Source organism: Spinacia oleracea, chromosome 6 (assembly GCF_020520425.1).
Source record: "Spinacia oleracea cultivar Varoflay chromosome 6, BTI_SOV_V1, whole genome shotgun sequence".
NCBI lineage: Eukaryota > Viridiplantae > Streptophyta > Magnoliopsida > Caryophyllales > Amaranthaceae > Spinacia > Spinacia oleracea.
In genome coordinates, this window is record NC_079492.1 from 57440359 (window position 1) to 57512447 (window position 72089).

General features: G+C 36.5%; 6 protein-coding genes and 1 long non-coding RNA gene across 7 annotated transcripts; 4 read left to right on the plus strand and 3 right to left on the minus strand.

Moving 5' to 3' along the window:
• The first annotated feature begins 15658 nt into the window (after window positions 1-15658).
• On the plus strand, window positions 15659-20595 carry LOC130463179 (uncharacterized). Its single transcript, XM_056832230.1, has 4 exons — window positions 15659-16777; window positions 17709-17925; window positions 18602-19634; window positions 20170-20595. The coding sequence occupies exons 1-4, from the start codon at window positions 16630-16632 to the stop codon at window positions 20593-20595; spliced, it is 1824 nt and encodes a 607-aa protein (XP_056688208.1). The 5' UTR covers window positions 15659-16629.
• Window positions 20596-21350: 755 nt separating this feature from the next.
• On the plus strand, window positions 21351-27132 carry LOC110792926 (uncharacterized). Its single transcript, XM_056833720.1, has 6 exons — window positions 21351-21456; window positions 21800-23792; window positions 25362-26052; window positions 26143-26680; window positions 26801-26893; window positions 26976-27132. The coding sequence occupies exons 2-4, from the start codon at window positions 21801-21803 to the stop codon at window positions 26601-26603; spliced, it is 3144 nt and encodes a 1047-aa protein (XP_056689698.1). The 5' UTR covers window positions 21351-21456; window position 21800; the 3' UTR covers window positions 26604-26680; window positions 26801-26893; window positions 26976-27132.
• Window positions 27133-29232: 2100 nt separating this feature from the next.
• Window positions 29233-30483, plus strand: LOC130462417 (uncharacterized). The gene is made up of 3 exons (XR_008922587.1): window positions 29233-29449; window positions 29544-29687; window positions 30410-30483. It is a non-coding gene; the product is annotated as an uncharacterized lncRNA (long non-coding RNA).
• Window positions 30484-30503: 20 nt separating this feature from the next.
• LOC130463180 (uncharacterized) lies at window positions 30504-31103 on the plus strand. The gene is made up of 2 exons (XM_056832231.1): window positions 30504-30622; window positions 30744-31103. The coding sequence occupies exons 1-2, from the start codon at window positions 30542-30544 to the stop codon at window positions 31101-31103; spliced, it is 441 nt and encodes a 146-aa protein (XP_056688209.1). The 5' UTR covers window positions 30504-30541.
• A 1981-nt stretch (window positions 31104-33084) lies between these two features.
• Window positions 33085-34831, minus strand: LOC130463181 (protein FAR1-RELATED SEQUENCE 5-like). The gene is made up of 3 exons (XM_056832232.1): window positions 34274-34831; window positions 33291-33869; window positions 33085-33183 (listed from the first exon to the last, which is right to left on the minus strand). The coding sequence occupies exons 1-3, from the start codon at window positions 34829-34831 to the stop codon at window positions 33085-33087; spliced, it is 1236 nt and encodes a 411-aa protein (XP_056688210.1).
• A 2563-nt stretch (window positions 34832-37394) lies between these two features.
• Window positions 37395-38328, minus strand: LOC110776552 (uncharacterized). The gene is made up of 2 exons (XM_021981111.2): window positions 38173-38328; window positions 37395-37918 (listed from the first exon to the last, which is right to left on the minus strand). The coding sequence occupies exons 1-2, from the start codon at window positions 38234-38236 to the stop codon at window positions 37671-37673; spliced, it is 312 nt and encodes a 103-aa protein (XP_021836803.1). The 5' UTR covers window positions 38237-38328; the 3' UTR covers window positions 37395-37670.
• A 1292-nt stretch (window positions 38329-39620) lies between these two features.
• LOC130463182 (protein FAR1-RELATED SEQUENCE 5-like) lies at window positions 39621-40907 on the minus strand. Its single transcript, XM_056832234.1, has one exon. It carries the CDS (start codon window positions 40905-40907, stop codon window positions 39621-39623), a length of 1287 nt encoding a protein of 428 aa, XP_056688212.1.
• Between the last annotated feature and the right edge of the window lie 31182 nt (window positions 40908-72089).

Here is a 72089-nt window from a genome sequence, read left to right on the forward strand (position 1 = left end):
TAGACTTCGTTTGATACGTGATGACCTGAGCGTTGCCTTTATAGCCTCCTTTTACGGTGCGACGGTTGACAACGTCAAAGTAAGCAGTTCTCAAACAAGTAATCTCAAATCACTCTGGTATTGAGGATTAGTGTCTAATAATTTTAATGAAATTTACTTATGACAGATCTTCATCTCTTACAGTAAAGTTTCATAGGTCTGTCCGATACTAGTCTTCCCAAAGTAAGTGTCTATGCAAATGATTATGACATTGCCATGTCCACATAGTTCAAGAAACAGAACTACTAGTCATCTTGCATTCTAGTCGTCTAACGTTTTCTATGCGTCCATCTTTATAGAAAACTCCGACCAGGGACCATTTTCAATCTTTTGACATTCAAGTTCACTTGATAGACATTTCTTAGTCACAGGACAGGTCCTGACAGTCTATCTTGAATATTTCGTCAAATTGAAGGGACTCATCATTTAATAAACCACAAATTAAATGGAAAATGAATTCTATTCATTTATGCGAATGATTAACCAATAATGTTTTACAAAGTATTAAACTCTAAAACTTTAAAACATTAAACAAGGACATCAAAGCCATTCTCCAATATGCTTGATTCCCATAGCTGCAGTGTGCGAGTTGTGCTTCGCCTGCGGCAGAGGTTTAGTCAATGGATCTGAGATGTTATCATCAGTTCCAATCTTGCTTATCTCGACTTCTTTTCTTTCAACGAACTCTCGTAGAAGGTGAAATCTACGAAGTACATGCTTGACTCTTTGGTGGTGTCTAGGTTCCTTTGCCTGTGCAATAACTCCGTTATTATCACAATATAGGGGTATTGGTCCTTTAATGGAGGGGACTACACCAAGTTCACCTATGAACTTCCTTAGCCATATAGCTTCCTTTGCTGCTTTATGTGCAGCAATGTACTCCGCTTCAGTTGTAGAATCCGCAATGGTGCTTTGCTTAGCACTTTTCCAACTTACTGCACCTCTGTTGAGGCAGAAGAAAAACCCAGACTGTGATCTGAAATCATCTTTGTCGGTTTGGAAACTTGCGTCCGTATAGCCTTTAACAATTAATTCATCATCTCCGCCATAGACCAGGAAATCATCTTTGTGCCTTTTCAGGTACTTCAGAATGTTCTTGGCAGCAGTCCAATGTTCCTCTCCTGGGTCTAACTGGTATCTGCTCGTAGCACTGAGTGCATACACAACATCCGGGCGTGTACATATCATAGCATACATTATTGAACCAATCAATGATGCATATGGAATCCCATTCATTCGTCTACGCTCATCAAGTGTTTTTGGGCACTGAGTCTTGCTTAGAGTCATTCCATGAGACATGGGTAGGTAGCCTCGCTTGGAGTCTGCCATCTTGAACCTTTCAAGCACCTTATTAATATAAGTGCTTTGACTAAGTCCAATCATCTTTTTAGATCTATCTCTGTAAATCTTGATGCCCAGTATGTACTGTGCTTCTCCTAGATCCTTCATCGAAAAACATTTCCCAAGCCAAATCTTGGCAGAGTTCAACATAGGAATGTCATTTCCGATAAGTAATATGTCGTCGACATATAATACTAGAAAAGCAATTTTGCTCCCACTGACCTTCTTGTATACACAAGATTCGTCTGCGTTTTTTATGAAACCAAAGTCACTGACTGCTTCATTAAAACGTATATTCCAGCTCCTTGATGCCTGCTTCAATCCGTAGATTGATTTCTTAAGCTTGCATACCTTTTTAGCATTCTTTGGATCCTCAAAACCCTCAGGCTGTGTCATAAACACAATATCTGTTAAAACGCTGTTTAAGAAAGCGGTTTTGACATCCATCTGCCATATTTCGTAATCGTAATATGCAGCGATTGCTAACATTATCCGAATAGACTTCAGCATTGCAACTGGTGAAAAGGTTTCATCGTAATCCACACCGTGGACTTTCCTGTAACCTTTTGCAACCAATCTAACTTTGAAAACTTCAAGTTTCCCATCCATGTCCTTTTTCAGTTTGAAAACCCATTTGCTTCCTATGGCTTGGTAGCCATTTGGTAAATCGACCAAATCCCAAAATTGGTTTTTTGACATGGAGTCTAATTCAGATTGCATGGCTTCTTGCCATTGCTTGGAGCTAGGGCTCGTCATAGCTTGTTTGTAAGTCGCAGGTTCATCACTTTCAAGTAATAGAACGTCATAGCTCTCGTTCGTCAAAATACCTAAGTACCTTTCCGGTTGAGATCTATATATCTGCGATCTACGCGGGGTTACATTTCTAGATGGTCCTTGATTCTCACCAGATACTTCTAAAGATCTCTGAGTTCCATCCTGAATGTCATCTTGAGCATTCTCTAGATTTTGTTGTTCGACTCGAATTTCTTCGAGGTCTACTTTTCTCCCACTTGTCCTTTTGGAAATGTGATCCTTTTCCAAAAAGATATTATCTCGAACAACAAATACCTTGTTCTCAGATGTATTGTAGAAATAATACCCCTTTGTTTCCTTTGGGTAGCCCACAAGGATACATTTGTCAGATTTTGGATGAAGTTTGTCTGAAATTAATCGTTTGACGTATACTTCACATCCCCAAATCTTAAGAAAAGATACTTTTGGAGGCTTTCCAAACCATAACTCATATGGAGTCTTTTCAACAGCTTTAGACGGAGCTCTATTTATAGTGAGTGCAGCTGTATTTAGTGCATGTCCCCAAAATTCTATTAGAAGTTCGGCCTGACCCATCATTGTTCTAACCATGTCTAGCAAGGTTCTGTTCCTCCGTTCCGACACACCGTTCCATTGTGGTGCTCCAGAAGGAGTCAATTCTGATAGAATTCCACATTCTTTCAGATGGTCATCAAATTCATAGCTCAGATATTCACCGCCTCTATCAGACCGCAGTGCCTTAATCTTCTTGCCTAATTGATTCTCTACTTCACTCTGAAATTCCTTGAATTTGTCAAAGGATTCAGACTTATGCTTCATTAGGTAGACATAACCATATCTACTAAAGTCATCAGTGAAAGTGATAAAGTAGCTGAAACCACCTCTAGCATTTGTACTCATTGGTCCATATACATCTGTATGGATTAAACCCAATAGTTCAGTTGCTCTTTCTCCAACTTTAGAGAAAGGTTGCTTTGTCATTTTGCCAAGTAAACATGATTCGCACTTACCATAATCCTCTAAGTCAAATGGTTCTAGAATTCCTTCCTCTTGAAGTCTTTCCATGCGTTTCAAGTTAATATGGCCTAATCGACAATGCCACAGATAGGTGAGATCTGAATCATCCTTTTTGGCCCTTTTGGTATTTATGTTATAAACTTGTTTGTTGTGATCTAGTAAATAAAGTCCATTGACTAATCTAGCAGATCCATAAAACATCTCTTTAAAATAAAACGAACAACTATTGTCTTTTATCAAAAAGGAAAATCCCTTAGCATCTAAGCAAGAAACAGAAATGATGTTTTTAGTAAGACTTGGAACATGGAAACAGTCTTCTAGTTCCAAAACTAACCCAGAGGGTAACGACAAATAATAAGTTCCTACAGCTAATGCAACAATCCTTGCTCCATTTCCCACTCGTAGGTCGACTTCACCCTTGCTTAACCTTCTACTTCTTCTTAGTCCCTGTGAATTGGAACATAAGTGTGAGCCACAACCTGTATCTAATACCCAAGAAGTTGAATTAGCAAGTGTACAGTCTATAACGAAAATACTTGAAGATGGAACGACTGTTCCGTTCTTCTGATCTTCCTTTAGCTTCAAGCAATCTCTCTTCCAATGAGCGTTTTATCCAGACTATTCATACTGTAGTTCAACTTGAACTGATCATACCCACTATGAAGAGAATGGAGGATGGTGTCTACAACCATTTCCTGAGAGAATTGTTGATCCAGCCGACTCATATTCTCAATGAGTCCAATCATTTTGAGAACATGTGGACTTACGGGCTCGCCTTTCTTACGCTTGGTCTCAAGAATTTGCGTATGAGTCTCGAATCTTTCGACCCGAGCCAGATCTTGGAACATGTTCTTTAACTCACTGATGATCGTGAAATCATCTGAGTTGATGAACGTTTTCTGTAGATCTACACTCATGGTTGCAAGCATTAGACATTTCACATCCTTGTTGGCATCAATCCAACGATTGAGGGCTGCCTGAGTGACCCCGTCGCCCACGGCTTCGGGCATCGCCTCTTCTAGGACATACTCCTTTTCTTCCTACATAAGAACTATTTGCAAGTTCCTTTGCCAGTCAAGGAAGTTTTTCCCGTTCAACTTCTCTTTTCGAAAATTGATCGAATGTTGAATGAATTGTTGTTTGCCATAGTTAAAACTACAATTGAAAAAGAATAAACAAATAAATAATCATTCACAGTTTCTCTTAATAAACATAAATTCTAGCATGCATGCATAATTTAATGTTCATTAAGCATTTTATTAAAGTTATGTGTTCCGGCAGGTGTGAATAAAATGATTCCAAGACCCTAAAAACCATTGAAGAATTAAGCATATTATGTATTTTGACTCAATTCTAAAATGTTTTAGGTAAGCAAAAGCCTTTTGCTAATAGTCTAGAAACTACTCTTGGTTGACAGGTACATCTAAGAACTTATTAGGTAAACCTATCGAATTTGCCACGACATAAAAGGACTCCTTACTTATATCGTTGAGTTTCACCAAAACTAACATGTACTCACAATTGTTTGTGTACCTTACCCCTTTAGAATCAATAAGTAACACCTCGCTATGGCGGAAAACTATTACTAAGATTGATGTAAAGGTTATCCAAGTAAGTGTTATTTTGGCATGGCACCTTTTAACTCAATTTTTAAGTTTGGAACTTAAGGCTCTTACTATGTTGGTTAGATTTTAAGTGAACTAAAATCCTTAATCATACAACATAATCAAGCCACAATCTCATGCATATTTAAGACATATTTAAAAGCAATGTGATCTAGTATGGCCCGACTTCATCTTGAAGCTTCAACTTCAAAGTCCGTCTTGAAAATGGATTGGAAACTTCGTCTTGAATTTCACCGTGGGAGGCTCCATTTTCTTCAAATAGGATAAGCTATAATTAAACTAATTACAACTATTTGATGGTACGGAAACCATATTTGAATTGAAAAACAAACTTTGGTGCGTTAGACCAATTACATTCAAATTTAATGGTACGCAGACCATATTTTCTATCCTATTTGGGCCATACTAGTCACTTCATAACCTGCAAAACAGTACATATACAATATATACCATTCACCCATTCATTATCATGAATGGCCCACATAGCTGGTTAGTAAAACACGTTGTAATGCATAACATAAATATTTGCAGCAATTAATCAAGGGCACCAATAATCTACCAATTATTCAGTACTTATTAATTCTAATCAAGTTGTTTTAACCTTAAAGGATTTGTAGACCTAATCAAGAGTTTATGACTAAAAATGCTCCCACTTAAACCAATAACTTTATATGCTTTACTAATTTTAAACATAAAAATGTATTTCTAGTCTAACCGGAAACATACAAGTTTAATTAAAATTTAAAGCTCATATAAAATTATAATCGAATCCATTTATTTAATTTATTTTCAGTTGAATTAAATGAATTTAAATTAATTCAAGGTTTAATTTTAGTAAAATAATTAGTATAAATTAAAATTTATAATAATTATAATATTCAAAATTAAAATCTGAGAAAACAATTTAAATTATTAATTTTAAAATTAATTAAAATTATTTCCGAATAGAAAATCTAAAATTAAAAACAAAACGTATCAATTGTCGCAAGACGAGGCACTTGGGCTTGTGCCCAAGGCCCATCGAGCTACGAGGCCCCATGCCCCGTGCCATTGATCGTTGCACACGGCTTGCACAGCCACACCGCACACACAGCCATATGCCACGCACACACGCAGCCAAGCTGGCTACGCTGCGCGCAGCCTTGTGCTGTGTCGTGGCTGCCTACCTCTCGACGGTCCTGGTGCATCGTGGCGCAGCACATCGCTGCCCACACGCATCTTGCTCGTCACATGTGCTTGCCCATTGCCCTCGCCCATCGCCCAGCATGCATGCCTAGGCTTCGAGCCTTGCGTGCCGCCTAGCTTGTTGCTCGCTGCATTCATACTGCACGGGCGACGAGCTCCCTTGCTCGTCGTCGCGTGCCCGCACTATACAACACCCCTTTAGAGTAACACGTAGCGTCCATTGCTTTGTGCGTGCAACATTTATGAGCGTTTTTCATAAAAATTTAAAATTTTTAATTCAAAATTAATGACAAATTAATAAATCATATTAATTTCATAATTTTAGGGCAAAAAATCGAAAATTTATTAATCAATTAATTTCCGATTAAAATGGATTCAAATCTAGGTCATAAAAATTTAAAATTTATCACAAATTAACAATCTTTATGGTGGTTTTTAATCATGGATACCTAATTAAATTATTAATTAATTATGAAAATCAAATCAATTCTAAATTATTCGAATTTCAACAAATTAATCATAATTACAAATTAGGTTGTATAATTAACAAGTCTAGGCATTCAAATTTGTTAAACATATACAGTAGGTCAATCAAAAATTCAAGATTTATCAACAAGAATCGCAAATATTCAATTTAACATTTTAAATTTACAAACTTTTGCGTTCGAAAAACTAAAACCTCCGAAAAGTCATAGTTAGGCTTCGAATTTGGGAATTCTGGGTTCGGCCGAAAAATATATTTTTTGTCAAAATTTTAGAATGCCTTTTACATGCGGAATGGACACAAAAATCACTCGATTTGGATGAGTAACGAATAAACTGCCGAAAAACTACGTACATATAATTAAATAAACACAATTTGCAATTAATTAACAATTACGAAAATTAATCACCCCTTTTTAATTCTTTGCAAATTTGTAAAATTTAACCATGTTAAGCAATTTATAGATTATGCAAATAATAATAGGCTTTGATACCACTGTTAGGTTATGATACATATGAACAACATAAATCATGCGGAAAAACCTTAATGCTAGGATACATATTAATTGCACATAATCATATAATTAGTCTAGGATGCATACACTTTGTAGCGTGCCCTCCCTAGATGCGCCCGAACCGAACAAGAACAAGTCTTTAGGACTCCAAGTGTCGTCTCTCCGTAGATAGTCCACAGCACGTCCGGATCCGCCTTAAGATTGACCAACTAGAATCGCCCTTAAGGTTCTATTATTTTTGGCTAAATAGGCAAGTAATGTGGCTGATTTTTCTGCTCAAAAATCACACCTTTTATTGTTTGAATACTATTGAAAAACTCGTGTATAAATTTGTGACCCTAGGTACATATTTATAGAATCATGGAAAAGGATTTCGAATCCTATTAGAACACTAAATTAATTAATTAGAATCCCATTAAAACTCTATTTAATTAATTTCTATCTTCTAGGATTAGGATTTAATCATAGCACGAATTCCGATAGCTTTAGGATTCGTATAGCACGCACACGAGCACGAGCACCGCACCGCACAGCCCGCGCACATGCCTCGCGGCTAGGGGTGTCAAATCGGGTCATCGGATCGGTTTCGGATTGGTTATAAACGGTTCGGGTCTTGTCAAAATCGGATAATGTCGGGTTAATGTTTTTATTCGGGTCAATTCGGATCGGTTCGGATAACTTCGGTTTCGGATGAAGTCGGATAATATGATGTTTCGGTTTCGAGTCGGTTTCGGTTCGGGTAATTTCGGTTCGATTAAATCTCGGGTTCGGTTTGAACCGGTTCGGATTTAAAACGGTTTTGTATCGGTTTAATTTGGTTCGGGTCTAGTTCGGTTCGGGTGTATGTCGGAAACAATTGCTATTTTTACCAGCTTACTGCGGGTACGGGTGATGTCCGAATCGGATAAGTCTCGAATTCGGGTGTATGTCGGATTCGTTTGTTATTTTAACTAATTTACTGCGGGAATGGGTCATGTCTAGATCGGATATAGTCTCAGGTTAGGGTCGTGTTTGATCGTGAGACTCGGGTTCGGGTCAAGTTCGGACTGGTCGCACCTCAGATCGGGGTCAATTACGGATTGAGTTTGCGGTTTGTGGTTCGGGCTAAGATCAGGTTGACATGTATTCTTATGTTGTATGGATCGAGTAGCTCTCGAGTTCAATATCATATTCAGATCACTTTATAAATCTAATATTAGATGCCAAATACTGTAATTTTTTAGAATTTTACTCCTTCGGTCCAAAATTTGGTTGAAAGTCGGTTACGTGTTCATTCGGACCGGGTCAACACCAATGCGGGTTAAATCGGATACCGGGTTTTATTGGGTCGGGTTGATTACATTAGTTATCGGGTAAAATCGGATTTCGGATTGCTATCGGGTCGGATGCGGGTTCGGTTCGGTTAAAACTAGTCGGATAATAATCGGGTCACGGGTCTCCTCGGGTTGTTAGCGGATCGGGTTCGAGTCTTTGATTTACGGGTCAAATCGGATTTCGGATCAATGTCGGATCAGTTCGGTTCGGTTTCAAGAGCCTTTACTTCTCGGATATATTCGGTTTGGATGTCGGTCGGTTTCTCGGATCGGGTCAATTTTTGACAGCCCTACTCGCGGCCCACGCAAACTGCACGGCGCCTGGCCCATCCTCATGCCCATCTGATCCGCGTGCGCGCCACGCCTTGTTGGGCCTGGTCTTGCGCTGGGCCTGGCGAGGCTTCGGCGTGTGGTTTTGATGCGTATGGCTTGCTGGGCGAGGGCCTGGCTTCGTGCTGGGCCTTCGTCTAGCAAGTCTCGTCCGATGCTAATTCGTACGATACGCTTCCGATTAAATTCCCGATTCCGGAATTCATTTCCGATACAAACAATATTTAACATTTCCGATTCCGGAATTAATTTCCGTTTCGAACAAATATTTAATATTTCCGTTTCCGAAATTATTATCCGATTCCGATAATATTTCCGATTCTAACAATATTTCCGTTTCCGGTAATATTTCCGATTCCGGCAATATTTCCATTTCCGATAATATTTTCCGATACGTACCATGTTTCCGTTTCCGGCAACATCTACGTCTTGGATAATATTTATATTTCCGATACGATCCATATTTCCGTTTCCGGCAATATCATCGTTTCCGGAATATTCATTTACTTGCCTTTGACGATCTTAGCTCCCACTGAAACCAAGATCCGTCGATTCCGAATATCCATAGATGGAGTATTTAATGCCATTAAATACTTGATCCGTTTACGTACTATTTGTGTGACCCTACGGGTTCAGTCAAGAGTAAGCTGTGGATTAATATCATTAATTCCACTTGAACTGAAGCGGCCTCTAGCTAGGCATTCAGCTCACTTGATCTCACTGAATTTATTAACTTGTTAATTAATACTGAACCACATTTATTAGACTTAACATTAAATGCATACTTGGACCAAGGGCATTATTTCCTTCATGTGTTTCCGCGTTTTTCTTTATGAGAACATCCCATACCTTTAAGAAATTGTTCTTCAAATAAAACATATGCTTCTATAGTGTAAATCTTTCTCGCATGGAGAAGAATTCCGCAATTTACAGCTGCAACTTCTGGTCTACCTTTTCAATTTCTGTAATCATGACCATTCTCCTTGTTCCTCCACTCAAAAATAACATCCAAAAAAATATGATAAAAATCACATAACCCTTGTGTCTTATCAAGTCGATGGAAAACTGACTTGTTGGTAGGTTCACATCATTGTGATGATAACACACCACCAGACAAATAAGTTCTTATAATAAGCAGGACACACATCTCTGTGATTGTATATAAATTCTTCAACCATGGATTTTCAACGCATTTATAGTGAGTCAACATTCTGAAAAACAAAATGATCATTATAAAAATCAAATTTGTTCATTTGAATATACCTATTTGTTCAAAGTCAGAAAAACCATATAACTTAGTAATAACATGAATTACTAAAATGTTCATTTCTTTATAAGTAGATGTTCATAAGGTTACAAGTACATATTATTTGTTAATTTGAAGTAAATAAGTAATTCGAATTAATTACCTTGGCCAATGATATTCAAATCCAGCAGTAGTTTCACAATACTTCAGAAGATAATTGAAAGTGTCACAAAAACCATCTAAAGCTTTATATTGCCCAATATGCTTTTTTGAATTCTCCCCAATATGCCATGTACATAATCTGTCTAGCATCTGGAAAAACATTCCTTATCCCACAAGCAATGAATGGAGCTTGGTCTGTCATAATGGTTATTGGGGGATTTCCACCCATTGATGTAAGGAAAGTTTGAAAAAGCCAATTAAAAGATTATGTTTTTTCATTGATAACAAAACTCATTCCAAACATAACATTGTTAGAATGATGGTTAATACCAACAAAAGGAGCACAAATCATATCATATTTATTGGTCCTATAAGTAGTATCAAAAATCAATAAATCCCCAAAATAATCATAATCTCGCTTCATCCTACCATCACGCCAAAAGAAACTTAAAATTCCCTCTTCTTCACTAAGCTCAAAGTCATAATAAAAAACCTTCTTCACTGGAATTTCACTGAGCAAAATACTTGATTAACTGATGACAGTCATGACCTTCAAGTTTATTAGCTTTTGCACGTGATAAAGCATTATAAGCATCACTAGCTGTAAAACCGACCATAGGTGATCCGCCTACTTCTTTCCTCAAAACCCTCAAGGTATCAGACACTTTAACACCACTAGCTTTTAAAGTAGACATAAAGTAAAGAGCCTTCTTACTAACCTTCCTTTGTGATCTTATCAAATGCCTCTTATATAGAGGAACCATAGCATGGTTATGAATCATATCATGATTCACAACCGTCCACACACCATCTTTATCAATCGAAAACTGAACAAAAGCAGTACACCCAGTACGCGTATCCAATCTAGTATATGATCTTGTTCTCTTCCTTTTTTCATCTTTAACCCCTTGGCAACTACACAAGAACCGTTTCATAGTATAAAGTTCACTATTTTAACGCTTCCGACCTTTCCCAACCCTAATACCAAAACCTTTACTGAAAGCATATTCATTATACAAATCATAAGCTTCATCTTCATTTTTAGCTTCATTCATCATTAACATAGATTCTGACCCTTCAACAAAAAGAATTACTTCCTTATTCACTGCGAATGAAAGAAATGTTCAATGTTAAGATAGTGATTGTTCAATGTTAAGATAGTGAATATTCAATGTTAAGATAGTGAATGATCAATTTCAATATTAACTAACATTTTGACATTTGAATGTTCAATATCATTAAATAAAATGTTCAATATTAAAACTAGCTAGTAAAGTTAAAAATATTAAAATAAAATGTCCATTGTTTAAATACATATTGTTCAATGTATTTAAATAGAATGTTCATTACTAACATAGGTAATATTCAAAATCATTAAATAAAATGTTCATTGTAAAAAATAGATAATGATCAAAATACTTAAATAAAATGTTCATTGTAACATAGGTAATGATCAATAACTCTAAATAGAAAGTTCAATATAATAAAATAGAATGCTAATTATCTAAATACATAAGATTCAATATATTTAAATACAATGTTCATTACTAAAATACGTAACATTCAAATTCATTAAATAAAATGTTCATTATTATTGTAGACAATGTTCAATTTCCTTGAACTGAATATTCATATATTTGTTAAGAATATCATAACTAAACAATGAACAAATATTTTTTTTTGGGACAGAACAATTCAAAAATTCATAACATAATATGTATTTTATCAAAATATATAATATATATATTCATAAGATTTTGGCTAAATATTCATTAACAATATCTACATTGATTGTAAATAAAATTATGAATAAAAATCGAACAAAAACTAACGTACAATTGCAAAAAAATAAGTAATTATGCAGAAAAAAAAAAGGTACAAATCAAAATCGAAATATCCTGCGAAAACACGAAAAATAACAAAATTCTAACACATTTTATCCAAAATCAAAATATAAAATCGAAAAGAACCAAAACAAAAAAACATTGAAATCAAAAACAAATAAATGAAAATATAAAATATAAACTTACATTCTAGCATCAATGTACTTAAAATTCCAGAATTAGATTCGAAGAGAGCTTCAAAATCTTCCATAATTGCAAGCTCCATCGAAAGAGAGGAGAGAGAAAATAGGAGAGAGAAAAAATCGAAATAAACCCTAAGAACAAAACTGCGCAACTTGAAGAAGAAGTAACCAAAATAAAATAAAAGTTAGGAAACATAGGAAGGGGATAAAAAGATGCCCAACGACGTCGTTTTTTGGGGGGGGGGGGGGGGGTTACAGACAGTGGCGGATCTTGACCACTTTTCTTAGGGGGGCCGAATCGGAAAATAAAACTCTATTTTATAAATCCAAATCGATACAAATACCATACTTTAACTATGTTATGTACATGTAATATATTATTGTTAATGTAGGTTAAAGTAAAATATTATTAAATGAAACACTTCGTGTTACGGAAGTACTCATATCACAAATTCACAATTTCTTCTTTTTTTTGTGAAAGGGCACAAATTCACAATTTCTTTTTTTTTTTGTGAAATGGCACAAATTCACAATTTAGTTCTTGCTACTCAGTATTTTTTCTTTCTCTCTCTATATATTACTCTCTTTCTCTCTCTTCTTCTCTCATTAGTCATTAGTTTTACAGTTTTACTGCTCCTCTTTTTCCTCAGTGCCTGTCTCTTTCTCCCTCTTTTACTGGCATCTTTATGCCTGGGACCCACCAAAATTTAGCACTTTTTATTAAAGAATAAGATGTAAATACTCCGTATTGTTGGAACCCGCTACTGTTGCCAAGTTTTCTGGGGGGCCAAATACCTTGTGATGGGCCTATTTTACTCATTTACTTGTTACTGTTTGGTTTGGGCCAAGATTTGAGGGGGGGCCAGGCCTTGCCCGCCAGACAGAAGATCCGCCCCTGGGTACAGCCAGCGTTGGTCGTACCCGCATCACACGACGTCGTTTGGCGGGGGGTACAACCAGCTTGGCTGTATCCGAGGGCAGCCAAAAAATTGCGTATGTATTGTAAATGTATATCACAAAAAAAAAAAAAAATTATTAGGATAAGGACAAAAAAATAAGTTGCTGTCAATTTTTTTTTTTTTGAAAACTAATATTTTTTTGTTTACTTTATGAGATAGATTGTGAATAAGAAAAAAAATTAAGAAATGATACTTTTTTTAAAAGAAATTGTACTTGTTTTAAAAAAAAATGATACTTGTTTTAAAATAAATGATACATTTTTTAAAAGAAATGATACTTGTTCTAAAGTAAATGGTACTTGTTTTAAAAGAAATGGTACTTGTTTTTTTAAGAAATTGTACTTTTTTAAAAAAAATTGAGCTTTCTCTCTTTATTTTTTTCTCATCCTCTCTCTACTTTTTTTCTCTTTCTCTCTCTTACTTTTCTATTCTGATTTTTATTTTTGTCATTTATTGTTTTGTCCTTACTTCTTACATTTTTCCTATTTTGTCCTGTTGTGGGGTGATATGTGTGTTGCCACACACACACATATCTGATATTACCCTCTCCTACCTCATGCAATGTTCTCTATAATTAAGCTCATCTTAAGGGAGGTGCTAAATGCAACCTCATTTTACTTGACGCAGCCCTTTTTCCTTTCATTTTTTCATTCTGAAAAAATCCTAACACACACTTTTATTATTTTCTCTCTACCTTTTTTCATATTATTTTGGTTTACGCAAACTTGAATTTTTTTAGTTTAACGTGCTCCTAATAAAATTAGAATACATATTTGGATTGAAATGGACGATTTTTTTGACTTGGAAGACCTTGGAATTGAGGTAATATTCGTTTTTTTTTCTATTTTTTCGAGTGATTTCTTGCAACTTGTATGAAATACACACTTCTGTTTTGTATAGATTGAACAGAATAGAATTTACTATTTCGTATATATTGAACATAATGGAACAAACCATTACGTATAGATTGAACAAAATAGATTTTACTATTTCCTACAGATTGAACATAACACAACTAAATATTCCATACAAATCGAACAAAACCTAATTAAATATTTTGTATACGTTGGACGAAATGGTCTACCGTATTTCACTCATAATACATGTAATAGTACACAAGATTTCATGTACAACGAACAATATAGAACATGTCATTATGCTCACATTCACACTTGTTGTTGAATTTAAGTTGTTAAATCGGCTGTTGGTTCCCAGGAAAGGTCAGTCACTTCAATTTACTGCATCCAAGTTTTTGTGTTAATGTTTCTAGTTGGCACGCACACCATTTTGCTATTGAAAACATTACAATTCTAATTCCTCAACGATAATGGCTTAGTCAAAAGACTACCATTGGTAAAAAAAGATCAACCTTGGTGATTTCAGTTTTACATAAAAGTACAGGAGGCTTTCAAGAGATAGTGGAATGCTGGAATGCAAGCTCAAGATTTCGGAATCACTTGTGTTGCTGTGTTTACCATTTTTCAACTGGTCAACACACCATATTCACAATCAAAAGCAAGGAATCATCAATAAAATGGAAATATGAGTAAAAATACCATATGGTCATACAATAAAGTTTAGGGGCCAAAATCATATCTTTCAAGCAAGTATGCAACTCGATTAAAAGGATTACAAACCATTGCACTAATTACAAAGCTTGACAAAACAAAAACAACCGATTTCAATTGCCTAACAGCTACTATATGAGAACGACAACTCCACTTGCTTAAAGATCTTGGACGCTCAAACCTGCCAAATGAATGGGAAAAAAGGAATCAATACCAGATCGTTAAAAACCAAACCAGGGAACAAGAAAGGTTTTGTTGGTCTCCTTTTTCCTTAATCACAAATTCCACTTTTAGCAATGGTATATGTCCTTAAACTAAAGTTAATCTCATCACCATACATTCCTACATAATGTCTTATCCTGTACAAGTGTCCTACTCCATACTAAGCAGTGTCAAAACTAATGTACGTTCACACGACATGTTCCATCAGAACACAAACATTAACATACAATATGATTGACCAGAAACACTCATTCAGTTTTCAAGGCCATTTCATTTTGTTGTCATCTAATGCTACGGAATGCCACTTTGCTCCCTCTCCTCTTATCCACTCTTAAACATCAGTAGGAGAAAATGCCAACAGATGATAAATATTTAAGTAATACTCCAACATTCCAATACTAAAAACTAGGGTGACCAATATGTTACACAACAAAGAACAGATACTAAGTAGTAGTATTTTGAGAAGAAGGTAATCAACCACCAATGGCAATTCACTTTGTATACATGATACAGAATTTCTTAAATGGATGGAAATTCTACACAAGATCTAGACAGTAGACACAAGCTACTATGTCAATGTGAAATCCACAAGTTGATTGCAAATAACAATCTCCTACAAAATATTGTCCTTTATGGGTATAATCTACTAACTTCATGCGGAATACTTGGTATTCAACAACCAAGGCTCTTAAGGAACCAAACACAGTATAATTCGGATGAAGCATATGAAATAACCTAACCTATTTCGGATAGGTCATATGAAATTGTATTATCTACTTTAGACCTAACACATGAAATTAGATGTACTATTTCATCCCAGCTACACAAAACATACTACTCTATTACAACGCAGCCATACAAAATTTTTAATCTATTCCACCCCAACAACAAGAAACAACAAGAAACAAGAAAAAAAAATACTATCAAGAAAATACTATTCTATGAAACCTAATTCAAAAAAAACCTAATTCCTAATTCCCAATTCCCAATTCGAATTACTAATTCAACCTATTCTTTGAAACATAATTCCAAAATCGAATTCCCAATTCGAACTCCTAATTCAACAAATTCTATGAAACCTAATTCCTAACTTGAATTCCTAATTCAATTCCCAATTTCCTAATTCAAACCCTGTAATCTATTATGCTAATTAATGACAATGAAAACCTAATTCAATTTTTGAGCATGAAAATGCAAAACAACAACACGTACCTTGTAGTTATACGAGATTGATTGATTTTGTTTGTGAAACCTTGATGTGTTGAAGACGGTTCTTCAATTTTCGTTCTTCAATCCCCGTTCTCAATTTCTGTTCTTCGATTTTCACGAACGGACGAAACCAAAAGTATGAGGAGAGAGATTCAATTTCCGTTCTTCAATTCTCAATTTCTGTTCTTCAATTTTCACGAACCAAAGAAAAATTGCGGGAGAGAGTAGAGAGTCTTTCACTTCAGAGAGAGATTCCAGTTGCGGGAGAGATTGAAAAATAGAATAAAGGGTATTTTTGGTTTTTTACAGGGGTGTGTTAAAGTAAATAAGAGTTATTTACACTATAGTAAACCTGGTCCATGCTATGGACCAGGGTATTATAGTCTTTGCGTTGTTGCGTGCGAGAAGTTGCGTGTAACTGCCACGTGCTTTCCTAATTATATATATGTTTTTTTTTTAATTTCCTTTTTCCCGGCTTTTGAACTTCTCACTCAACTTCTCTCTCTAAACTGCTTTCGAACTTCTCTCTGAATTTCTCTCTCCATTTCAAATTTAATTTAGTGATTATTTTCATCCATTTGCATCAAATTACTCTTCCGATCTTCTTTTTTCTAAAAAATGGTGAAGAAAGCGGCACCGAAGAATCCGGCAGCGAAGAAACCGGCAACGAAGAAACTTGAATTCGACAATTCCGTTGCTGAAATGGCTGTTGAAGCTCCTCGAAGGCGAGGAAGAAGGCCAAATGCTGTTTCTGAAGAAATTCCTGGTAATTCGAACTTATTTTTTGTTTGATTTTGAATTATTGAAATGTTTGTGGTTTTTGCTGAAATTAGGTTTAGTGTTTCATGCAGTTACTGTTTCAAAGATATAGTTACCTTTTATTTGCTGTTTCTGAAGAAATTCCTGTTAATTCGAACTTATTTTTTGTTTGATTTTGAATTATTGAAATGTTTGTGGTTTTTGCTGAAATTAGGTTTAGTGTTTCATGCAGTTACTGTTTCAAAGATATAGTTACCTTTTATTTGCTGTTTCTGAAGAAATTTCTAGTAATTCGAACTTATTTTTTGTTTGATTTTGAATTATTGAAATGTTTGTGGTTTTTGTTTGAAGTTACTGTTTCAAAGATATAGTTACTTTTTATTTTATGTTACGAAGTTTTTAAGTGTTTTATTAGTGACTGGTTTGTTCGTAGTTTTTTAGAGTAATTATATTTTTAAAAGGTTACTATATTTCTAAAACAGTAACTATGTTTTTAAAATAGTTATTGTCTTTTTAGAAAGTAAATTAACTTTAAAATAGTAACTATGTGTTATAATTAGTTACTATCTTTTTTAGAAAGTAAATATAACTTTAAAACAGTAAATATGTGTTATAAATAGTTACGGTGTTTTTAGAAAGTAAATAAACTTTAAAATAGGAACTATGTGTTATAAATAGTTACTATCGTTTTTAGAAAGTAAATATAACTTTAAAACAGTAACTATGTGTTATAAATAGTTACTATCTTTCTTAAATGTTATTATAAAATTAAACAGTTACTATGTTTAATAAATAGTTACTATCTGATTTAAATGGATACTCTATGTTTATGTATTTATTATATTATTTGAAAGGTTACTATATGATTTTATTGGTTACTATGGGATTGTAATGGTTACTATATAGTAATATTTTGTTTTATAATTGTTTTGTTTCAGTTGCTAAGGAATCTGTGTCTATAAAGAAGAACAAAAAGGCTGGCAGTCCGAAATCAAAAGCAATTGAGCTTGTATCTGAAAAAGAACCAATTGAAGAAGAACAACATAATCAACTAGTTTTACAAAATTCTTCTCTGGATGACGTTCCACAGCCTGAATCTCATCAACTTCATTCACAAGTTTTGAAAGAAGTTGGCGCTGATGGCCTGCCTATCGTGTAAGTGTTAGTTTAATTTAGTTAATTGTTCTAAATAGTTACTATATGTTCAAAATAGTTACTATGTTCTAAATAGTTACTATATTTTTTTAAATAGTTACTATATGTTGTAAACAGTTACTATATGATTCCAAAGGTTACTATATGTTGTAAACAGTTACTATATGATTCCAAAGGTTACTACATGTTTTAAATAGTTACTATATGATTCCAAAGGTTACTATATGTTTTAAATAGTTACTATATGTTTTTAAATATGTTCTAAATAGGTTCTATGTGTACTATGTTTACAATAGTTACTATATGATTCCAAAGGTTATTATATGTTTTAAACAATTACTATATGTTCTAAATAGGTTCTATGTGTACTATGTTTACAATATTGACTATATCAAAGGTTACTATATGTTCTAAATAGTTACTTTATGTTTTAAACAGTTACTATATCTTCTAAATAATTACTATATGTTATAAATAGGTTCTATGTGTACTATGTGTAGTATAGTTACTATATTATTTGAAAGGTTACTATATGTTTTAAACAGTTACTATATTTTCTAAATAGTTACTATATGTTTCTAATAGTTACTACATGTTTTAAACAGTTACTATGTGTTCTAAATAGTTACTATATGATATATAAAGCTGACTTACTTTCATTATTCATTTTTTTCAGGTTTAATTTTGATACACAATGTTCAGGAGGATCATTGTGTAAATTAATTAAAGACTTCTCTCCTGATCAAAAGGCAGCTGTTCAAGAGATAGGGTTTGGAGGATTGTTAGGCCTTCAATTAAGTCGAAAAAACACTCAGATGATGTACTGGTGCATCAAGTGCTTTGATGGTGTGAGTTCTCTGTTTACAATCAGTGATTCCAAGCAATTTGAAATCACTGATTATGATGTGTACGATTTGTTTATGCTCCCCCTTTCTGAGCTGGAGGTTGAAGGGGTTAAACGTGGGCGCATTTCCACTAATCATGATTTTGATTTGAAGATCAAGTGGAGAAAAGAGTTCGGTTTTGAAGAGGTCAATGCTCAAATTCCTATAAGGTTGCTTGAGGACAAGATTAAATTGTTGACAGATGGTGGTGATCTGTTTAAACAATTATTTGTTTTTTTTGCTTTCTCTACATTTTTTACTCCAACAGCCAATAAGACTGTAGATTTGAGATTGGCTAAGGCTTTGGACGATCCTAAAATGATTTCCAAATACAATTGGTGTAAATACGTTCTTGACGTATTATGTGAGGAAACAGTGAAATTTAAAAATTGTTTATTGAAAGGCAAAGATCAAAAGACATTTGGAGGCTGTGTTGTGTTTTTGCAACTTGTGTATTTTCAGAGGATTAAGTTTAGGAATTCCAGTGGTATTCCTGATCAATTACCTCTTATTCAGCATTGGACATCGAAGATGGTAACCGATCGGATTCATGCTGAAAATGCCAATATGAGTGCATTATATGGTTCTGGTATATTGGAGAAGGAGAAGTATCCAATTTCCAAAAAGTTTGTTTTTGTTGATGGTCAAATAGATTTGACCCAAATCAAATCTATTTCGAAAGAAAATGAAGCTGGCAGCAGTGGGGGAAGAGCTGAACAGCCCTATGTTGGGCGTCGAATTCCAAGTTGGCGTCCTAGGATTCTTCAGTTTGAAATCCCTAATTCTCATCCTACAGATGAAGAAATTTTCTCTAAAGCCACTGATGTAAGTTTACTTTATTATTGATATATTTGTCAATATATAGTATAGTTATTTTTTATATGCTATAGTTATCTTTTATACACTATTGTTATCATTATCTTTGGTTTAGTAAATGTAGGTATATATAGTTATCTTTTATGTTCTATAGTTATCTTTTATATTCTATAGTTATCTTTTATGTACTATAGTTATCTTTCATACACTATGTTACCATTACTTTGTTTTAATAAATAGTAACTATATGTTTTAAACAGTTACTATATGGTATAAATAGTTACTATATGTTTTATGTACTATAGTTATCTTGTGTATACTATAGATATCTTTTATATACTATAGTTACCTTTTATTTACTATAGTTATCTTTTATTTTCTATAGTTATCTTTTATATTCTATAGTTACTTTTCATATACTATAGTTAACTTTTATACATTTATCTTTATATACAATAGATACCTTTTCTTATAATATTTTTTGTATTTTTAGTTAAATTTTCATATTATGTTCCATATTTAAATTTATGTATTTTGTTATTAGGATTTTCATGGTCAGTGGTTGTTGATGAAGAGAGATCTGGATGTAGTTTCAGCCATCCATGCTGAAGAGTTGTTTAAATTAAAGGCTTCAATGCCTTCGCAGAACCATGGCGATGATATTTTGGAAAATTCCACTTATCAAAAGATGGTTGATGAGTTGGTGGAGATTCATCTGTTGGTGAAGAATCTACCAAATGGTTGGGATGACATTTTTGGTTCAAGTAACAATCCAGTTGTTACTGCTGCCCCTCAACCTTCTGCCGTTGTTCCAACTGAGCCTGCAGTTGTTACAGCTGCTGTTGTTGATGCAACAACATCTACCGAAGCAATTATTCGAGAAGTTGATCCTGACACTCAAATAAATGCAGTTCTTGATTCTTTGCAAGCAAAGCTAAAGAAATTACGGAGGATGATGATGAAGAAATAGAAGAATATGAGCGCGTGTGGGCTGCATTTCAAAAATGCATCATTAACAACCATGTTGTATCAAGAGTGAATGTCAGTGTCTATGGCATAGAGGAAAATGTGATGCTTATGTCTCCGTTTATGATAGCATTTGAAGATTTAATGAGGCATCTTCCAGCATTTGTTCAAGAAGTTGTGGACTTTGCTGCTCTGACTGATGGAGATGGTATTTTGACTGAGTAAGTAGAAGTTTTCTCATTTAATAATTTATAGTTACCTTTCAAATAATATAGTTACCATTCATATATTATAGTTACCTTTCATATATTATAGTTACCTTTTCTATAATATAGTTACTTTTCATATAATGTAGTTACCTTTCATATAATATAGTTACCTTTCATTATTTATAGTAACCCTTCATATAATATAGTTACATTTCATATAATATAGTTACTCTTTTCTTAAAGGAAAATTTGTAAATATTAATCCCACCTTTGGCCGGTTTTCTTTAATTAATCCCACCTAAGCGATATTTTTTAATAATCCCACATTTAAGCCCTAACTACTTTAATTAGACCTAATTGACTGGCTACCGGCAAAAAAGTCAACGTCTATTTCGTTGACAACCAACACTTTGAGTTCCCTCCTAAAATGCTTGACACGTCAGTAATTAATTGCCAACTACTCTAGGTTTTCGAAATTTTTTTACCAAAAAAATTTACAACTCTCTCTCTTCTCTACTCTCCCGTACTTCTCTCTCCTCCATTACTAAACCTTCAACCACAACTGTACTTCATGACATCATCTGCGAGTAACCTGTCGAAATAGGCTTCTTCATCAACGCGCAATCAATTTTCGTCCCCACAATCGTACAATTGAGGTGTGACCTACAAACCCTAGCGTTTTTCTTCCCTGTTTTGGTAATTTTTTAATTCTTGGTTTTGCTTGGTTGTTTGTTCGTAAAAACCCTAATTTTTGCAATAATTTGGTAATTTAGTTGTGGGATGCTGGTAATTTTGGGTAATTGTGATAATTGGGGTAATTGTTGGTAATTGACGTTGAATTCGTTGAAAAGTGGAAACTTTTTGTTCTTGAATTTATTTGGGGTGGGTTAAGAAGTCTTGCTGAAAAGTGGAAACTTTTTGTTCTTGAATTTATTTGGGTAATTGTTGAATTGATTTGAAATCTTGCTGATTTTTCCTTATTTATTTGAAAATTGTTAGGATGGCTGAGGGTACTCTGAAAATTTGGCATGGAGGTGTGTTTAAAAAGGTTGCTAATGGTGAGACAATCTATGAGGGAGGACGGGGTAGAACCTTTCCTGTTGATGTTGATGAGTTGTGTTGGTGGGATTTAGAAGTTTTAGCTAAGAAATGTGGGGGGTATGAGAATATCGATGGTCTTTTCTACTTGATTCCTGGGCTTAGCTTAGCAAATGGTTTGAGGAAAGTGTATGAAGATGTAGAGGTTTTGAAGATGGCTGAATTGGTGTTGAAGTACAGGTGTGTTGAGTTGTATGTATATCATGGTACTGAGTTACCAAACCAAGAAACCACAATCACATCACCACAAAATGATGTCATGTCATCACCCAAAAAAGGTCATGCCCTGTCATCAACATCTAAGACATATCCTGCCACCTCACAAGCTACCAAAAAAGATTATGCTACCTCATCAGCTGCAAAAAAAGATGCTGCCACCTCATCAATATTACCTACAGATACCCTTGCAAACAAAAAACAGGCCCATACCCCTGGAAAATCTAAAAACCCAACCAAACAACAAAAAACAAAGTCCACTCCAAAAAAATCCAGAGAATCCATCAAATCCCCCCCTCAACCTACTGAAGAAGAAATCAGCATCCCCACCCTTGAAGCTAATGAAAATGATTTCTTAGAGAACTATGAATGGGAAGACCCCAGACCCGAGAGTCCATTGAAGTTCACAGATCTGTACTCTGACATAAGTGATGAAGATGATGATGTTGATCCGGACTTTGAGCTAGAACTTGCATCCTCTGATGGTGATGGTGATTATGTTGATAAATTGGAGAAGGAATTAGAGGATGAGGAGATTTTAGCTGATCAGAAACTGTCAGACACAGATGAAAGTGATGAGGAGTATATTGCATCTAGGGCAAAGACGAGGAGCTGTAACAACAAGCTTGTTGAACTAGCTGAACAACTTCAAAGGGAGGCAGCTGAGGGAAAGTTAGGTGGTGTTCAGTCAGAGGCTACAACAGGAGAGGGAACTAGTGCTGCAGGGGGTTATGTGAGTGAGTACGAGGATAGTGAGGATGATATACACACGCCCCCCGATAGTGGTGATGAGGATTTGAGTTTCGGGAGGAGGAGAAGGAGAGCTGTTTTGGTAGGTGAACACACTGACTTCTCTGTGTTCAGGTGGAAAGTTGGGCAAAGGTTTCCCAACAGGGCTGCTTTCAAAGATGCAGTTGCTAAGTATGCTGTTCTACAGGGGAGAAACGTTTTCATACAGTCTAGTAACATACGTAGGCAACAAAGGGTAGGGGTGAAGTGTGTTGAAGGTTGTCCGTTCTACTTGTATGCGTCTTGGGACTCTAGGAGAGCAGTACTTGTTGTGAAGAGGGTAGAGGGTGAGCATACTTGTCATAGAAATATGAAAAAGAATCGACAGTTAAAGTCCACTTGGGTTGCAAAACAGTTTCTCGAGGTGTTCAAGGCTAGACCCCATTGGCCAGCTAAGGAAATCATGGAGACTATAAGGAGGGCATTTAAGATTGTAGTAAAAAAGGAGTTTGCGTATAAGGTGAAGTATGCTGCACACACGTTATTACATGGTTCGATGCACGAGCATTACAAGAAAGTGGGAGGGTATGTGGCAGCCATAAAGAACAGTAGTCCTGGTACGATGGTGGAGCTAGTGACCGATGTCAGTAAACAAGCGTTTCCACTTGTTTTCCAGAGGTTTTACACATGTTTTGAAGGATTGCAGAGGGGCTGGAAGCAGGGTTGCAGGAAGGTGATAGCGGTTGATGCGTGTTTTCTGAAAACCTTCCTGGGTGGGCAGTTGATGAGTGCTATAGGTAGGGATGGCAATGACCAAATGTACCCTATTTCTTGGGCCGTAGTAGAGGGGGAGAATAACATGTCTTGGGAGTGGTTTTTTCTTCTGCTTCAGAGGTCCCTCGATCTAGGTGAAGGAGAGGGAATTGCTATCATCTCCGATGAGCACCAGGTTTGTTATCATCATCTTATCTAGTTGTCATTATTTGCATTTCTGATTTGGTATGTTTGTGATCTTTTATGTATGTACATCAGTCAACACAATATTACAGTGAGATGTGTTAGTATCTTGCATCTTGTTTCACCTATGATTGAACAAACAAACACTAAGCAAATGGCTATCTATTTCACCTGTCATTGAACAAACAAACAATATGCAATCTATGTGAGTTTTTGCTGCTTTGCTGCTATATTATGTCATGTAAATCAGTCAACACATCATTACGATGAGTTGAAACGATCGTGGTCATATTTACCTAAGTTGACCTAAGTTGATTAAGAATTGCCCAATTTGCCTAACTTGATCAAAATTTGCCTAATTTGCCTAACTTTGACCAAATTTGCCTAATTAGACCTAAGTTGACCTAAGTTGATCATAATTTGCCTAATTTGCCTAAATTTGACTAAATTTGCCTAACTTTGACTAAATTTGACCAAAATTGACTTATTTTTACCTAAGTTCAAACGATCGTCCTAAGCGATATTTTAGTTGACCTAAGTTGATCATAATTTTCCTAATTTGCCTAACTTTTACCAAATTTGACCAAAATCGACCTATTTCTACCTAAGTTCAAACGATCGTGCTAATCTTTACCAAACTTGACCTAAGTTGATCATAATTTTCCTAATTTGACCTAATTAGACCTAATTTGCCTAATTTGACATAATTTGCCTAATTTGACTAACTTTGACAAAATTTGCCTAATTTTTTACATAATTTTCCTAACTTTGACTAAATTTGACCAAAATTGACTTATTTTTACCTAAGTTCAAACGATCGTGCTAATCTTTACCTAAGTTGACCTAAGTTGATCATAATTTGCCTAATTTGCCCAAAATTTGCCTAATTTGCCTAATTTTGACATAATTTGCCTAATTTGCCTAACTTTGACATAATTAGACCTAAGTTGACATAATTTGCCTAATTTGGACCAAAGTTGACATCTTTACCTAAGTTGATCAGAATTTGCCTAATTTTACCTAATTAGACCTAAGTTGACATAATTTGATCATAATTTGCCTAATTTGACATAATTTGCCATAATTTGCCTAATTTTGACATTATTTGCCTAATTTGGACCAAAGTTGACCAAATTTGCCTAAAGTTGATCAAATTTGCCTAATTTTGACATAATTTGCTTAATTTGACCAAAGTTGACCACATTTACCAAAATTTGCCTGACTTTGACCAAATTGATCAAAGTTGACCAAAATTTCCCTAATTTACCAATGTTGACCTATCCTTACAAACAATTCTGAATCTGTTTTCACTGCTTATGTTCTGATTTCAGTTTGAATCTGTTCTGATTTCAGTTTGAATCTGTTTTTAATCTGTTTTAATCCTTAATTCTGTTCTACATATACTTGGGTGTTTGTGTTATGTTTTGACTCCATTTTACATGTTTCTACTATGTTCTGAATATGTTTTCATTGATTATGTTATAATCTTTATTAAGTTTTGAATCTGTTCAGTTCTAAACCTTTCCCCTTACCTAATTTATTATTGTTTCATATGTCCAAGGCTATATTAAATGCCGTTGCAGCAGTTCTCCCAAAGGCAGAGCATAGACACTGTGCGAGGCACATCTTTGCTCATTGGCACAAGACTTGGAAAGGTGATGAGATGAAGCTTTTATTCTGGAAAATTGCCAAGGCTTACAACCTTGCTGACTACAATGATGCCTTGGAGGAACTCACACAGTTGAATGTCGATGCTGCCACTGCGTTTAAGGGCTACAAACCAGAGGTTTTCTGTAGAGCTTTTCTAGATACAACAATGAAGACTGATGCCATAACATCCAACATAGCTGAAACATTCAATGGATACATCATTCAGGCAAGAACCAAACATCTGATCTTCATGTTAGAAGACATCAGAAACAACTTGATGCAAAGATTGGTGGTGAAAAGACAGCAAATGGAGAAGTCGACATCAATCCTTTGTCCAAGAATACAACAGAAGCTGGAAAAAGAGAAGGCAAAGGCTAGCAACTGTGACGTAATACCGTCAACGGATACATTGTTCAATGTCAATTATTATCTGGATCAATTGGTGGTGGATTTGGAAGCAAGGACATGTTCATGCAGAAAGTGGGACATGCTTGGCATTCCATGTTGTCATGCCATTGCGTGTATCTTTTTCCAAAACAAGGAGGCCGAGGAGTATGTTGATAAATGCTACTGGAGGCAAGAATACTTAAATGCATATTCAGGTAAAATTGTTGTTTCAATAGCTAAGTTGTGTGTATTCTGTGATTTGCGTGTAACATTCTGTTTGTGTATGTGTTTGTGTGTGTGTATAGGTTCAATTCCACCCATTGATGGAGAGAGGTATTGGCCAAGGATTGAATACCACTTGGATCCTCCTCCCATCAAAATAGGGCCAGGCAGACCGAGGAGAAATAGGATCAAGGATCCCTTTGAGAACCCGAAAAAGCCTGGTCACCTATCGAGGACCGGGATAGAAATGACTTGTAGTGTGTGTCAAGTCAAAGGGCATAATAAAAGACGATGTCCTAACAGAGAGAGTGCTGTTGTTGCAGAACCAGCCCCAAAAAAACCTAGGGGTAGACCAAGGAAGGATGGTCAGCCCCCTCACTCTCGTGCTCCGTCTGTTACTGCCCCATCTACCATAAGTCAAACGACTGATTCAAGAACAAACACACCTCTGCAGTTGTATCTTCTCGATTCACTCGATCAACAAATGCTCAGCTTCACTCTACTTCATGCCAACCTAGCCAACTTGGCAGAGGCGGGAGGATGATCCTAGGTGGTAGGGGTTCTAGGGGTGGAAATACTGGAAGGGGAAGGGGAAACAATGGAGGGAGGGGTAAAGAGAAAGTAAGCTTTGATTCTACATTCTAATTCTCATTTACTCTCCCTTTTTTCTTTCTGCCTATGTTTGTGTGATGTTGTTTTCTGTTTGGCTTTTTTTTCATTCTCATTTACTTCATCAAACAGGTACCTATTGGTGTGGGAATGTATGTTGCCTCGGATGGGACTGCAAAAACAAGTGGAGGCAGAGGGAGAGGGAGAGGGAGGGGTAAAAATCAGGTATTATTTCATTAAGTTGTGGTTTGTTAACTTGCTGAAGCCTTAAGTGTCTTCACTCATTTGGTTTACTTTCGTCACATAGGTTGCAACATTTGTCGGAACACAGTCGAGCCAAGTTTCCAATGCTCATCAACCAACTCAGTAGGACAAGTGAAGATGAATGAACCTACTGCCAGTAACTTGACCATTTTGTGCTGGAAATCAGAAGCTTACAGTAGCAGTAGCAGTTAGCTAATAGTAGCAGTGGCAGTCAGCTTAGCCTAATTAACTTTCAACTGTTTGGCCTTTTTTGGGTAGTTAAAAGTCAACTGTGGTAGTATTTTGTGTAGTTAATTGTGGCCTTCATGTTAGCAGATTTTGCAAACAACCAAGTCATATGCAATCTTTTGTGTAGTTCAGAACATGATATGGAAAATTTGTGACTTTAATTCATGCGCATTTCACAACTTACACTAGTATCATCTTCAATTTACGCAAATTATTTTAGTGGACCTATGTCGGTGCAACTAACATCCACTTATGTTCATCTAAAGTGAAATTGCACATTTTTCATATCTTATGCTCCTATCAAACTTTGATATTAGCATTGTCGTTTCAAGTCCACTCTCGTTCGTTTCAAGTCAACTCTTGCTCGTTCGTTTCAAGTCAACTCTTGCTCGTTCATTTCAAGTCAACTCTTGCTCGCTCGTTTAAAGTCAACTCTTGCTCGTTCGTTTAAAGTAAACTAATTGTCATAAAATTAGTTATATAAGTACGACTACGCAAATGGGTCAAAATAACTCACACTTTAAAGTCAACAACCGAACCTTGATAATTTTATTCATGGTAACATTGTCATCTACTTCAACCAAAATACAACAAGGGAAAATATCAACTTATTGTCATCTACTTCAACCAAAATACAACAAGGGCAAAAATCACCCATGATAAATACATAGCCATTGTACAATTCCTTTCGTTCCTTGAACTCTTCATCAACTCAATACGCATTTCGCAAAGTTCGTTCTTCATTTCATGTGCATCTTCCTCTAGATTTTCCTTTTTAATCTGCAATTTCCTTATCTTTTCCTCCAGCAACTTTTTCTCATACTCCATCTCAGCTATAGTCGTATTAGCTTCCAAAACATGAACTTGAAGGTTGTCAACTGCATTGCTATCAGGAAGAATCCACCTGAAAAATTCACACTTCGTATCCTACGATACGATTACAACAACCAAAATAATCGACCAAACCATCAGAATTTTATCAACAAAACCCAAATCAATCAAACCCACAACAAATCAATTAAACACAAATTCACCCCACAAAAATCAATTATACCCAAATTCGTTATAAAAATTGTACCTTAATTACCCTAATTACACCTAATTGCAAAGTTCATAGACTTACTCACCCTCTACCCTAAATTCGTCAATTTTAGGGGAAACAAAATTGAGGAGATTCAGAGACCTTACCGGCCATAAAGGACAGCCATGAAACTTCATTCCAACATTAGGGCCGCGCTTAACAGTACGCACAACAGCTACATTTCCGCACTCACATATCAACGACGGTACAATTCCTCCCTTTGAATTTGATGAAGAACCAGATCCCACAGAAAATGTGTTTAACCCAGCCATTGTAGTGGGCGAACTCTTTTTTCCAAATCCCAAAATTACAGAACAATTGAGAAAAATGGTGGAGGAGAGAATTTGAAGATGCAAAAATGGTGGAGAAATGAACCAGAGGAGCGCGAAAAAATGAGAAGGAAAGAGAAAGAGAAACCTGTTAAAAAGATAAACAAAAAAAAAAAAAATTATTAATTTTGCAACGGATATATGCCACGTAGGACATTTTACCGGATAAATCCGGTTTTTGACCTGCTAGGTTCAATAAAAGTCAATGGGTACTTAAGGTGGGATTAATAAATAATATGTTGTAGGTGGGATTAATTAAAGAAAACCGGCCAAAGGTGGGATTATTTTTAACAAATTTTCCTTTCTTAAAAGTGAAGTTGTTGCCCTAACTTTATAGTAACCTTTCATATAATATAGTTACTATTTGTATACTATAGTATCCTTTTGTTTACTATATTTACCTTTTATATTCTATTGTTACCTTTTATTTATTATAGTAACCTTTATAATTCTTCTGACATATTTATTGTTTCTTTTTTATGTTTTTCAGTGATAAAGTTATAGAATACAATAATTTTATTGCGGTAGGAAGAGATGACATGTGGACCCTTCCTTCCCTATTTGATATTCTTTTGATTCATATTGAAGCTTGGGCTTTTTTATTGAATGAAAATGAAAGAAATCCTGCCGGTTCTCCTCAGAAGCTGTTTTTAGGTGGCACATATTGTGTAAGTTATATTTTTAATAATATAAAATGTTAATTATTTTAAATTTTTTTGGCCTTTGTTTAATTTTTCTTTTAATATTGATTTGCAGAAATATGTTGCTGATTTGATTGAGAAACCAGGCAATGAAAAAATCTTGTCTGAATTGTGTGTTTGTCTTAATTATGGTGTGAAAGATGTAAATGGAGTTCAATCGTTGAAAGATTGTAATATGGTATGATTTATATTTTCTTTATATAACCATATTATCTTTTTTTTTTTGTCTCCTTTCTTGTAGTTGTAATATGTTGTTTTTCTTTTTTATATAGATTTTTGCTCCTGTTCTGATTGAAGACCCGAAGCATTATTACCTGTTTGTCATTAGTATGAAAGACAAAAGTGTCTATTTCTTTGATAATATGCTTCTGGAACCAAAAGAGATGGAACAAAGGAAGAAAGCTTATTCTGTCTTGGTAAGTTTTTTTTATAGTTACCTTTTTTGTTGTTATAGTTACTCTATAAATGTTATAGTTACCTTTATATTAGTCTTTCTTTTTTAGAGGAACTATATTTTTGACAAGGTTACTATTTGTTTAAAACAGTAACTATGTTTTTAAAATAGTTACTATCTTTATAAAATAGTTACTATATGATTCCAAAGGTTACTATAGGTTGGTAATGGATACTATATGATTTTAATGGTTCCTATATGATTCTAATAGTTACTATATGATTTTAATAGTTACTATATGATTTTAATGGTTACTATATGATTTTAATAGTTACTATATGATTTTTAACCCACTGGTAATAGTTACTATATGATTTTAATAGTTACTATATAATTTTAATTCTTATTATATGTTGGTAATAGTTACTATATGATTTCAAAGGTTACTATATGTTGATAATACTTACTACTTCCTCCATTTTTTTTATAATTGCACCATCTTAGGTTTTGACACTATTCACATATTCTTAAATAGTTATTTTTGGTGATTTATATGTAAAGGAAAATATATTCATGTGGGATCTTGTTAGATTCGTCTCGAGATATACTTTCAAATTATCAAATTTTTATAATTTTTTCAATTGTATAATGAGAGATATTAATGGTTAAAATAGTGCATTGGCAAGCGTGAAATCTAAGATGGTGCAATTAAAAAAAAATGGAGGAAGTATATGTTATGTACAGTGTTCTTCATTGGAAAAACTACTGAAAAATATGGATAACATTCATCATGAAGATATTAAAAGCTTCAAATTTATCCCGATCGGTGGTAATTGGAAGCGAGGTGCTTATGACAAAGACTGTTGTGTCTATTTGATGATGTTTATGATGGTTTTTCATGGTGTTGAAACGGTACAAGATGGTGTTGGGATTTTTGACTTTGATCCCTTGGCAGATGTAAGTTTTTGTGTTAAAAATAATTAATGTTATTCATATTTTCTTTTCATTCTTTATAGTTATTGTTTTGTTATCATAGTTACTGTTTTTATTCTAATAGTTACTGTTTAAATATTTGCAGGAAGATTTCAGGAAGTTTCTCAGGGCTTGTATTTGTGGCACCATTGTGTTGTCAGATTTGAATTGTTACAGAGATGAATATCTGAAACGAATGGTTGCATTCAGGAAATACAGGAAACAAGATGTTTTGGATGCCCTAATTAAACAAAGGGAAGAGTTGACGCAGAAATACATGAATGATGCTTTAAAAATTGAAATTGTTGCAAGAAATAGTTCGGCAAGGAAATCCAAACATGTTGAAACAGAAGATGAAGCTGAGACAGATGTCAATTTTGAAGGGAAAGGACGTGGCAAAGGCGGGAGACGCACCCGAGGAGGCAGACGCGGGAAGGCACGTGGACGAGGTGCTTCACGTGGTTAATAATTATTGCTGAAAAAACAATTTAATTTTTTGTGTTTGTATGTAGTCGAATTACTCCTTAGAATGTACAATTAATTCTAAGTTTGATATAGTTACTCTCAATGATTTTTAATTGTTTGATATATGAGAGTAATTATAACTTTTGCAGTATTTGTGTCATATTGTTCAATTTACTTATTTTAAAGGTAAATTTGTCAAAAACTACCTTATAAAATATGATTTTTGCGAAAAACTACCTTATAAAAAAAATGTTGTAATAAACTACCTTATAAAAATTTTATGTTGTAAGATACTACCTTTGGCCATATTATGAGCATTAATTCAAAATTACGACGTTGGCTTTACTAGGTGCATATTACGCGACATCTAACGGGAAAGACGTAATTAAATGGCACGTGACATATATATGGTAAAGTCAATCCCGAAATTTCAATCAAACGTTCGTAATTTGGGAAAAGGTAGTATCTTACAACATAAATTTTTTATAAGGTAGTTTATTACAACATTTTTTTTATAAGGTAGTTTTTCGCAAAAATCATATTTTATAAGGTAGTTTTTGACAAATTTGCCTATTTTAAATATAGTTTCTATTTGAATGAAATAGTTACCTTTCTTCAAATATAGTTACTCTTATAAATTTGTAAGTCATATGATTGCATAACCAAAGTTACTATATTATCAAAATAGTAACTATATTTTATATAGAGTTACTATATGTAAAGAAGGGTGACCACTAAATGTGAAGAGTTGGTATATATAAAAAGTGAATAATTTTGTGTATAATTTCAAATAGTTACTATCTTACAGATATAGTTATCTTTAATAAGATACAATTACTCTCTTTTTTATGGTATTTTATTATTTGAGTAACATATAGTTACTATAAGTCATTTTGATTGCATAAAAAACGTTACTATTTTTTTAGAATAGTAACTATATTGTTCTAAGAGTTACTATATTTTTTAAATAGTAACTATATTTTATAAAAAGTTACTATATTGTCAAAATAGTAAGTATATTTTATAAAGAGTTTCTATATTATCAGAATAGTAACTATATTTTATTAAGAGTTACTATATTGTCAAAATAGTAACTATATTTTATAAAGAGTTACTATATTTTCAGAATAGTAACTATATTGTATTAAGAGATACTATATTGTCAAAATAGTAAATATTTTATAACGAGTTACTATAAATAAACATTGTGTGTTTATAACGAGTTACTATACTGAATGTATAGTAACTATGTATTGTAAAGGAGAACTATAGTATAAACACTCAATAAATTTGTTTAAAAATGTTGAAGTAACTGTATATGATAATAAAACAAGAACATCACTAAAATAGTTGTTCTTTAGGTGTAAATAATTGAATATTGGGTGTCTTGGATCCAAATTCTTTGTGTTTCTTTTTTCCTTTCTTTGATGGCTGCTTGTAATTGTCATATTGACCCTTTATTCTCTTCTTACTCTTTCCTTTAGTATTAGCACGATCAGGATCAAGCACAATTGTTATTTCAGAATTAGTTGATTCCCCGTCTTGTGTTTCTCGTTGTGCTTCAGCTTTTGCCTTTTCTTGTTATGCTATCTTTGCAGCTTCTTCTTTTGCCTTCCTTTCTTCTTCCTTTTTTATGATTTCATCAACTGCTTTATTATCCATTTTAAACTTCTCCTCGATAAATTTTCTGGCCTTTGCTATCTTATGCCCTTTCAAAATTAAGTTATAGTATCTGTGGTATAGAGTTTAAGTGTTAAGTAAAATATCAACTGTAATTGTAACTATATGAAAATGAACTAATGGATATTGAAAAAATTACCTTCTGATCATATGTAATCTCCAACCAGTAAAATTGTTGATTTCACCTTTCTCCCTTTTTATTGTATCAACCCTTTCCCATATCTGTTTCATTGCATATCTAGTCCATCTTGTTGTTATGTAACGATCTGGAATTGTATTGATTGAATGTAAATGCAATATACTTAAACAATGGAAGCACAACCATCCAGATTCTTCAAAGTTTTTGCATGTGCAAGTGACGGTTGAATCTTCCATTTTGTATTGAACTTCTTGCCTTGATCCTGTTAGATTATTTACATATAATGTAATATTATTCAAAAGAACATCTACTCTAAATATTAAATAAAGATTTATAGTTTTTTTTACCTATTATTCCTTCTATCCACACTTCAAAAAACACTGTTCTTCCTACACTTTCCTTGAACATTGTACTACTTGCCACAGAAAGCTTGAACTCTTCTTCAAAATCACGGAAAAGTGTTATCGTGTATACATTTGCTGCCTGTTTTAATATAGCACTCATACTTAGCTCTGAAGTTGGTATTCCCCTTGTACAGTCAAAGTCGTCTTTTTCTTCGGTTTTTCTCCATCGATTTATTGTAGCTTGAAAAATACTATAGAACTCTGTTAATGTTGTACTTTTATTTGCTTTAAAACCAACAGCATGGTTTGTACTTTCACTTCTTTGTGAAGAAAGTATACCGGCAGAAAAAAAATCTTTACTTAAAGCTGTACACCATTTTTCTTTAAGACCATACAATCTGTTGAACCAGTCATCTTTTTCCAGCTTAAAAGTGTTGATCATAGATTTCCAAGTTTCTTCAAAATCATTTGGTGTTATACACCCACTTAAACACTTGTAGAATGCGTTTTTGAAGTTTTTATCAGACTTCAATAAACCAAACCTACTATTTGCATTTTTACTCAAGTGCCACAAGCATAACCTGTGTCTTGAAGAAGGAAAAACCTGAAAAACAATAATGAATATATATAGTTCCACAAAATAGTAACTATATTTTATAAAGAGTTACTATACTTTATAAAGAATTACTATATTGTCAAAATATTAACTATATTTTAATAAGAGTTTCTATATTTTCAAAATAGTAACTATATTTTATAAATAGTTACTATATTGTCAAAATAGTAACTATACTTTATAAAGTGTTACTATAATTTCAGAATAGTAACTATATTGAATTAAGAGTTACTATATTGTTAAAATAGTAACTATATTTTATAAAGAGATACTATATTGTCAAAATAGTAACTATATTTTATAAAGAGTTACTATATTGTTAAAATAGTAACTATATTTTATAAAGAGTTACTATATTGTCAAAATAGTAACTATAATATATGAAGAGGTACCTGTTCTATTCCAGCAGCAATAGCTGCATCTTGATCAGTGAAAATTGATATAGGGTGCTTTCCTCCCATAGCATTCAGAAAAGTTTCAAACACCCAAACGAAAGATTCTGTGGTTTCATCCCCAATGAAAGCACAAGCAAACATTGTGTTTTTCCAATGGTTATTGATACCAACAAATGGAGCACATATGAGATTGTACTTATTGGTTCTGAATGTAGTATCAAAAACTAGAACATCTCCATATATTTTGTAATCTTCTCTCATCATAGAATCCCTCCAAAATAGGCACTCAACTTTTCCTTCAGCATTGAGTCTTACTCTGAAAAAGAACTCGGGATCTATTGATTGTATGTCATACAATTTGTTCACTAGTGTTTGTGAATCCTTGCCATCAATTTGCTTCATTTTTAACTTGTAGCAGTAGTTTAGATGATCAATCATCGTATGACCTACACAGTCGTCTCCACCAGTTTCTGTTGACATATACCTATAAGACTCCATTGGTCTTAGACCACATTCTGACATTGCCTCAATAGCTTCTTTTTTAGGTTCTGTCATTTGTCGTTCCGATCGGTGGAGATAATTACTTATTTCTCTTGTCAATGGGTGATTATGTACCACTACATGCTTTTCTATTTCAAAATCTCCATTTTCATTCTTCTTTGCAAATATTTGAGCTTCACATTTTGTTCTTGTTATCATAACCCTCTTTCTCCTTTCTTTCTTTTTTGCATCTGATTGATCATCTTCATTTTTGAGTTCTTTGTTTTTAGGAGGGTCTCTTATTCCAGCAGCAGAGCAGTAGAAGTATTTTCCATTAACAATTGTGGTTCCTTCTTTATATCTATTCTTCCCTTTTCGTACACTAAAACCAATAATAGCAGCATGTTTGCAATATAGATCATAAATCTCATCGGTTGTTTTCCTTGCTTCTCCAATTAAACTGCCATCTAATTCTTTATCAATGTTTTCTTCCTGCTCATTATTTGAATTTTCAAAGATGTTGTGGTTTGTATCAATTGAATGTATTATTGAACCTGTACAAATACAAATATAGTTATCATTAAATGTGATAGTTACTCTTAATATTTATATAGTTACTCTTTATATGTTATAGTTACTATATAATTAACATAGTTACTTAAGATCTATTGATTGTTATAGTTACTCTACAGTTCATATAGTTACTTTTTATTTGTTATAGTTAGTCTATATTTAACATACTTACTTAGGATCTATTGATTGTTATAGTTACTCTACAGTTAATATAGTTATTCTTTATATGTTATTGTTACTATAAATTAAATGTAGTTATTTCTTGTTTATATTATTTCGTTATGTGAAGTTACTCTATAATTAATATAGTTACCATTCATAAATTATAGTTACTTTATTTTAAATATAGTTATCATTATATGTGATAGTTACTCTTTATTTTATATAGTTATTGTTTATATATTATAGTTACTGACAGTTAATATAACTCCTGTTTATATGTGATAGTTACTCTACAGTATATAGTTCTTCTTTATATGTGATAGTTACTCTTTATTTTATATAGTTAGTCTCTATAGTTTATAGTTACTCTACAGTTACTATAAGTCCTGTCTATATGAGATAGTTACTCTACATTAAACATAGTTTCTCTTTGTATGTTATAGTTACTCTGCGTTAAATATAATTCCTCTTTCTATGTTAGTTACACTACTGCAATTATAATATGTTAATTATATCAATATAACAGTTACTATATATATATATTAAAAGATACTATATCATACCTTCTTCAATACATTGATTTGCAACCATAACTTACTGAGATGTGCCTTCATCTTCATCTTCAACATCATATACTTCTCTATGATTCTCTAAGTTTTCTAAAAAAATAATAATTACTCAATGAGTATGAAAGTTACTATAATTTTTCTTCGTAGTTAGTTATTAGGATTCGAATATTACCGTCATAATTATACAATTTTTCTTCTATTGCGCGATTTAAATCGATATTCAAATCGATTAAATCGTCCTCCATTGTTGAAGCTCGAAGAGAGAGAAGCTATTGGAGGAGAGAGAAGCTGCTGTAGGAGAGAGAAGCTGCTGCTGAAGGAGAGAGATTTCAATTTTAGGATTTCGCGCATTCTGTTATTTTGGAACACGTGATTTCAAACGGTTCAGCGCTGCAAATTACCTAATTACCCTGGTTCATGGTAACCTTAATGGTGGACCGGGTCCATGCAAGCGGAATTGAATAAGAATTGCGTATAGCAACCGTGCATCTTAAAAGTTATTTCAAATAGGCTAAAAATTGTACTGCTAGATGTTATTAGCGATGCTTAAATTGCATTTGTTCCCGGACGTCTTAGTACGAATAACGTGCTAGTTGCATATTAACTCTTTCACTACCTCCGGGAAAAAAGAAGGGTACAAAAGGCTTCTTGACAATAAAATTTGATATGAGGAAGGCTTACAACTATGTAGAATGGGCGTTTATTGAAGGTATGATGTCATAATTGGGGTTTAATGGTGTTTTGTGGAACTTATTATGCGATGCTTATCTTCATTTTCATACTCATTGTTGTTCAATGGTTTCCCGTCTACTAAGTTCACTCCGATTAGGGGTCTCGGATAAGGAGATCCAATATCCCCATTCCTTTTTCTCTTGTGTGTAGAAGGTATATCGATCCTCCTTAGGGATGTAAAGTCCAAGAGACATATTCATTGAGTGAAAATAAGTAAAAATGTTACTCCTATTTTTGACTTGTTTTTTTGCAGATGATAGTTTTTTGTTTACAAGAGCGAGTGCAGACATCTTAAACTTTTATGAAGCAGCGTCGGACCAAAAGATCAATCTGGAAAATCAGAAGTCTTTTTCACTTGTAATGTAGGTGATAATATGCATAATTCGCTTTAGTCGAAGTCGAACTTTACGACAGTTATTGAGCACCAAAAATATCTTGGACTCCCAAAATACATTAATTGGAAGGAAAACTGTTTTCCGGCGTGATCCAAGACCGTGTGTGGAAGCTAGAAGATCAAGGGATCGAAAGAACAGTGTCTCTCACGTGTAGGCCGGACTGGGAGTTCTCCTCAAATCACACATGTGTTATTGAGACAAAAAATATTTTTGTTGTCGCAAGTTGTAACCTTTATCATTTCACAAGAAAACGGTAAAACAATTTGGGGTTTTATTTATAAACATCAAAGGAAAGTACATATATAGATACGAAATCATCATCATCTGATCCTTATTCCTTAGCAATCAGATGAGCGCCGACCCTCTTAACATGACAGACTCCACAAACACAAACAAGAACACGAACACGAACACAATCAGGAACTAGGCACACGTACGATAATGAGTCGTAGAGACGTGACATTCACACGATCGATCTAATTATCAGATGCAAACGCCAACGGGTCCAGGGAAGCAAACACCTTCATTACAACAAGGATTCCAAAAAGCACATGCTTGGCCTTGCGATGCACACTTGAGTGTCTCCAAGCCAAGTTCCCTTGCCATTTCTGGCTTTAAATTGTAATAAGCATCAATAATTTGCTCCTTTTCAAGTTCTTGTATTATGGTTTTCGTAACACCATCATTCAACTTTGTCCCACTAACCTGTTGCAGGTTGCCTATTGCAGAAGCTGTTTGCATGATTACATGCATAATATGCACAATTCGTTAAGTTTAGATAAGTATTAAAAAAGTTAAAACGCATCAGGTGAATATGACACATCTTAATACTCCCTCTATTCTCTTTAGTTGCAACGTTTGACCATTATCGTATCTAATTATGTTTAATTATCCACAAGACTCTCAAATTTTTAAACCAAACTGCATGTATTGATAATTAAGATATTGAACTGCGTAATTAAGTAATCTAAGATTTATAGAGTACCTGAAATTGCCAGCAAAAAAATTGCTAAGATAGCCAACTTAGAACAAGATAAATGCTTCTCCATGCTCAGCTCAAATGTGTTTTGCACTTAATTAATCAGAATAATAAGGTGTTTAGAAATTTATTGATGAAGCCTTGCAACTCTAAATGTCTTCTATTTATACTAATCAACCTCTACGGTTGAGTCAACACAATTAATATTATTTTAGTTATGTTATATTATTTATCAAATCCGATGCAAATATATATTAATTTATTATACTAATGTACATCATACGTAGTACTTCCTCCATTTCTTTTTAATGTATCCATTTGGAATCTGGTGTAGTTTTTAAGAAAAATGGAATATTGGTTTGTATGTGTATAAGTGTAATGATTGGGTGTAAGAGAAATGATTAGGTGTAAGAGATTATAATAAATAAAGGAGTGAGAAAATAATAAAGAAATAAGGTAAGAGAGAGGAGTGATAATGATGGGTGATAAAGGGGAATTGATAAATCCAAGGAACAAAAGTATTGAGCCAAGGAAAACAACAAATTACATATTTGTCCCTTTTTCCTAACTATACACGCGCTGGTGCAGGAAGTGGCTAAGAAAAGCAATTATTAAATATGCCTTTTTAATTTCTGATATATTTCCATAATCATTACTCCACAAAGATGCTGACAGAGTGACAGCTATAATTCCCATGTTTGAACTCACTAAGGTTTTAGGGTTTTTTTTTTATTTTTAAGGAAAAGGTTTTAGGTTCTTAACATTAAGTAGTTCTCCGGAACTTTAATATCATGTTTTATTTTTAACTATACTACGGAGTACAATTTTCTTAATAAGAAAAAAATATCTTTATGTTATAATGTTCGTTCGAACTCCCTTCACGCATTTGTAACTTGTACTGCATTTGTGGCTCAATCATTTAAAAAAATGATGCTGAAATTTTTGTGAATAAATATCTTTTACTTTTTATCGCCCATTGCGACCGGTATATAGGTACATGGTTCATTGTGGGGGGAAAGTAATATATTATAAGAACTTTGGTGGTGGAGTACAAATTATGAGCAATCGAATATATATATCAAAGTCGTGACACAATATATTTTGTCGATACACTTTATTAAAAACTTCGTCTAAATTGAAAAACTTCAAATTAAAATCTCATACATAGCGCATATACATAGTAGTAAATAAAGTATACTACGTACTGCGCATTTTCATATCTAAGAAAATTATTAAACATAAGTTCAAAGATGGGAAAATCAAAGAACAAAGACTAAGCACATCATCTCATTGAAAAATCACGTATGTCATCTTGCTGCTTCTATACGGAGTATCATGCGGGTATTTGCTCATATTACCTATACAAAAAAAATGCACAACAAATGAAAAGGAAAGGTTAGAGCATGTACTATAAAGAAATAATAAATACGAAGTACGTAGCAGTACCACTAACATTATAGTGTATATATTATAAAATGTAAGCTTACTTTATCAAGTAACTCTTTCATTTCATCTTCATCATCAGCACATGTGTTGTCTTCATTGATACTAGTAATGAATTTTGTATCAATCCTCCATTGACTATTTATAAGGTGTAAAGGCAAAGTCCCTTCCTTCCAATCACACATCATATGAGCACAAGGTAGCCCCATTGTTGCTACGAAATTACCAGTACATTGTGCTTTCAATGTCCCTAAACTAGCCATCTCATATTGTTTATATAACTTTTTCAAAGCAAATATGGATACCTTATTCATAAGATCCTTGAAATAAGGAACATTGTACTTGTGGGGGACTCGGAGTTTTTCACTTTCCACTTGCGTTTTAATCTCTTGAAACTCATTGTCAATTGCAAGACAAATTTTGTTTTTGACTTGACGAATATTTCCAGTTGAAACATGCAAGTATTTTTTAAGTTTTGCGTGTGCACCTTCCGCCCTCGAAGACGCACGATTTCCAAAGTGCAAAATCTTTTCGGTCCACACACTCACAAATTTCTTTTTTACTGGAATCCACGTGCTCGATATATAATCTATGATGTCATTCTTCTCTTTGTATATAAGTTGCAAAAACAACCAACTTTCTTCAAACTGCTCTTCAGTTTCCGCATATATCATTGCATTCCACATAGACATAAACACATCCCAATCTTCTATTTCTGTGAAATAACCTTTGCATTTGGCAACTATATTTTTTTGGATGTGCCAAACACATAATAGATGAGTGGTTTCAGGAAAGACAATATTTATAGCACCTATTAACGCCAATTCCCGATCAGTAACAATGACTTGTGGTTGACAATTGAACCCCAATATACTACTGAAATTTTTCAAAGCCCAAACATAGTCTTCTTCTTTCTCCTTTTGTAAAAAAACAAAGGCGGCATAAAATGACTTGTTCAAACTTGTCATTCCAATAATGTCAAGTAATGGCATGCCATACTTATTAGTCTTATAAGTGCAATCCATCACAAATACACTGGAATATGTTTTAGCCAGCATGATTGATCTTGGGTGAGCAAAAAACACATGGGTTAAATGACCTTTATCGTCTTTTACATAAGTAAATGTGAAACCTCCTTGTTCAAGTTCTTCGAAGAGAGCTTGAATTAGAGAACGACTACCCAAACTTTCTTTCTGAATTTTATTTTTCAAGTTATATATAGTTCGAGCTACAGCTTGAAGATTAGGGTTCTTTTGCCGCAATGAGGAAATAATTTGACGTGGTTGAATTCCAGACATCTACTGTTTTTCAATATCTGCTATTTCTTCCTTGGTCAGACAACGAGATGAAGGATGTCCAGACATGTCATCTGAAGGGTCATGATTATGATTATTATTTTTTATTTGTAAGCTCCAAAAGTATCCCTTTAACTTCCCTTCAATTTGAAAAGGACAATTTATGAGTCTGGTACATGTTACCCTTTTTCTATTTTCTATAGGAATTTTCCCCTTATTGCGATAATTACCACCTCTATCACAACAAAGCACAACATATTTATCTTTCTTAGAGTCTTTGATAGATAGTCCATACCCTTTTGAGGCGTAAAAGTGTCTCGCTTTTTGAATAAGTTCTTCACGGCTGTGAAACTTCTCATGAAATAATGCTTCTGCTTCATCCATCTTTGACCTACATGTCACATAAATTTTCGGTTGAATAATTTTACCAATAATGCCAAACTTAAACAATTAACAAAATTGAACATATTTTTGAAAAAAAACTACACGGATCTAATTTTAAAAGTAATTTAATGGGTTTACCTAAAAAAAAATCTAAATGGATTACATTTATGTGAATTCACTCGATCGTTAATTAGACCAGTACAATATAGACGGATCAAAGAAGTTTTCTATAACGTCCACAAATATACGTATTCAATTACCCATATATTTTTCAGAAAAAAAGTACAGTTGAATAATTGAGTATGTAATTAGTGTAGTGGAGATCATACCTTGTTAATATGAAGTCCCAAGAATTATGTCAGACACCAACGTAATTTTTTTTGAGAGAAAATACTTTGCTAGGGTTTATGGAAAATTTGAAAAGTCAAGTTGAATAGGATAATAATTTAATTATCATTAGTATCTAAGCTTTATGGGAAATATAAAAAAAGCTAGAATAATAAATATTTGCTTTCTATACAAAACAAGACGAAGTGCAATTTGGGGAAGCAAGTACAGCGCGTGTATAGTTAGGAAAAAGGGACAAATATGTAATTTGATGTTTTCCTTGGCTCAATACTTTTGTTCCTTGGATTTATCACTTCCCGTGATAAAGGAGGTGAGAGAGTGGATATATGGGGGAAGGGAAAAGAATTAAATATTATAGGTGGGGAAAATTAGGTGGGAATATGGGTAGAATCTTTAGGTATTTTGGTAATTAGATAGAAATGTAAGGGTATTTTAGGATAAAATGTATGTCCAAAAATAGAATAGATTCTAAATGGATACAACAATATGAAACGCTTAAAATGAAAACGGATACAACAAAAAGAAACGGAGGGAGTACTACGGAGTATATGTTAGTAATATATAAAACCATAGGTTAACCAATTAGTTTACGTGTCCATATCATATCAACTACCACCACCAATTTACTGATTAATGTTGCCTTACTTTAATTTGTCAAATTATTGAAGGAAACTTATAAAACAATGAAAGTGAAGATTGATGAAAAACCATATTAAATCCGCACTTATATTATAAGTCAGTCAGCTGTTACGATGCATGTGCAGGATATTAAGACGGAATATAAAAATATATATAATACCCTTTGAATCACAGGATGAATTTCCACTATTATATATACTCCTTCCGTCCCAGAATACTCACCCGATTTGACCGGCACAGAGTTTAAGGGACTTGAATTGACTTATTTAATTTAATAGGTAGTAGTTGATAGTGAGGTATTATTTTAATGTAATTAGTGGGAGGTGGGGTTGGGGGAGAGTAGAGGTTGATTTTTTAATTATTTTTTGTATGGAGTAGGGGGTAGGTGGGTTAATAGGGGTGGAATGAGAAATAATATAATATTGTTAGAATATTTCCATTTTTAGAAACAGGTCAAATAGTAAGAGACGACCCGATAAAAAAAATAGGTCAAATATTCCGCTACGGATGAAGTATATATATATATGAGGATCTCGATCTAGAACTTATTACCACAGGATGAATTTCCACTATTATAACCAAGCTCGCTTGGTTAAGTATTCCGTATATATATCCATGCTCACGAGCTAGTGAAACACAAATCTTTATTTTAAATGGGACAAATCATATCAGATCATTTGATAATTTGACGTCTGAAAATGTATTTGACATGGCATGACTAAGATTATCCATAAACATTTGTAGGCTATTTTCGGCCTAGTAAATATTGAGATTTATAAACTCTAAGGAAAAAAAAAAGGAAGGAAGGAAAGTGCTACAATATTGTTATAGAGAAGCTAATCGAGCGGTCAATTGATTAGCTAACTATAGTGTTTATCTAGTGTCCAAGCTAATACTCATGGAGACGGCTCCACCGAGCGCATGAAGTGGAGAAGATGTAGTTTAGTTTATTTTATTCTATTTTGAGGGAAAGATGTAGTTTAGTTTAGTTTAGTTTATTTGCTTTTCTTAGTTCGCATTTTTCGATTTTGCATGGTTTTTCTTTCAGTTTGTTTTTGTGGTTTATTTTCTTTTGGGCCTGGCCGTCTTTCTCACCAAAAAAAATAGAAGATTACTTTTTTTTTTTTTTTGGTTTTTAATTTTATATATGTAGAAATTTCTATAATTAGTCATAATACTGAGTTTAATTACTTCTGGAATTCTCGTTCGTTATTTTTTCCTCTCCCTCTTTAATTCAACTTTTTGTTAATTTGTTTTACTTCAGACCACATTAATTACGAAATATTTGTCGGTATTAATCTATATTATTAAAGTAGAGTGGTGGGTAACGAGAGGGTAGCAAACCCTCAATACTTCCCTGTTAGGTATGTTACATCATACTCACTCAAAATTAAAGACAATTAATTAATCACATCTTCAATCTGACATCAATCAAGCAAGAAAAAAAGGAGAAAATTTTTTAAAAAGAAAATTTAAATACAAATTTAATATAACTCAATTAATCAAATTTACATATCTTAAATAATTACAATCTAACTTAATAAAAATCAAAGTTTTCGAAATAAGCATAAAAAATCAACAATAGGAAGAAATAATATAATTTCAGAAATAAACCTAAAATAAGCAAGACGTATATAGCACACTATAAAAAGTAAAGAACAAGTACGTAGGAAATTATACACACTATACAGAGTAAGGAAGAAATTAAATAATATAATTCAATCTCCATTATACATACTAAAATCCTAATAAATAAAGATTTTAAATGAGAAAATTGGTTTAGTCAGAATCTTAAAAATACACTATAAAGTTATCTTCCAAAATCTCCGGTTCAATAGTCAACAAACAACAATGTCCATCAAAATCACACAATTAAAGAAACATGACATAGATTGTGATGTGGCCTAAAAGAGCGACACTTGGATGTACCATTAAAGCCCAGAAAGAAGGTCCAAAAGCCCATTAGCGGGCAAATCTCAAACTCACAGGGCCAAGGTCCATCAGTGGGTCGTGGGATCCACCTACTCAAGAAGGAGCCCATTCTGCTATTCCCCAAGGAATAAGGCCCAAACGCTTAAAGAGGCCCACTTGGTCTAAACCAAGCCTCCAAAACTTAGCAGGACACATGTCCTGATCTCGCATAACACCCAATCATGCAGGACCAGTTCCCGAGAAACCCTAGCACTATAAATAGTGCAGATCCCTAGGTAAAAGGCAATCAATTCATTCCCACCAACCTAAGAACTATCTTTGTTCTGCCTTCTCTCTACAAATTACTTATCTCTCTAGCTTATACTTACTCAAGCATCGGAGAAAATATTCCTACGGGAATATTCTTGTTTTGCAGGTTGCCAGAAGTTCGTGCCAGGTCATACTTGATACCTCAGAGGAACGCGTGCCACGTCGGCACCGTAAAAGATCCCACAACATTTTGCGCCGTCTGTGGGGAGGTACAGTGTCATGGCCGAACTACACTCTGACAGAGAGTACACTGGTGGAGAAGAAGAGAGACGACACATTGAAGAAGCCAATCGAATCGCAAATGCAGGAAACACACCGCGACGGATGCAGGAGGCTGAGGTGGTTGTAGAAGAAGAGCCAATAACCGAGGCGTCTCCGCCAGGCGGCCATCTAAGTCCCAGCGTCCGAGACGCTGTGCTAGATGAGAATCTAGATTTGCCAGTCTCGGTGGGCTCCCTACGCGAGATCTTAACAGGATTCCAACAGCAAATGAATCAGACCTTTCGACAACAGATGAGCACTACATTGCAAGATGAAATTCGGAAAAACATGCTAATCTACAGTGCTGAGAGGACGGCTCCACAGAGACCCCTCAGTCTAGGCGTAAATCGGATAAGCAGAATGCCACTCAGATCCAACGTTTGGAGGGCAGGAGAAGGTTCTCGTCCACAAGCAAGCAGGGGAGTCAGCCCTGCGCCTGAGCACTCAGGAAACGGCCGTGACCCCCCCCCCCCTTTCTTACCTCGAAGAGACCCGGTCATACGACCATCGTCCAGGGGAAGCCCACCAGCCGTCTTACGGCCTGCCCCAAGGCGTCAAGAGCATTATGAAGCTGAATCTAAACTATCAGACACCGGGTCCACCACTGTGATGGAAGACCCGCCATTGTATCCCACTACACGTGGACCGACCCAGATGACGCCCAACAGGGTAAGCATGCGCCCCCGCCTGCTATCCAATCGCCGTGAACCAACTTATCATATTCAGCAAGGGTTCAACAACCTGACGCTAAGGCACATGAGTACCCCTTTCTCTGACGAGATCATGAACGCCCCGAAGGAACCCAAGGTAAAAACTCCTACAATTGAAGCTTATGACGGGACCACCGTTCCCGATATGCACCTTGTCGCATACCGCCATCACATGTACGTTCAAAGAACCAATGAAGCCACTTGGTGCAAATACTTCCCAGCCACGCTCAAAGGAGTAGCGTCTAAATGGTTTGAACGGCTACCCCCAGGATCAATTGCCTCTTTTAACGAACTACAAACTTTGTTCTCTACAAGGTTCATGGCACACAAGGAAGAAAGGAAAACAAGCATGCATTTGGGACGGATCCAACAAGGGAAAGACGAGTCCCTAAGAAGCTACGTGAAGCGTTTCAACCTAGAGGCCGGACAGATCCCAGACTTGCCCGATGGCGTCTCCTTTAATAATTTTATCAGAGGATTGAAGAAGGCAACCTTCAAGTTTGATCTGGTTAAGAAGAGTGTAAGGACTATGGCCGAGGTCCTGGACGAGGCTGAAGCATTTATCCATGCAACAGAAATATGCAGCGCGTCAAAGGAAGGAAGGATTGGAGAAACAACAGACTCCTCCGGGAAGAAGGATAAAGTGGAGCGAAAAGACCCACGAGTGAATGGCACATGGGCCCTCTCAAAAGAGCATGATACCAACTCTCCTGGGCACAAGAGAGAACGACCGCAGGAAAGGGAATATTTTGAGTACAACACATATCTTCTCACCATACTAAAAGACGTAGGGACAAGGTACGACCTTGATCGACCTTTCCCCATGAAATCTCCTGCTGAGAGTCGAGATCCCAAATTATATTGCCAGTTCCATGAAGACATAGGACATGAAACTAAGAATTATAGAAGCTTGAAAAGGGCTCTAGATGGCCAAGCCTCCAAAGGTCACCTCAAGAACTACTTACAGAAGAATGCTCATGGCTTTGGAAAAAACCAATACAAAAAGAACAAGTCACCTGCCTCACCTACTAAGGGACAACACATCGACGGAGGATTTGTAGCCGTCATATCTGGAGGACCGGCCGCTGGAGGACCCACCATGAGAGGGCAGAAAGATTATGCCCGCCGCTTAGGACAAGTGCTGCTGTCAGCAAAAGCGGCCATGGATCCATTCCCAAGGATAGAAATATGTGAGTCAGATGGTGGACGGATAGCCACTCCGCATGATGATCCCCTTGTGGTCGAATTCAAGATATCTAACATGAGGGTTAAACGCATACTAATAGACACGGGAAGCTCGTCCGACATAATGAGTCTAGAATGCCTCAATCGCCTAGCACATGACCCCAAAACCATCGAAAAAATTCACTATCCCATCATTGGTTTCGGAGGGAGTACCATTCACCCTGTTGGCGTCATCACTCTGCCGGTTCGAGTTGGGGATAGGAAAAATGGGCGAAAGATGGAGGTGGACTTCCTAATTGTTAAAGACTTGACTGCATACAATATCATCTTGGGACGACGCACCTTAAACAAGATTAAGGCTGTAGTCGTCACCCATCTGATGCTTCTGAAGTTTGTGTGCAATGATGGAGTGATAGGCACCATACATGGAGATCAACAACAGGCTAGGAACTGTTATCTGACGACCCTCAACCCGTCAGCATGGAAGCAAGATTCTGCCGAAGTCAGAGGAAAACGAAAGCATGAAGATGAACCTCAAGTCGCCAAAGAAACTAAACCCGTCCAAATAGAAGCGGTCAAGGTTGAAGAAAGTGACTGAAAATAGAATATCATTAGGTTAACTATTGTACTCAGAGCCTACAAAACGGCCTAGCTATTGTACTAGAGCCCACAAAACAGCCTGTAAATGCCCGCTTAAGACGCGATGAATTTAGCAAGCAATTTAGTAATGAATACTTTCTTATCTGACGAATACAAGTCTCAGTTGAACCTTTAAAAAGAAACACTAAGGGGTGAAGAAACTCACCAGAAATCAACCCCTAAATAGTGGCGTCAATATCTACTAAATAAACAATACCCAGTGCTAATAAACACAAAGGGTTTAGACATACCCAGTGCTAATAAACACAAAGGGTTTAGACATCCAACATGACGCCTTCTCTTCGAAAGGCACCCAAAAAAAGACTCAAACAAGAGCAAACATTCAGACATAAGACCTCCTCCTTGGATGGCGTCTAAAAAGACTAATCGTTTGACGGCCTGAGAAGTGGCCTAGATTAGCGCCTCAAATTAGGATGATCACCTAAAACACTGAGGTCTCCGTCCAACAAATGGACCCAAAAAGAATTCCCAAGAAATCAGTAGCGAACTGATGGAATTAAAATAAAATAAAGTGCACAACGGCACGAATTGTTTATACAAAGCGCTCAAGGCGCAAACAAACCAAATCAAATAAATGGCAGAAGGCACCAAAGTTATTACAAACGCCTACGGCGTCATTCAAACCAACCGCGAGAAAAGCTACTCAAGGATGAGGGGCAATAGAACTCCCGTCCTGGACGTCTTGGCCTTCAGGGGAGTTCACCTCGTCTTCCTCCATGTCCTCCTCCCCGTCACTAACGAACTCAGGGGGATCTAAGCCTAGGCGTCTAGCCGTTGAAACGAATATCTGGTAGGAGATACGGCGTTTGAACCAGGAAAAGTCTTTCCCGTCCATAGACTGATCCCACGCCTTTTGGGCACTCTCCAAAATGGACTCTTCGCCCAACTTGAAAGAGCTTGCAGCCTCCTTGCGCACGGCCTCAATCTTTCCCTGCATGGCCTTGAGCTGACCCTCAAGGACGTTCACCTTGGAAGAGAAATTAATCACCCGCTCCGAGACGGAGGAGTACTCCTTTCTCAGCACGGCCAGCCTCTCCTCATGCTCCAGCAACTTCTCTTTGTACTTCTCGGCGTCCTCCTCGGCCTTCCTCAGAGCTTATGTCTTGGATTTGATCTCCTTGTCCGCGTCCAAGTTGATCAATTTGGCCGTCTTCTCAGCATACTGCTCATCATTCTCAATCTGGTCCTTGTGGTTGAGCATCTCATTATGCATATCAAAACGGTAGTTTCTACTCACGGCACATCGAATGAAAAGCTGCCGAAGACAAAATAGAGTTAAAAAGGTATATATAAATCATAAATACAGAGATCCAGGAGTAAGTGTCTCACATCAAGGACGAGGGACTGAATGGACCCAAAGAATCCCAAGTCAATCCCGGGGAGTGACCTCACATATTCCTCAGGGATGGCCGCATACACGTCCGCAAGGATCTTATCCTTCGCCTCTGAGCTAAAACCGTCGGAAGGGGGGATGCTCGCCACCTCGGCCCGCCGCATCCGCTTGAACATCTCAACTGAACCAAACGTCAAGATTATCAAACATCATGTAAATACCGACTTGACACAACAGATTTAAAGTATAGGAACACTAACCAATTGGCGAAGCTGCAGGAGAAGTGGAGGCATTGTCAGTAGAAGGAGCCTCAGCTTCCTTGCCTTTACCCTTGTCCTCCTTGGACGAGGTGGTGGCGTCAGCAGCCTCAGCCTGTTCGACTGCTACTTCGTTAGCAGCTGCTCCGGCAGCGAAATCCCTTTCGGTGTCCACCTGGGGAGGGACCTCCTTTTGCTCAGAAGGAGGAATGAACGTCTGGGTAGGAAGAACCTCTCCCTCAGCTAGGGGAGCAGACGGTTTTGGTACCGACGGCTTTGCTGCAGCATCGGCCGTACCCATCTTCTTAAAGAAGGGTCGTTTTGGCTTAGGAGCCTCCGTCGAAGATGCAGGACTCTTTTTCGTAGCTGGCAAAGTGGGTTCCTAAAGATGTAAGAAGTCAACGACCAAATCATAATCAAAAAAGAACACAGAGGCAAAAACATAAAAATAATAAATAAAAATTACCTTGGCAACGTCACCAGAGGCACCCTCGCTGGACTTCTTGGAGGAGTCCTTTTTCTTGGCCTCCACGGCCTTGAGAATATCCTTAGTGTACACCTCGGACAGCCAAGCGGGTACGTCCACTACGCCCTTGTCTTCGGAGGATAGGCGATCCATGGCAGAGCCTACAAAGCCAAGGGTTAGTTAAAAAAAAAAACGATGTTGAGTGAAAATCTATGGGAAACTACCTCTACTCAAATAGGAACACAGACCAATGGCCGAAAGAAAGACTATATTGGTGAACTGGCCGACATGGGGAAGCCAAGCATTAGGCACCCAGGCTTGGCTCTTTGGCGACAGCCGATACATTTCGGCCTGGAACAGGGGCTTCACTAGTCCCCACTCCCTGGACGAAAGGCGAGGGTAGGCGTCAACTTTAGACAAATAGCGGGGCCGACGGTTCCACCTAGAAAGACGTCTTGAAAGAGAGTGGTATTCCATTCGAACAATAGACCACTTCTTCCTCCACCAAACCCAACTAGAAGTCTTACCCACCACCGTCTTATATCCCCGACGGCTGTAAAGGGTGAACCACCCCTGGGGAGAACGAGAGGAAGGGGCAATGACTACAAGACGAAGGAAAGCAGGAAAGGAATGGGTGATGCCGCTAAAAGCACATTTGGCAATAAATCCAAAAACGTTTGCCCAAGAGTTAGGCGTCAATTGAGCAAGGCCAATGTCATACCCCTCCAGAACGTCCATCACAAAGGGATGCAAAGGAAATCTAAGACCCAACCTAAAGGCAGCAGTATAGACAGCTACCTCTCCCTGGGAGAGTTTGTCTACGGAATCATGGGGACGAGGGCTCCTAAGACTAAAACCTGGGGGCAGAAGCAGAAAACGCTCAAAGTCACGTCCCTGCTCCCTCAGGTACCTCAGCCATTTCATGCTGGGAAAGATATCGGAAGGAAATAGATTGACGTCCTCCTTCCCCCGGACCATAGGAGGAAGGTTTTTTGCAAACTCCTCATCTGAAGAGCTAGAGGAGTCATCTTTAAAATCCTCGCGTGGAACGCGGGGACGGCAAGCCACATTTTTCCTTCTTCTAGGAGAATGTGCCGTTCTTATGGCCCCGTCTCCTGTATTACGGGAGGAACGGAATCCACTCCTACTTCCTTGGGACGGGTTCGAAAAAGGAACCCTATCGTCCCCCTCTCGCGGTGCAGCCCACGCACGCACGTTAGCCGTTTGTCTGATTCGAGCCATGCCGTCCTGCATAAGGGACAGGACGTCTGACTTTAGCAAAATAAAGAAAGAGATGGGCGTCATAACCCCCAGGACGCCTCCACAGAACACTATAAACAATAAAAAAAGAGGGGGCCCATAAGCATGCAGAAAACAAAAGTTTTGATAGAGAACTTACCAGAAAATGATCAAACCGATGAGAAGTCTTGACAAATCCTCTAAATCCTCAAGAACACTGGACAACGAATCCAAGAACACTCAAGCGCAAACACAAACAGATCTTTGGCAGAACGAAATTTGCTTTCTCTCTCTAAGAAAATTGCTCTAAAGTAACAAAAGAAAAATGAAAGAAGTACTGAAGGTTTTAAAGGAAAATCTAAGTTCTGAAAAGCCCTCACACGTGGCACTCCCTCCGATCAAGCAGCCTACCCCACAGGGACAAGGGGCATCCTCCTTGAAGGGCAAATGATGTGGCCTAAAAGAACGTCACTTGGCTGTACCATTAAAGCCCAGAAAGAAGGTCCAAAAGCCCATTAGCGGGCAAATCTCAAACTCACAGGGCCAAGGTCCATCAGTGGGTCGTGGGACCCACCTACTCAAGAAGGAGCCCATTCTGCTATTCCCCAAGGAATAAGGCCCAAACGCTTAAAGAGGCCCACTTGGTCTAAACCAAGCCTCCAAAACTTAGCAGGACACATGTCCTGATCTCGCATAACACCCAATCATGCAGGAGTTCCCGAGAAACCCTAGCACTATAAATAGTGCAGATCCCTAGGTAAAAGGCAATCAATTCATTCCCACCAACCTAAGAACTATCTTTGTTCTGCCTTCTCTCTACAAATTACTTATCTCTCTAACTTATACTTACTTAAGCATCGGAGGGAATATTTCTACGGGAATATTCTTGTTTTGCAGGTTGCCAGAAGTTCGTGCCAGGTCATACTTGATACCTCCGAGGAACGCGTGCCACGTCAGCACCGTAAAAGATCCCATAACAGATTGAATTTTAAATTTTGACAACTAAATTTGGAGGGTAAAGCATTCCCTTAATATGGAATAAAAAAATACATAGTATAAAGATCCTTTGGTGAAAATAAAAATTTTTAGATTTAATAAGTTTGGAGGATTATAAAAACTCCAGTTTATAAACACTAAAAATTATGAAGCATATCAACAAAATATTTACGTAAGCATCATATGAATTTATTTACTTTTATTCTACGTGTTTCACAAGAAGAAAATGAAGTAATGTGGGTGGCGACTCACGACAATCCTTTAAATCAGATGAGAAGAATAACTTGAATGGTATTAGAAGAATAACTTTATTATTACGATAGGACATCCGCAAATTAAATTAACCACATAATCATTTTCGAAGTTTTTATTTGCAAAAGTCATCATGATTTTCTAGAAATGTTCTTTATTGCTCTTAATTAGTTTCTTAATTTGGTTTTTATGTTTACCCAAACATTATACAGAGTATTCATGTCTATGTGATGTTGATTCTCAAAAAATATTGTTAATTTGTTATTTTACAGTATATTGATTCGGCAAGATTATAAATTTAGTTATCCTGTACATTAACACGAATACATACTAATTATTGTTAAATCGCGTACATGGTAGCAAACGACAAGAACAAATGAAATAAGAACAGATAGAGTAATAAGTTTACAACTCTACAAACGAAAAGTCAACTTATGGCCAAGCCTTATACGGAGGACACGTTTGTTTCTTACAACGTGAGATCAGGAATCAACACTGAAATTGTTGAAATGTAGCTGATTCTCACACAATTTTCTAATTGTGTTATACTCTTCACCGTTTTGATTTTCTACAACAACAGATATGATATCCGGTTCACATAAATAATGTACTAGTGTTATATCTCTTCTTACTTAAAAAAAGCCGCAACCTCTTCTAAGTTTTGCGTCATTTTCTTTTCCCTTTATGCGCCTTTGTTCATTTGTTATTTACTGTATTGACATGCAACTCATTAATATTTTCTTTTTTTTTTGTTTTTTAAACATTATACATTTGTCACTTTTATCTTTTAATAACTCAAATTTTGCTAAAAATGACATTTTATATAAGGTCCTTTCTCGCAAACAAAATTTACATTAAGGTGTAATTTTATAAAAAAAATTATATAAGATCCTTTACCACAAATTTAGGTTATACAATGTCATTTTTAACAAATTTGCCTTTAATAATGTACAAGTATACTTTCATGTCCACATGTTCTCGCTGGTTTTTAGAGAGAAAAGTAAAGTGTTTTGTTAGAGTAATTACAATAGTGAGTTATAAGGTAGTGTAACTAAATTTGCCACATGAAATTTCTAGCTACAATTGATTTAAGCTACAAAGTCACATTGGTTGGCTACGTGTTGTTCCCAGGTTTTGGTTGATGACACCCACATTGCAAACTTCCTAATTGCTGTTGCTAATGAATATAGACAGGTAAGTGATTGAGTTCCTACGAGGATAGTAACTTGGAATAGCTACTGGAGTTCCTGAGTTGGAAGCAGTAAAAGATAGAGCATCAAAGCCAATAAAGTCAAGAGCAACAACTTCTACAAACGAGTGTTTTTCAGATACACAAGGAAAGATGTAGTTCCTAGTCCTGAATTCCTCTGTAAGCATAAGAGGAACTCAGGCACTGTTCCAGAGCAGGAACAATTGAAGCTTCAGAGTTGAATGCTCCAAAAAAAAGGGAAGACATAAATGTCTAGGTAGTTTACTTGACTTAGATTTTATGTAAAATATTAATGTGCTAAATGGTATATAAGGAACTCGAGGAACTTGGATTTATTTAATGTTTTTATCAAATATCTGGCAACAAAGTTTTAAGGAAATTACTTTGTCTAAATAAATAATTCTTCAAGTTTAATAAAAATCAGATTTTTCCTAAAAATCTTATTTCCTAAATAAAAGCAGTTTTATTATTCCTAAAACTTCTCCTAATATTTTGATGAATTTACAAACTGATTTTTAGTAAAAGTTGAGTGATTGACTTGGTCTAAACCACGTTCATTGATTGGGGAAGTTCAGTGGGAAGTGGTCTTCCCTTGTTCCTCAAGTCAAGGGACGTGGAAACCAAAGTAACAGTTAGTTGGCAGTTGAGTTTTTGAAGGGAACAAACCCTAGGGATAATATAAAAGGCCAAACGTTTTTCTGGTAAAATACACAAGCATTCTAAGAGTTTTGCAATCCTAAAACGTTTTAAAAAGATTTCCTAAAAACAAGTTTGTGTCCTAGTTTAATCCAAGTTCCTAAGGTTCTTTATATATACTTAAGCCTATTAATATCTAGAGTTCTCAAAAACTGAATTGTATTTTGAAGGAGTAAGGATAAAGTTATCCAACTAAGACTTAGAGTTTAAAGTCTGAGAGAGAGAAAAGAAAAGTGAACAGTAGTCAGAGTTGATTACTGGAAGGAACATGAGTTAGAGAGGAACTTGTGTTAGTGAGTTATTGTAATCGAGGCATTACTTTAATATAAAAGGTTTCTCTTCTTGATTAGTGTCAAGAAGTTTTTCTCAAATCATTATTTTTTCTTTTTTATTTCTCTGTTCCTTTGTTAATTCTAAATTCCGCAAGAAATTTGTCCAAAGTTCCGATTACAATCACCCCCCCCCCCCTTGTGTGTGTTCCTACTGGAATATCAATTGCTATCAGAGCCAGTACTCACCAAAATCACAGGAAACCCTGTTTGAGTCCAGTTCCTAAAAGTGTGAACTCACAAGAGACACTTGAAGAAGGTTACTCCACGCAAAGGGCACCTATGTTCAATGGCAAATTCTACTCCTACTCGAAAAATAGAATGGAAATATTCATCAAAGCTGAAAACTTCCAAGTCTGGCGTGTGGTAGAAGTTGGAGATTTTGAGGTAACAACCACCAATGCAGAAAACGAGGTAGTTCCTAAACCAATGTTTGAAATTTTCAAAGAAGACTTCGAAAAATATGAGATTAATGCTATGGCGGTAAAAATCTGCATTGCGGCCTTGGACCACATGAACACAATAGGGTCATGGGGTGCAAGAACCCAAAGCAGATTTGGGATTTACTACAAGTAACCCACGAAGGAATTAATGAAGTTAAGCGTTCCATAATTGATATTTTGATGTCTAAATACGAAAGATTTGAAATGCTCCCTAAAGAAACCATTCAAGAGATGTTCACTCGATTTACTAACATAACTAACGAATTGGTTTCTCTTGGAATAATCATACCTACTGATGAACAGGTGAGAAAGATACTAAGGAGCATGCCACAAGATGATCGTTGTAGAATAAAGGTCACTACATTGTTCGAGACCAAGGACTTTACGAAGTTCAACATTGAACAACTTGATGTTTCCTTTACGAAGTTCTTGGAGCAGCTGTTCCTAAGAGCTCCAGAAACCGAGGGCTAGCACTAAAAGCTGAGGAACTCGATGAATCAGAACCAGATAAAGAGGAAGTTGCCATGCTGGTCAGAAGGATGAGAAAGCTCTATAGAAACTTCAAGCCAGGAAACCAGAAAGGAAGGAACTTTGTAAGGAAAACTGCAAGTTCCAAAGCTGAACAAGGCTGTTTCAAATGTGGAGAAACTGATCATCAAATTCGCTAATGCCCTCTGTGGGAAAATGACAAAGCCAAAGGAAAAGGGAAGGAACAGTCCAAGGAACGCTACAATAAGTCCACTTTTAACAAGCCAAACTTCAAAAGGGCCATGATAGCCGCGTGGGGCGAAGCAACTGACTCAGAAGATGATGAGGAACAGCCAAGTGAAGAAACTGCCAATCTCTGTCTCATGGCAAGAACGGATGGAACTGGACGAGTTCCATCAGATCTTGTAAGTTCCTCCACTCTTCAGTGTCTTTCAAAGTCAAAATTAATTGAACTGTTGCTAGAAACTCTAGATGATTACAAAAAGCTAAGTATACTAAAAGGGAAAAGTGATAGGGCATTGGAACTCAGTAAGGATCATATGAACTACCTTAACAATGTTAGATCCGATGTCCAAGGTAGGTTCTTCGAATTGCTAGATAGAAATACCTCCATCACTGAGTCATTCGAAAAAATCAGGAATGAAAATATCCTTCTACAAGTGGAACTCAGTCAATATAAAATGTTCAATCTAAGTCTTGACCCTAAAAAATCCATGGAGATTAACATGGGAATTTTCAATGTCGACCTAAAAAGATTAAACAAAGACCTGATCACTACAAAGGAACAGAAAGAGAAACTGGAAAGGGAACTAGCCATGGCCAGGGCCCAGAAACAACCACCTAAGGTTCCTCCCAAGTGGATTGAAAATTCTCAATCTAAGAGAACAGAAGGTTTAGGCTTTAGCCATAAAAATAGTCACAATAAAAAGTATGTGGAACTCCCAAGTGTGAAAGTTTGTTTCTCATGTGGAAATGGTAATCATGTCAGTACTAAATGTTCTAAGAAGAAGGAACATGATAAAATAAACTCAAACAATGTAAAATAGAAATGGGTTAAGAAGTCAAATGTTGTAGTTGAAAAGGAACTCTAGGAAACCCGAGTTCCTATAGCTAATCTTTGATTCTTTTACAGGTTCTAGTGAGGGAGAATAGCTCGTAGTATCTCGACAGCGGGTGTTCCAAACACATGACAGGAGATAAATCTAAATTCCTCTCACTAGAAGCCTACAATGGAGGAACTGTGACCTTTGGTGACAACATGAAAGGAGAAATTGTTGGAATTGGAAAAATTGGAAGGTCAAGTTCCCATGCCATTGAAACCGTATTTTTAGTCGAGGGCCTAATGCACAGTCTACTAAGTATTTCCCAATTTTGTGACAAGGGAAACTCTGTAAGTTTTACTTCTGAAAACTGTCAAATCATTAACAATGACACTGGGAAGGTTATTTTGGAAGGAACTCGTAAAGGGCACACATATCTTGTGGATCTCAATATAGTTCCGAAGAATAACCTAACCAGTCTCAGTGCCATTGAAGAAGATCAACTGCTATAGCATAGGAGGTTCGGACATGCTAGTTTTTCACTGCTCGATAAACTAAGATCAAAGGAACTGGTTCGAGGACTCCCCTCAATTAAGTTCCTAAATGATAAAGTTTGTGATGCCTGTGCCAAAGGCAAGCATGTCAAAAGTTCCTTTAAGCCTAAGAAATTGGTTAGCACAACCAAGCCATTGGAACTCATCCATATGGACTTGTGTGGACCAATGCGAATTCAAAGTAAAAGTGGGAAAAGATATGTTTTAGTTATTGTTGATGATTACTCTCGTTTTACTTGGGTCATATTTCTAACAAGCAAAGATGAAACATTTGATGAGTTTGTTGCCTTTTCTAAGAAAATCCAGAAAACCACAGGTCATCAATTGATTCACATAATATTAGATCATGGAACAGAATTTGAGAATTACAAATTCGATGAATACTGCAAGGTGTAGACACCTACTTTTGTCCCCGTTCCCGCAAGGGAAAGGTTCGATGATGAAAACGTAAATCTCCACTTGACAACGCATCTCCTATAAAATAAATGAATCTCGATTCCCCATTTCATTTCACCCGAAACCTGCTATTTATGGAAACCTGCTAAAAATAGTAACTGTCGTGAAAGGTAGCTTCTAAAAGTGGCAAATCATAAAGGATAGAAACCTGTCAGAATTAGGTGTTGCACTCCAACATAAATCCTAAATGAGATAGAAAACCGCAAGAATCCTATTCCTAATAGGATTCGGAAATAAGAGTTACGTATTAATTAAAATCCTGACGAGCCTAGAGTTCGTAACGGGCCCAGACGCATTCCGTCACAAAATTGATACGCGCTAAAAGACTCAAATTAATTTCAAACTCTACGGATTTCAGGAATCTGAATATGACTAAAGAAAACAGCCCATACCCTATTTTCAACGCCTGGCTCTGGGCGCCGAAATCTTCGGCGCCCAGGCCTGGGCGCTGAAAATACCTGGGTACGTGTTTTTTCCTAATTCTTTGTGGATTAGAACTCTGCAATTCTATCTTTCCACGAACTCTTCCCTATAAATAGGCCCCTAGTTTCGACGTGAAACAACAGACAACAACACACAATTATATTCTGAGTATTGACTCCAACCCTTAGCCTAAGCCTCTCGCTGCGAAATTGTTCACGCGTTCTGTCGCAATCGATCCATAAATCGAACAGAACGTATCCTGTCCCATAATTGAGATTCGTTAAATAAAAAGGAGAAATAGCAAAGTCAAAGTGGTTAGTTTTCTGAGAACCGTGACGCACCTCTCAAGGGTGCGTCGTAATGTGTCACTTTTCGATGATTTAATTGCTTTCCTCGCCCTTTTTATGAACTGTTAAACTAACCTAATCTGATTGTTCTATCACACCTAACAAATATGGTATTTTTGGGAAATCGGATTATCATGCTAGGTCCCTTAATGCTATTTAAATCACATAATCACGATCGAGTTAGTATTATATGTTGCATATTGCTAAAATTAACTCAGATTAGTTTAATAGTTAACGCATGTCCCTTCAATTATTTATGCTGAGCTATTAAGGATATCCTGCCTCTGGAGTTATCGACGAGCGAAGTACTCCTCTCGGTAGTTACAGTCCCCCGAACCCTCAATCTCTACCTTGCGGGTGTATATTGAGAGATCCTCACACCAGGGATCACAAGGGAACCTACGGCCGTCGTGGTCAAACATAATTGCACTCCCTTTATGTCACGATAACCGGGTTTTGTCAGTTTTTCTCATTGTCGTTAAAAACTGAATGGCGACTCCTATATTACTAGTCAATTGGGTGTAAACTCACAGGAAATCCAATTACACTTGATTGAATAAAAAGAATCGTCACACCCACGAGGGACGAGGTCACGCATTAGCCTCGCGCTTTTTCGGCCCCCTCACAGTGGCGACTCCACTGGGGATAGTGAAGGAAATACTCGTGCTTGTAGGTAATCAAAATAGCCGAAGGGTGAAACGATCCTACCCCGCGTTTATTTCCCCATCAAGTTGGGACGACCTGAAAATCAGCATATTAATGTGAACGGGCAGAACCGCATAACGAATCTCGGCTCCCTCGGGAGTTGGGACTAAGAATACCTTTTTTCGCCAATAGGGGGTGCATACGCCGCACATGTTTCCCACTCGGTACTTGTGCAGGTAGTACACCTATCCCGAACCCAATCGCTCGCTCATTAGGTCCCTCTCGCCTGCATGCCCCCTTGGCTTGCACTTGCGGGTTGGCCTCTTGAGCGAAATTCGTCTGTTGAAGACACTACCTCGACCGGGGCATGTGTTGGATCTACGATAGAAGCGGTACCAAGCCAGGCGCAAATACTACCCATAGAAGCCTATCATAAACTACGTGACATATTTAATTTTCAAATCCATGTTTGTAATGTAGTTATGTGTAGCGAACTATGTGACTATGTTATGATTGTGCGTACGAATAATGCTAGACAAATAATGCTAGAAAACCAACGACCTTAAAAGTTGCCCAAACATTCATGAACCAATTGGCCAAAGAGTTATACCAACATACGTGTTCCGCAAGCCCGAACGATCGCCACAAAAATAAGCGACGCTCGGGATGGCCTGTAACGAATCCCACAAACGCTGCACAACGCGTAAAGGACGTTATAAGGCAAGCACGCAAAACTAAAGTCGCAAAAACAAAAGTATACGCAAACAGAAAACGAGAACCAGCCAGGGACGCATTTTCAACGCCCCTGGCTGGGCGCCAAAGTTTCTCACGCCCACTACTGGGCGCTGAAGTTGCTGCCTGGCCTTTTGGTCAGGCACAACAGCCTCGGTGCCCGCGCATGAAAAAGTATACGTAGCAAAAAAAAAACTTTTCGTAAAAATTGCTGCAGGGGCGTATGAAAAGGCACTCGACTCTAAAGGCGACTAAAAAAATAAAAAATAAATAACTTTTTGTGTCGTTGTTAGGCCTCCTACGACGACAATGCTCGGCACCAAAACCGAGCATGCTAATTAAACGACCTTGAATATCACATGGGCAAAATATTCAAAAAATAATGTTCGAATAAAGTTTTCAAGAAAAAATAAATGTTCAAATAAATCTGAGTCTAGACTAGGCTATGCCAAAATACAATCCCAATCCTAAGTCTTAGTTGTCTTATCCATAGAATCGGTCCTAATGCTTGGTGTCGTTCTGCAAGTTAAAAAGTTAAACCATATTGAGTCTCCCTTCCTAACATTTAAATCAATGAGCACCCATATGTAATTGTCATCCCTTGCTAAGAATCCACGGCCTCAATACTCTCTCTCACCAATAAAAAGAACATATTATTTAATTCAAGTATTTGCAAAATGGAAACAGTCATATTCTGAAAATCATTCCCCCATAGTCGCACAACCCCCAAAGTGAACCTAAGGTGTTAATACCATTGGCAAAGAAAAAAATTAATGGCCCCAAGGCTTATAATCACATTGGGTCACGACTATCATAGTCCTCTCGAGTCACTCGCTCCTTGAAATACTACTAAGTACGGACTAAAAGATTTTCCATGAATGCAACATGACCAACCATGAAAATACCCAAATCGGCATGCCATAAGGCTACCATTGGGGTAAAAGAAATACACACTAAGAGAGAAGCCGCGCTAATGATTCTAGTCTTGCAAATTCGATCTCCCCAATTAACTACCTTGCCAACATTAAGCAAAATGGCGCATGACAAATGAACACCCAAGGGTTAAAATCTAAAGTGTCAACCAACGAAAGTTATGGTCCAATTAGCCTAAGTCTGAGAGTCGCTTGGTCAAGTACTATAGGCTTACGCCACGCCATTATTTTGAGTCTAGGCCACCTCCTTGTATTCATACACGGGTTATAATCAGAAAAAATTAATGAAAGTTCGAGTCTAAATCACAACTTCCAGTTAAATCCCGGAAACCGGAATCTGAAAAGAAACAAAAAATTATCTTCGATGTAATTCTTTCGTTAAATTTCAATAAGGTAAAAATAACGTTTTGAATCTACGCTATTTGCACATTTTAAGAAACGACTAAATACGCTTGCAAAGTAAAGACAATTAAAAGGTCCACCTTAGGCCTACTAAAATTAAAGGTCCACCCTAGGCCTACTAAAAAGGTCCACTATAGGCCTACCAAACGAGGCTCACTCAGTCTCGCCTTGTGACTCAAAAACCACAACCATCCACCCTTTTAGCCCAAATAAAAAATTGAAGGATTTATGTTGGAGAGAAATCCCAAGCAAAAGAAAAAAATAGAAAGAGAAAAGGGAGAGCGAAAAGAGCAAGCCATGAAATACTTAAAAAGAAAGAGAAAAGGGAGAGCGAAAAGAGCCATGAAATACTTAGCCCGTACCTCCCAAAGTGCGAAATCTACCCAAGTAAACGAAGGAAAAGAATTGAGTCAACCAATCCAAATCATAAAATTCTACGATGTCTACCCTTTCCAATCCTTATGCTCTTAGACGCCTTCGCTCTGGGGTCCCTGTTCAGCTCATTTAACCCATCCATGTTCTCGTTGCCATAACCCAAGAAACCATTACCTCAACTCTTGTTTTTTGAACTTGTTATCAACCGCAAACCGCGCACGGCCATTGACACGTGCGTCATGCCCATCATTTCCAAACTCCAAACCTGCTCTTACACCACCATTAGTATAATGACCATATAACTTGTTTGGATGCATCCTGTTGATATACCCTTGAGCCGTCCTCATGCTACTCATTGGCCCTGGTTGATGTAAACTCATGACACTAGCTCGAGGCTGCAAATTGTGAGTCCTAGCAAACATAATCCTCATACTTGACCAATACCTACACAAATTATCCTATCCCATTCAACCCATCTTTCAAACCGTCTTGAGTCACGAATAATAAAAAAAGGAAAACAAATGAAAAGTACAAAAAAGTAATAAATAATAAAAAAGGAACTTTGCAAAGCGCCTCTAAAGTTAGTCTAAAAAGGGAAAAAAAAAAAGCATTTAGCGCACCAAAAAAAAAGGGATTCGCCAGATATCATTTTCAGCGCCCAGAGTTGGGCGCCGAAATGTTTAGCGCCCCAGCCTGGGCGCTGAATCTCTCTGCTTGCTAAAATTTGTCCCGAAGTGCTCGTCATTTTATCTGCACATGCACGGAAAAATAACGAACACTTGGAGGGGTACAGCACGTATTCAGATATACGTACCACCAAGAAATACATGTACTCAAAAAAATATAAAACAAATTTTTGGCTTACGGCAAAGCAGCAGATTAAAATAATAACAAACTCCATTTATTCTACCGTTTCAAATAATATGTTTTCACCTCAGAACATACTTATCGAATTCGGCATTCTAAGAAACCATTTTATAGGATAAGAACTACGCAAGACCTGATTCCAAATTAAATTTATTTAAGGCGGATACGTAGGCAATCCATGATTCGGTCCAACCAATTTGCAACCAATATTAAAGCCTATAGAAAAAACAAGAATATAAAAATAGAAGTCACTTACTGAAATTTAATTACTTGCAACCCAAGTCGAAAGAAAAATTAGAGTCAAAGGAAGAATCCAAACCATCAAGATGCCAAAACGAGCACACATCGTAAAATAATAAGGGCATGTACCCTTGCCAGAAAGAGCACTCACACTCCTAGGCACTTAGCCAAGACTCAAAAGATCACTCCGCCTCAATTGAATGGGGGCTAACACAAGCGTCCATAACCTCTAAAATACTCGGCTTGACCCTCCCTGAAGCGAACTAACTCACTTAAAGACTTTCTTTCACCACTGGACACAGTCATGATCGCCAACAAGTAGTAAGGGCAGTAAGCTTGCAATAAAGAGGATTGTTCTACGGCATCGCCCCATCGTTCCTTCGAACTCAGGGCACCCGTTCATGGTAATTCAAATGCTTGCTAATCCCCTTTGAATTTTTTTTTTTTAAAAATGGTACATTGTCAATAGGACTTGGCACTTAACCAAGGCTCACCCTACTCAGGAATATGACATGGGCATCTAAAATAGAAATCTGAAAGCATCATTAATGGGAAGACATAACAGCAACTGGGGGCTAAAAAGTGAAATGAAAGAGCTAGGGAAAGAACTAAGTATACCTTGACCTTTTGTGCAGACATACACCAAGTAAATCTAAGTCAATTTGAAAACGGTTTATATTCCCGCAATTCTAGAAAAGATGGCCCTAAAAGCCCAAAGCATATGCCAAACGGGCACAAGTAATATCTTGACGCCTGCACCCTGGCTTCCAGCAAATCCTTAGACAGCATTCCAAAAATCGTAATAGTATTTTGATTCATTCATGTAATCCTGTACGAACCCTTCTATAAGTCAACTTGCTTAGGACACCTCGGATTGTACACAGTAGGATTCGGATTTTAAATAATTTTCAAATAATTTTCAAAAGACTTCTTCAAATATAATAAAGTGTCGTTGGTTTAAGCTAAGTATGTGTTTATATTCGATGTTGCAAGTGAGTCAAAAAAAAAAAAAGATTTCTATATACGATTATGGGTAAAGAAAGGCATCTAGCTTTTGGTCAAGGCACACTTCAACATGTGACTACCTTGACCATGGCAATGTCGCACAATACGACATTTACAAGAGAAGTAGCAAATCACTACTCGAACGTACCTCGCACTAAACGAGTCTGGTTCAAACTATTCATGATCCATGTCACCATGAATGCATAAAAACGTATGCCAAGCATTATAGCACCAAGCCAATCCCGTAGCTACAATTGGGGGCTTGAGAAAAACACTCTAAAAATGCTCGAAATGACAATTTTATCGCAAATTCTCGACGCTAATGCTATACATACATCATAGGGGCACAATCCTAAGGTTTGATCGTGTAAAACGAACCAAAGAATGGCTACAACCCCTGCCAAATTCTAAAGCACTACTTAGAATATATAAAGTCACCCCACTAACAAGGGTAACTGAAAATCGCGAGTCACCAAAACTCCGATCAAACCACTGCACCTAATGCTCGCCCTATAAGCGCCCGTTACACGGTCTACCTCGTTCCAAAGCAAAAGCGAAAGGAAAAAATCAAGAAAGAAAAAACTGTCAAAATTCTGCCCAGAAATCAATTTCAACGCCCAGTGCTGGGCGCCGATATCTTTAACGCCCCAGCCTGGGCGCTGAATCTTTCTGCTAGTCACGTTTTGCCCAGATAAAAAAAAAAGGGGAAGAAACACCTATGAATCCTCGCATCGAACGAAGTAATAAGCCGTGCAAACCCATGCAGAAGGTGCTACACTTGTTCAAACACCTGAACGAGGCTTGATGAAATACTCCAATGCAAAAATAATAATATCCCAACACCTGGAGGAATGTTCTAAGACACGTCGTTAGGCCACACAAGCCTACGTTGCAACATAAGTTCAACCATCCCACAGTATAAGTCTAAAAAGTAAGGCACATTGCACTAATGCAAGCACGACCAATATCATCATTCTAAGTATCGAACATTCACGAACACGTTCAAAAGGAAAAATATGCAACAACAAGAGCGGTCAAAGTCTTACGCCTCAAGGTATGTTCCTCGGGACATATAGACTCGCCCAACTACCGCAATAACTGTACGCCTTAAGAACAACAGTTCCTTAAAATAATCGCCCCAAAGCGACAAGCACCGTAGTCCACCAATGGGCTACAGCTTCTCAAGAAAATCATCACGTTCTAAAAACAAAGAAAAAAACAAAAGAAAAGAGAATACATAGAACTTCCAAGTGAAATAAACGAATGAACAAGAGGCCAACCGTGTCATCAAAAGACCAACCCAAACAACACTTTCAACGTCCCACCTGGGCGTGAATTATTTCAACGCCCAGACCTGGGCGCCGAAAATGAACCCAGGCTCAAAAAAGGCCATAACTTCTATTGGGCCCCTGCCGCATCCATCTGGCTCGAAAATTGCCAAATTCCTTATTGAAAGTTGCACCTCACGACTTTGTCAAGAGTAGCACACCACTACAAAGATCGCTCGCACTTACGAGCACAATCCCAAACACGATCAAAGACATTACAAAATGCGTAGGAACCTCTTTGACGAGAAATGACCGTCAAGCACGAATGCTTGGGGGCTCGAAAGAAAATATATATTTCAAAAGAAAGTATGCAAAGTTAAAACAATATTCCCAGACTACACTGTACGAAGTCCCGTGTTTGGATAACCTCAAAAGATAAAACAGGATTACGACCTCAAGACAAAGGTCGTCGTTGATACTTATACATAGTCCCCTAATCAAGGACCCAAGTAGTGGCAAGATTGAGCCATAAAGACTAGCTCAAAACCATGAAAGATGATGACCACAAGAAAATGGTCCGTCTGAACACGTTGTCAGCCCACGTTTAGGTTACAACTAAATTCGAGCATCCCTCGAAAGAATTCGCTCTTGCAAGAAGGAATAAAAAGAAATTCTCAAAAGAAATCACAAAGAACCAAAGAAATAGGAACTTGCCCACCTCAATCGGGCAAGATCGCGGCACACGAATCCCAAATCGAAAAGACGAATTCAGGTTCGCTAACCTCCAGCGAGCGGGGCGTCCACCCTTAGCGGACAGGGCTCGCCCACCTTCAGCGGGCGGGGTCTGCGTCACTAGCCGCGCAGGTCCTCATTTTCGAAAGAAATAAAATCTTCAAATTTAAAATAGGCTCGCCATCTTCAGCCGGCGGGGTCTACGGCGCAAACCACGTAGGTCCTTATTTAAAAAAAAAACAAAATAAAATTTCAAAACAGATTCGTCCACTTCTATCGGACGGGGCGTCCACCCTCAGCGGACAGGTTCGCCATCTTCAGCCGGCGGGGTCTACGTCACAAACCGCGTAGGTCCTTATTTTCAAAACATTAAAACAGATTCGTCACTTTCTATCGGACGGGGCGTCCACCCTCAGCGGACAGGCTCGCCCACCTTCAGCGGGCGGGGTCTGCGTCACTAACCGCGCAGGTCCTTAGTCGCTGCAGCGATAACTTTTTTCGGTTTTCCCCTTTTCCAAAACTTAAAGGATTGGTTTTCCCTTTTTCCAAAAATTAAAGGATTGGTTTTCCCTTTTTCCAAAAATTAAAGGATTGGTTTTCCGTTTTTCCAAAAAAGAGCGATGTGCTGGATTTTCCTTCGTTTTACGTCCCATAAAAACAAGGGGGTTTTCTCGTTTAGCTAACTCTGAAAATGAGAATCTTTAAAAACATTTTTACCTCGTGATTGGGCTTGGTCAGGCCCAATTACACTTTACAACTTTAATTTCGAAAACATCTGTAGTTACTCCCAATGACAAAGTGAGGGAGTTTCTACGCACCTTTAGATCCTTCCAATGACAATGTCGACACTTAAAGTGATGACCCTTAAGTCAAATGTTATCACTCGGGGGCTCGTGAGACCCTCGCAAAACAGGTCACATACACCATGGCTTGTGTGACGCACTCCGTCTAATACTTTGACCATCGTCTTACTCCAAGACTCAGTCAAAGTGGGGGCTAACTGTAGACACCTACTTTTGTCCCTGTTCCCGCAAGGGAAAGGTTCGATGATGAAAACGTAAATCTCCACTTGACAACGCATCTCCTATAAAATAAACGAATCTCGATTCCCCATTTCATTTCACCCGAAACCTGCTATTTATGGAAACCTGCTAAAAATAGTAACTGCCGTGAAAGGTAGCTTCTAAAAGTGGCAAATCATAAAGGATAGAAACCTGTCAGAATTAGGTGTTGCACTCCAACATAAATCCTAAATAAGATAGAAAACCGCAAGAATCCTATTCCTAATAGGATTCGGAAATAAGAGTTACGTATTAATTAAAATCCTGACGAGCCTAGAGTTCGTAACGGGCCCAGACGCATTCCGTCTTAAAATTGATACGCGCTAAAAGACTCAAATTAATCTCAAACTCTACGGATTTCAGGAATCCGAATCTGACTAAAGAAAACAGCCCAGACCCTATTTTCAACGCCTGGCTCTGGGCGCCGAAATCTTCGGCACCCAGGCCTGGGCGCTGAAAATACCTGGGTACGTGTTTTTTCCTAAATCTTTGTGGATTAGAACTCTGCAATTCTATCTTTCCACGAACTCTTCCCTATAAATAGGCCCCTAGTTTCGACGTGAAACAACATACAACAACACACAATTATATTCTGAGTATTGACTCCAACCTTTAGCCTAAGCCTCTCGCTGCAAAATTGTTCACGCGTTCTGTTGCAATCGATCCATAAATCGAACAGAACGTATCCTGTCCCATAATTGAGATTCGTTAAATAAAAAGGAGAAATAGCAAAGTCAAAGTGGTTAGTTTTCTGAGAACCGTGACGCACCTCTCAAGGGTGCGTCGTAATGTGTCCCTTTTCGATGATTTAATTGCTTTCCTCGCCCTTTTTATGAACTGTTAAACTAACCTAATCTGATTGTTCTATCACGCCTAACAAATATGGTATTTTTGGGAAATCGGATTATCATGCTAGGTCTCTTAATGCTATTTAAATCAGATAATCACGATCGAGTTAGTATTATATGTTGCATATTGCTAAAATTAACTCAGATTAGTTTAATAGTTAACGCATGTCCCTTCAATTATTTATGCTGAGCTAGTAAGGATATCCTGCCTCTGGAGTTATCGACGAGCGAAGTACTCCTCTTGGTAGTTACAGTCCCCCGAACCCTCAATCTCTACCTTGCGGGAGTATATTGAGAGATCCCCACACCAGGGATCACAAGGGAACCTACGGCCGTCGTGGTCAAACATAATTGCACTCCCTTTATGTCACGATAACCGGGTTTTGTCAGTTTTTCTCATTGTCGTTAAAAACTGAATGGCGACTCCTATATTACTAGTCAATTGGGTGTAAACTCACAGGAAATCCAATTACACTTGATTGAATAAAAAGAATCGTCACACCCACGAGGGACGAGGTTACGCATTAGCCTCGCGCTTTTTCGACCCCCTCACACAAGGAACAAGGTATGGATCACCACTTCTAAGCTCCTAGGACTCCACAATAAAATGGAGTAGTTGAGAGAAAAAACAGAACCTTGAAAGACATGGCAAGAACCATGTTAATCGCCAGTTCCTTACCTAGGAACTTCTGGGCTGAAGGAGTAAACACAACTTGTTATATTGTCAACAGAGTAATGATTCGAGCAATCCGAAATAAAACTCCCTATGAACTATTGAAAGGTATTAAACCCAACATTTCTTATTTAGGAAGCTTTCGGTTGTAAATGTTTTGTCCACAACAATGGCAAAAGGAACTTGGGGAAGTTTGATGAAAGAAGTGATGAGGCAGTGTTTCTAGGATATGCTCTAAATATCAAAGCTTATAGGGTCTATAATAAAAGGTCAATGTGCGTAGAAGAAAGTGTACATATAATATTTGATGAATCTAACGAAATTAATGTATTACAGGAACAAGAGAATTTCAAAATTGGTTTGTCTCGTGTTCAGACAATGATGAGGAGTTCCACCCAACTAGAGAAACAGCCAAAGGAACTATCCAACAGAACCAAGAAGTTCCAGTGCAAGAAGTCCGAGAAAATTCAGCTCCAAAGGAAACAGAAGCAGCACCTGAACCTGAGGAACTCCACACTAATTAACAAGGAACTCAGGTCACAGAAGTAACTGAGGAAACTACTACAACACCGGTGGCACAGTTTCAACCCAGACCTTGGAAACACGAAAGTTCTCATCCAATTGAACTCATTATGGGTGACATTAGAAAAGGAACTCAGACAAGGACACAACTCAGGAACTTTTATTCATCTCACGCGTTCCTCTCCATATTTGATCCAAGAAACCACATTGAGACTCTGGAAGATGCTGACTAGATAATAGCCATGCAAGAAGAATTGAATGAAATTCAAAAGGAACAAAGTGTGGCACTTGGAACCCAAACCAAAGCACCAGAAAGTAATCACTACTACAAAATAGGGCTATAGCAACGCCTTTTTAGATAACAGTTTTCCTGGCGTTGCTATATCATAGCTATTGCAACAATTAAATAATTATTAATTTTATTAGACTTTGACTTTGGGAAAACGTTGCTATAAAAAAGCTATTGCAACACTTATATATTATGACTATTTTATTTCAACAGTTTTTAGTTTTTTAATATTTTAATGAGATATTTCAACGGTTTTTTGTCAAATATCTAAAACATGTTAAAAATTAAAAATAAAATAAAAAAAGAAATAGGTTTATTTCATCAGGGCGCGTTTATTTTGGGTTTCCCTCTCACTGCTTTTCACGGTTTTGTTAGGGTTTTGTTAGAGGCCTCTGTGTTCCTGGTTCTCTTTCGCCTTCCTCCTCATCGTTCCTTGAAGAAACAGATTTTATCTTCCATCATCGTTCCTTTGAAGCAACAGATTACGGCTCTAGATTGGAGATATAGAAAGTGACGAAATCCAGTTCTGAATTTGCGCGAAGAACCACGTTAGTTTGTATTTATTTCTTTGAATTTGCTCTTAAATTTCATAATTTTGCGATTTAAGTTTTCAACCGATTATATTGGAATTTTTTTGTGTTGTTCCGAGTTCTAAATTAGGGTTCTTAATTAGGGAATTCGGTTAATTGGGGAATTTGGATGATTGGGGAATTTGGTTGATTTTATTCATGGTGTATTTGTTGATTTCAATGGTTATTTTGGCTTATTTATTAAGTTTGAATCAGTTGGTTGCTCGGTGATGATGCTATACTATTAGGTTTTTTTCTCGTTCTGCTCTGTGCTATTCTGCTACCCTGTTCTATACTGCTGCTGTTATACTTACTGCTACTCGTTTTCAACTTTATAATATACAAGGAAATATATGGTAAAATGTTTTGTAAATTTGACCCATGTAGAGAGTATGTTAGGGAGGGAATGTGATGTTGAATATATATGTATAAAGTTGTATTGAGTTTTGAAGTGTTCACTTGTGAGAGAATCAAGAACTACGAAAGCTTGAATACTGGTTACATTTTCTATCTTTCTAATTGTAGTCTTTTTTAATTGAAAATGGATATGTTTTTTTGTTTTGCATGTTTTAGGCTGCATTTTTGTCAGCTTTGGCTGGTATTGAGGTTCAGAAGCTGCTGCTAGAGCAGCCATGGCAACTGTATATGACATGGATGGTGTAACAAGTAGGGGCAGTGGTCAGTTGCAGGCCTATTCGATAAAAGTGCAAAGTATTGTCTACCTTCTGGCTTCTTATTGTTAATTTAGAATCGTGGAAATCAGGTCACTCATGGGCCATGGGCTAGGCATTTCAGATTTAAGAAAAAAAGTTGTCATTTTATTGAACTGGTGGTAATACAACTACTAGGTGTGACAGCTTATTTGTATATGTATATAAGCAACACTATCATAGTCTCCCCAGTAGGCATTGTTTATACATCTTTTACGGCTATCTTATTAGATTCTCTTGCTTTTGTCTCCCAGGAAGGAATTACTGATCATCTGTCAATTTTGGTCTTACATATTAGTAAGTGATGCGTTGTGGTTCTTAATGTTTCTTGCAGTTGTCATGTTATAGTTTTTCTTATTTTTCTGTCTATAATTCTTCGGTTTCGATTCTACATATTTTTTAGGGCATCATAGTTAGTTAAAGTGTAATCTTGACCCTACATAAAGTTAGTATTACTACCTCGTTTTGTTTTTTTTTGTTTTACTCACCGTGCGTGGGTGTAAGATAAAGTAGGAGAGAGTGGAAAAAGTTGGGTATGTAAAAAGAATGTGGATAGGTGTAAGAATAAGTAGGAGAGTGTGGAAAGTTGTAATATGTGGGGCAAGAGGGAGAAGATGGATATACCAAAACTGGAATAAAGTAAAGTGAGTAGAACAAAAAAAACAACCATTTAGTGGAAAATGAGTAGAACAAAAGAAAACGGAGGTAGAACTATAGTAAGCATTCACCTATCATCAATTACAATGGCTAAAAGAAGCTACAGTTTCAGTAATCTCGTTGCTTATTTGGTATCACTTGTAAGATAATTACACTGTGACATTGTGCTAGCTGAGGTAGTATATGTACTATGTGGCTTTTGTTTTTTGTTTATTGTGTGCTGTGTTGGTCATTGTGCTGCCGTTCTCAGCTGTAACAGTGTGTGCTTCACTTATTTGATATCCAGATCCTGCTGTTGAATCCAGTGGTGGTTCTGTAGCTTGTACACCAGAAGAAGCTCGTGCAGAGGCAGAGTCCCTGCTCAAACTGGAGGAGGACGAGTTTTTAAAGTCCATAGCAATCATTATCGAAGCTAAGGTTGGTACTTGGTTAGGCATGAATTTGTTCTAAATTCTAATTTCTTTTCCAGGGAATGACTTTATTGTTATTGGATTTCTTTATAGATGAAAGAGATCCAAGATAAGATTGATCGTTTTGAAGAAAAGGATTTGCAGTTGGAAAGGGAATGGCACCAGTTACGTCAAATGCAGCATCAGCTTCACCTAGATAAGCTCACTCTTTTATTTCACAAGACTTCTGCGCCTAAATCGGTAGAAAATTTTCAGATGGAAATGTCAGAACAAAATTTCCTACATCTAGTTAGTTCAACCATAATGTGTAGCTGTGATGTTTTAACCAGGCTTCTCTATTTCTTGCTGCTTGCCTGCTTCTATAAACATGAAAATTCCATGAAAATTCTGATGATATGTTTTCTGTTTATTACAAAAAATTCATATCGTTTTCCTTATTTTTTATTTAAAATTTATGAAAACAGGATGACTATCTTACGGATGTCAAAGTTGTCTACATTTCCAAAAGAGAGGAGAAAAAAAAAAGTAAAGGAGATAATAACCGACAAGGTGAAAGACAAAGGTACGTACATGAGTATCGAGATGAGTTTAATGAAGATCATGGATCTAATGATGAAGATTAAGATCTTTCCGACAAGTGGAAAGAGATGAATTTTGCATTGGAGTCCTCTAAGGTATTATTGGAAGATTTATGCCCTTTTTTCTATAGGTGTTATGCTAGAAGTTTTCTAAGATAGTTTTTATTTTCTATTGTTGGTGTCTCTTTACTGTTTCCTTTTTTGTTTCTTCCTTTTCTTTTTGTTTTTGTTATTGAAGCATGCTGGGTAAAAACATACTTTCTTCTCAATTGTGTGAGGAAATTTTCTGCTTAGGCATTGTGAGTATATAAGTAGTTGTATGCATGTGTATCAGTGTATGTATCTTGTCTAATTTTCTACCCTGATCCGTTCAGCTTGCCTGTAAGTTGTAACTTCATGCTGCAAAACTCTTTACACTTCAAGAAGATGACAGTTTGTTGTAAGAAGTCAATTTATGTCCATCATTCCTCTCTCTTATAGGTAAAAGGAATTTTCTTTGTCCAAGATAATTATATACAAAAACTTTGCAGGGAGAAATCTGGAATAAGGTGCTTAGAGTAGGATGAAGTTGAAAAGAACGCTGTTAATTATTTTGATTTTGGAATCTATGCTCAGCTTTTACCTTAAGCCACAAATGATGTTATTGGTTTTTTATTGTTTAGGTTTATGTAAGTGGATGATCTTTTCACATGTTTCTCCCACTCTGATGTGA

Excerpts from the sequence above, each read along its gene's own strand:
- LOC130463179 (XM_056832230.1), top strand. The coding sequence starts at position 16,630 with ATGGTGAAGAAAGCGGCACCGAAGAATCCGGCAGCGAAGAAACCGGCA. Across the intron at positions 16,778-17,708 it reads TGTTTCTGAAGAAATTCCTG|TTGCTAAGGAATCTGTGTCT; the intron begins GTAATTCGAACT and ends GTTTTGTTTCAG. Across the intron at positions 19,635-20,169 it reads TTTTCTCTAAAGCCACTGAT|GATTTTCATGGTCAGTGGTT; the intron begins GTAAGTTTACTT and ends TTTTGTTATTAG.
- LOC110792926 (XM_056833720.1), top strand. The coding sequence starts at position 21,801 with ATGGCTGAGGGTACTCTGAAAATTTGGCATGGAGGTGTGTTTAAAAAG. Across the intron at positions 23,793-25,361 it reads TCATCTCCGATGAGCACCAG|GCTATATTAAATGCCGTTGC; the intron begins GTTTGTTATCAT and ends CATATGTCCAAG. Across the intron at positions 26,053-26,142 it reads ATACTTAAATGCATATTCAG|GTTCAATTCCACCCATTGAT; the intron begins GTAAAATTGTTG and ends GTGTGTGTATAG.
- LOC130463180 (XM_056832231.1), top strand. The coding sequence starts at position 30,542 with ATGATGTTTATGATGGTTTTTCATGGTGTTGAAACGGTACAAGATGGT. Across the intron at positions 30,623-30,743 it reads ACTTTGATCCCTTGGCAGAT|GAAGATTTCAGGAAGTTTCT; the intron begins GTAAGTTTTTGT and ends AAATATTTGCAG.
- LOC130463181 (XM_056832232.1), bottom strand. The coding sequence starts at position 34,831 with ATGACAGAACCTAAAAAAGAAGCTATTGAGGCAATGTCAGAATGTGGT. Across the intron at positions 33,870-34,273 it reads TTGCTGCTGGAATAGAACAG|GTTTTTCCTTCTTCAAGACA; the intron begins GTACCTCTTCAT and ends ATTGTTTTTCAG. Across the intron at positions 33,184-33,290 it reads GAAGAACAGTGTTTTTTGAA|GATCAAGGCAAGAAGTTCAA; the intron begins GTGTGGATAGAA and ends ATAATCTAACAG.
- LOC110776552 (XM_021981111.2), bottom strand. The coding sequence starts at position 38,236 with ATGGAGAAGCATTTATCTTGTTCTAAGTTGGCTATCTTAGCAATTTTT. Across the intron at positions 37,919-38,172 it reads TTTTTTGCTGGCAATTTCAG|CTTCTGCAATAGGCAACCTG; the intron begins GTACTCTATAAA and ends TCATGCAAACAG.
- LOC130463182 (XM_056832234.1), bottom strand. The coding sequence starts at position 40,907 with ATGTCTGGAATTCAACCACGTCAAATTATTTCCTCATTGCGGCAAAAG.